This window comes from Oreochromis aureus, linkage group 1 (assembly GCF_013358895.1).
Source record: "Oreochromis aureus strain Israel breed Guangdong linkage group 1, ZZ_aureus, whole genome shotgun sequence".
Lineage (NCBI taxonomy): Eukaryota > Metazoa > Chordata > Actinopteri > Cichliformes > Cichlidae > Oreochromis > Oreochromis aureus.
The window spans coordinates 6953183-7025271 of NC_052942.1; positions in this window are offsets into that span (position 1 = coordinate 6953183).

Sequence of the window (72089 nt, forward strand, 5' to 3'; positions counted from 1 at the left end):
GCAAATTTGAATGTCTCAGCACTCAGATATGATTGGCTGGATGGGAAGCCATGAAGGCAACAATATGCAAATTTGAATGTGCAAGCCCTCGGATATGATTGGTTGTCTTAGAAGCCATATAAAAAGCAGTAAAACTGTACTATGATTTGGTAGAAAAACTATAATTAATCAAAAATACTATATTTGGCAGAAATACTATGTTGTAGCAGAAACACTATATTTAGCACAAATCTGATGAAATAGAAGAAATAGTATGATTTAGCAGAAATGCTGTATTTACCACAAATACTGGAAAGCAGCAGAAATGCTATGACTTAGCACAATAGTAATAACCTAAATAGAAAAATTGGAAAAGCAAAATGGACAGCTGAAAAAATCCTGAACATGCTAAGGGTCCCTCAAATGTAATTGTTAAATGAGAAAAAAACCAGCAAAAAAAAGTATAACAGTCACACAACCACAAATATGTACACATATGGTAACACACATGCACAGACAGACACACACAGGATCAAATTCAGTCAACCAGTCTAACTATATTGAATTTAAATCTTACAATGAGATCATCCCATAAAAGGCTTTCTCTCTCTCTCTCTCTCTCTCTCTCTCTCTCTCTCTCACACACACACACACACACACACACACACAAGATCCAATTAAGTCAACCAGTCTAAATATATTGATTTTGAATCTTACAATGAGATCATCCCATAAAAAGGCTTTCTCTCTCTCTCTCTCTCTCTCTCTCTCTCTCTCCCTGTCACACACACACACACACAAGATCAAATTCAGTCAACCAGTCTAACTATATTGAATTTAAATCTTACAATGAGATCATCCCATAAAAAGGCTTTCTCTGTCTCTCTCTCTCTCTCTCTCTCTCTCTCTCTGTCACACACACACACACACACACACACACAAGATCCAATTAAGTCAACCAGTCTAAATATATTGATTTTGAATCTTACAATGAGATCATCCCATAAAAAGGCTTTCTCTCTCTCTCTCTCTCTCACTCTCTCTCTCTCTCTCCCTGTCACACACACACACACACACAAGATCCAATTCAGTCAACCAGTCTAAATATATTGAATTTGAATCTTACAATGAGATCATCCCATAAAGAGGCTTTCTCTCTCTCTCTCTCTCTCTCTACTCTCTCTCTCTGTCACACAAACACACACACACACACACACACACACACACACACACACACACACACAAGATCCAATTCAGTCAACCAGTCTAAATATATTGAATTTGAATCTTACAATGAGATCATCCCATAAAACGGCTTTCTCTCTCTCTCGCTCTCTCTCTCTCTCTGTCACACACACACACACACACACACACACACACACACAAGATCCAATTCAGTCAACCAGTCTAAATATATTGAATTTGAATCTTACAATGAGATCATCCCATAAACGGCTTTCTCTCTCTCTCTCTCTCTGTCACACACACACACACACACACACACACACACACACACAAGATCCAATTCAGTCAAGCAGTCTAAATATATTGAATTTGAATCTTACAATGAGATCATCCCATAAAACGGCTTTCTCTTTCTCTCGCTCTCTCTCTCTCTGTCACACACACACACACACACACACACACACAGGAGAGAGAAGTAAGTTTCTAGCTCAGTCAAGCAGCCTGGGAGCTGCTGAATTTGAATCCACCAATCAGAGAGCCTGTGCACTTTTTCCCGCCAAAACAGGTGCAGCCGTTTTACACACACAGAGCACAGAGACAGGATTTCTGCAGTGAATTTCTCATAGTGAGGATTCCTCTCAAACAAATGACCATAATTTCCTAACCGTAGGGGCTAGAACAGTCATTCTTACACCGTTTTGTTCAGAAGAGATGGGGGAATCTTACACTGTAGACAATTTATCATTAAAATATGAATTTTTAAAGATATTTGACTTGTAATGCACCATAACTGAGTAGAGGCGAAGCAAAAACTGCCTTGACCTGCCCTCAAACAACGCTTTCTAACTCTAAATCTATTTGGAGTATCAATATCATTTTTTCACCGTAAGAGACAGCAGGCTTTGGTGAACAATCTTGGAAATTTTCAGGTGTCTGTTGATATCCATTAAAAAGATATGACGTGAGAAAAAAGTGGTTCATTTCCAGAGTTTGAAATCTGAAGAAATCTGAGCGAGGGATGAATTTCCTACCCTCAAACAAGTCTAACTCATTTCAGAACGGTAATAGGTGAGAAAGAAATTCTTGAATTGTGAGCGTCAGGAGTGTCTGAAGATATACTGGGACAAGCCTCATGTTTTAACTTCGCTGCGTTAAGGAGATATGACGATTCGAATATGCCTCTCATTGCAGAAATCAAGCGGTGATTTTGAACAAGCTCTCCATTGACTTTCTATGGAGAGTTTTGAGACTTTGTGTTGGTCTGAGGAGATTTGCCAAAATTCTATAAATCTCACAACCATGATAGTGACATTTTCAGAAAGCCAGCAAAAATACCTACGTTTTGATGTATAATTTGTGGAAGTTGAGTGAAAATTGAGCAAGTAGCAAGAAGTTGTTCAAACATGAAGAGAAGACTGCAAAACCTTCAGTGGCACACTGGAAGCCAAGTGCATAGCAACCATAACAACGCATGTATTTTGTGAAAAATCACAATTTTGCAACTCAAAACTTTAAGAGGCATAAAAGTAAAACGGTAAAAGATTTGAAAAAGCTGATTTATTCCTGAATAGCCCAATAATTTGAGAACATTTTAAAGTTTGAATGGTTGTTCTACGTGAAAGTAGGAAAAAGTAGTTAAGTTTCAAAAACAAGCAAGTTTTAGCAGAATTGCGGAAGTTTCCCATTCATTTCAATGGGACAAATTAAAGGAAAAAGCTTAATATTTTAAAAAGTATAACAGTATAAAATACCAAAAGATATAGCCGGAAAGGGAAAAATTAGCAGAATAGTTTAAAATTTGAACGGTGAAAATCGGCTGAAAATTGTGGAAGTAGATCCACGGCGAAAAACGTACGGAAACACCAAGAATAACTAGAAAAATTTGCATTTCCTGCGAAAATGCAGTGTGGATGCTTTAAAGCTGAAGCTGTCTGCTGAAACTAGCTGAAAAAGCTGAAAAGTTGCAGAAATTGTAAAAACTTTGCAGAAGCAAAGGAACTTTGCTAAAATGTAGTGACTTAGCAGAACTGCAATATCTTAGAGGAAACATAATACTTGGCAGAAAAACAATAGCATAGCAGAACTTAGCAGAAATATTGTAACTTACCAGAAACACGATAACTTGTCAAAAATACAAGAATTCAGGACAAATTGTATAAGATAACAGAAAGAATATATTTAGCCAAACATTCTTAAACATTACAGAAATACTATGATTTAGAAAAACAGTACAACATAGCAGAAATGCTGTGATTTACCAGAGACACTGTAATATACTATGAATATTTTAATTTTATATGAATATTATGTTTTAACAAAAAATACTCCAGTTTAGCACAAATATTATAACATAGCAGAAATACTATTCTATAGCAGAAATGTTATATTTAGAAAGAAAAATATAATATAGTGGAAATACTATGATTTAGCAGAAATCCTACAATATACCTTAATAACAATGATTTAGAAGAGATACTATGATTGAGCGGAATAGTAATAACTTAAGTGAAAATATTGGAAAGGTAAAATGACAAGCTGAATAAAAGGAACATGGTTAAGTTCGCTGAAAACTATTTGTTATTCACCTGTGAAAAAATAAAACAAAAATACATTTAGAAGAAAAACAAATAAGAACAGTCAACAGATACATAAGAAATCAAATATAGATACACAAATGTACAGAGAGAGACACACACAGGCAGGGTCTATGCCAGTCAACCAGTCTGAATATATTACATTTTGATCCAACAATGAGATGTATCTCTCTCTCTCTCACACACACACACACACACACACACACACACACACACACACACACACACACACACACACACACACACACACACAGCACAGCAGCAGCAGCAGCAGAAAGTGAACAGGGGCTGTTAACAGCATGTTTCTAGGTCAGTCTTGCAAGCCTGGGAGCTGCTAAATTTGAATCCACCAATCAGAGAGGCTGTGTGCTTTTTCCCGCCAAAACTGGTTCACCAAGTGCAGGCTTTTACACATGCAGCACAGAGAGAGACAGGATTTTTGCAGTCTATTTCTCATAGTGAGAATTCCCCTCAAACAAACAGCCATGAATTTCTAACCGTAGGGGCTAAAACAGTCATTCTTAGACCATTTTATTCAGAGGACATGGGAGAATCTTGAAATGTTGACCATTTAAAATAAAAATATGAAATATCCTAGATATATGACATAGATGATTGGTTGTCTTAGGAGCCATGATTGCCCCAATATGCAAGTTTGAATGTGCAAGGCCTAAGATATGATTGGCTGGCTGGGAAGCCATGAAGGCAACAATATGCAAATTTGAATGTGCCAGGCCTCAGATATGATTGGCTGTCTTAGAAGCCATATAAAAGCAGTAAAACTGTACTATGATTTGGTAGAAAAACTATAATTAATCGAAAATACTATATTTGGCAGAAATACTATTTTTTAGCAGAAACACTATATTTAGCACAAATCTTATGAAATAGCAGAAATAGTATGATTTAGCAGAAATGCTGTATTTAGCACAAATACTGAAAAGCAGCAGAAATGCTATGACTTAGCACAATAGTAATAACTTAAATAGAAAAATTGGAAAAGCAAAATGGACAGCTGAAAAAATCCTGAACATGCTAAGGGTCCCTCAAATGTAATTGTGAAATGAAAAAAATCAGCAAAAAAAAAAGTATAACAGTCACACAATCACAAATATGGAAACATATGGAAACACACATGCACAGAGAGACACACACAGGATCAAATTCAGTCAACCAGTCTAAATATATTGAATTTAAATGACAGACAGACAGACAGACAGACAGCAGCATCAGCAAGTGAACAGGGGCTGTTAACAGCATGTTTCTAGGTCAGTCAAACAGCTGTGAGCTTCTCAATTTGAATCCACCAATCAGAGAGGCTGTGTGCTTTTTCCCGCCAAAACTGGTTCACTAAGTGCAGGCTTTTACACATGCAGCACAGAGAGAGACAGGATTTTTGCAGTCTATTTCTCATAGTGAGAATTCCCCTCAAACAAACAGCCATAAATTTCTAACCGTAGGGGCTAAAACAGTCATTCTTAGACCATTTTATTCAGAAGACATAGGGGAATCTTGAAATGCTGACCATTTAAAATAAAAATATGAAATATTAGAGATATATGACATAGATGATTGGTGGGCTTAGAAGCCACGAAGTTCCCAATATGCAAATTTAAATGTGCCAGGACTCAGATATGATTGGCTGGCTGGGAAGCCATGACGGTCCCAATATGCAAATTTGAATGTGCCAGGACTCAGATATGATTGGCTGGCTGAGAAGCCATGAAGGTCCCAATATGCAAATTTGAATGTGCCAGGACTCAGATATGATTGGCTGGCTGGGAAGCCATGAAGGCAACAATATGCAAATTTGAATGTGCCAGGACTCAGATATGATTGGCTGGGTGGGAAGCCATGAATGCCCCAATATGCAAATTTAAATGTGCCAGGACTCAGATATGATTGGCTGGCTGAGAAGCCATGAAGGTCCCAATATGCAAATTTGAGTGTGCCAGGACTCAGATATGATTGGCTGGCTGGGAAGCCGTCCAGGTCCTGATATGTAAAGTTGAATATTAGGACTGACTCCTGGGGACCTGGCAGAAATATATAGAAATACAATGATTACCCAGAAATCCTGCATTTAGTAGAAATACTATGTTTTAGCACAAATACTATAAAATGGCAGAAATACTATAATTAAGCAGAAATATTATATTAAGTACAAATCCTATAAAATAGCAGAAATAGTATGATTTAGCACAAATGCTGTATTTAGCACAAATCTTATAAAATAGCAGAAATAGTATGATTTAGCAGAAATGCTGTATTTAGCACAAATACTGAAAAGCAGCACAAATGCTATGACTTAGCACAATAGTAATAACTTAAATAGAAAAATTGGAAAAGCAAAATGGACAGCTGCAAAAAGTCCCACAAGCACAGAGAGACACACACAGGATCAAATTCAGTCAACCAGTCTAAATATATTGAATTTAAATCATACAATAAGATGCTCCCATAAAAACTCTCTCTCGCCCTCTCTCTCTCTCTCTCTCTCTGTCTCTCTCACTCACACACACACACACACAGGGAGAGAAAATCAAGTTTCTAGGTCAGTCAAGCAGCCTGGGAGCTGCTAAATTTGAATCCACCAATCAGAGAGGCTGTGTACTTTTTCCCGCCAAAACAGGTGCAGCCGTTTTTACACACACAGAGCACAGAGACAGGATTTCTGCAGTGGATTTCTCATAGTGAGGATTCCTCTCAAACAAATGGCCATAATTTCCTAACCGTAGGGGCTAGAACAGTCATTCTTACACCGTTTTGTTCAGAAGAGATGGGGGAATCTTAAAGTGTTGACAATTTATCATTAAAATATGAATTATTGACGATATTTGACTTCTAATGCACCATAACTGAGTAGAGGCAAGCAAAATCTGCCTTGACTTGCCCTCAAACAACGCTTTCTAACTCTAAATCTATTTGGAGTATCGATATCATTCTTTCACCGTAAGAGACAGCAGGCTTTGGTGAACAGTCATGGAAATTTTCAGGTCTCTGTGGAAATCTATCAAAAGATATGACGAGAGAAAAAAGTGTCTCATTTCCAGAGTTTGAAATCTGAAGAAATCTGAGCGAGGGACGAATTTCCTACCCTCAAACAAACCCAATTCATGGCCAAATGGTAATAGATGAGAAAAAAATTCTTGAATTGTGAGCATCAGGAGTGTCTGAAGATATATTGGCACAAGCCTCATGTCTTAACTTCGCTTCGTTGGGGAGATATGACGATTCGAAAATGCCTCTCATTACAGAAATCAAGCGGTGATTTTAAACGAACTCTCCATTGACTTTCTATGGGGATTTTTGAGACTTTGTGTTGGTCTGAGGAGATTTGCCAAAATTCTATAAATCCCACAACAATGATAGTGACATTTTCTGAAAGCCAGCAGCAAAAATACCTACGTTTTGATGTATAATTTGTGTGGGTTGAGTGGAAATTGAGCGAGTAGCAAGAAGTTGTTCAGACATGCAGAGAAAATTGCCAAAGGTACAGTGGCTCACTTAGAACCAACTGCATAGCAACCATAACAACGCATGTATTTTGTGAAAATCACAAAGATGAAACTCAAAACTTGAAGAGGGATGAGATGAAAACGGTAACAGATATGAAAAAGCTGAATCATCCATGAATAGCCCAATAATTTGAGAACATTTTAAAGTTTGAATGGTTGTTCTACGTGAAAGTAGTAAAAAGTAGTTAAGTTTCAAAAACAAGCAAAATTTAGCAGAATTGCGGAAGTTTCCCATTCATTTCAATGGGACAAATTAAAGGAAAAAGCTTAATATTTTAAAAAGTATAATAGCAAAAAGTACCAAAAGTCATTGCCGGAATTAGCAGAAATAGCAGAATAGTTTAAAATTTGAATGGTGAAAATCGGTTGAAAATTGTGGAAGTAGATCCACAATGAAAAAACGCACGGAAGCAACTTGAAGAATAATAATAATAAAGAATAAAGAGAAACAGGAACTCAATAGTGTGGATGCTTAAAGCATCCACACAATAAAGTAGAATAAAGTAGAATAATAAAGAATAAAGAGAAACAGGAACTCAATAGTGTGGATGCCTAAAGCATCCACACAACTAGAAAAATTTGCATTTCCTGCGAAAATGCAGTGTGGATGCTGGAACGCTGAAGTTGTCAGCTGAAAATGACTGAAAAAGATGAAAAGCTGCAAAAAATTGTATGGCAGTAAAGAAACTGAAAAATTCTGCTGAAAACAGGTGAAGAAGCAGAATCTTTTGCTGAAAAGAGTTGAAAAGGCAAAGATTCTGCTTAAAAGGGGTAAGAAGGTTCAAATTTGTACTGAAGAGGTGAAACAGTTTCTTCTGAAATGAGCAGAAGATACTGAGATTTGTACTGATAAGAGATGAAAGGCTGAAAATTGTGCTTAAAATAGGTGAATCAGCAGAATTTCTACTGAAAAGGGGAAAGTTGTAGAACGTTGCACTGAAAACAGGTGAATCAGTAGAATTTCTGCTAAAAAAGAGATTTCTGCTAAAAACAACCGAAAAAGCTGGTATGTGTGCTGAAAAGGGATGAAAAAACTCACAATTCTGCTGAAACGGGATGAAGAAGAGGTGTTGGGGTCTTGAGAAGAGTTAAATAAGTTGAACTGATATGGTTGGGTACAAATACTATGATTTGGCAATAATACTGCGTTTTAGCACAACTACTGAGATTTGATTGAAATACTATGATTTAGAATTAGTATTATGACTTTGTGCAAATACAATGTTTTGGCACAAATACTATGATTTGGTTGGAATGCTATGATTTGAAACAAATACTATGATTTGGCAGAAATACTATTATTTAGTAGAAATACTATGATTTACCAGAAATACTATGTTTCTCCAAAAATACTATGATTTTGCAGAAATACTATGCCTTAGTAGTAATACTTTAACATAAGAGATATATGATGATTTTGCAGACATTCTGGTTTTACACAAATACTATAACGTGGCAGAAATACTATGTTTTAGCACAAATATTATGATTTGCTATAAATACTACGATTTGGCACATATACTTCATTCAGCAGATATACTATAACAAAACAGAAAGTCTACGACTTAGTAATAATACTATAACATAACAGATATACTATGATTTTCCAGACAGTCTATTTTTTTCCACAAATAGCACAATATGGCAGAAATACTATGATTGGGCAGAAATACTATGTTTCAGTACAAATACCATGATTTGGCATTAATACTGCGTTTTAGCACACCTGCTGAGATTTGATTGAAATACTATGATTTGGTAGAAATACTATGCCTTAGTAGTAATACTATAACATAACAGATATACTGTGATTTAGCAGACATAGTATGTTTTTGCACATATACTACGATTTGGCAAGAAATACTATGTTTGGGCACAAATACTGTGATTTGCTATAAATACTATGATTTGGCACATATACTATAATCAGCAGATATACTATGACATAACAGAAATTCTACGACTTAGTAGTAATACTATAACATAACAGATATACTGTGATTCTGCAGACATAGTATGTTTTTGCACAAATACTACGATTTTGCTCAAATACTATGAAATTGCAGTAATACTATGATTTTGAAGGAATAATATGATGTGGTAGAAATACTATGCCTTAGTAGTAATACTATAACATAACAGATATACTGTGATTCTGCAGACATAGTATGTTTTGCACAAATACTACGATTTTGCTCAAATACTATGAAACTGCAGTAATACTATCATGTTGAAGGAATACTATGATTTGGTAGAAATGCTATGTCTTAGTAGTAATACTATAACAAAACAGATATACTGATTCTGCAGACACAGTATGTTTTGCACAAATACTAAGATTTTGCTCAATCACTATGAAATTGCAGTAATACTATGATTTTGAAGGAATACTATGATGTGGTAGAAATACTATGCCTTAGTAGTAATACTATAACATAACAGATATACTGTGATTCTGCAGACATAGTATGTTTTGCACAAATACTGCGACTTCTGCCATGGGCGTTAACAAGAATCTGAGGTCCATATTAGAAAAGCTCAGAAAATCATAAAACTTTGCAGAATTGTAATAAATTAGCAATATAAATTACAGGTCTGTATATAAATTTGTAGTGAAAAAAAAAGTTGAACAAAGTGGGATTTAACCCACGACCTTTGAGCTGCAGACCCCGTCATTACCAATTACGCCACCTGGAACGGGGCTGGCGGCTGGAAAAAAGATTGATGAACAGTCAGAAATAGATAGCGGTGAGAGGCTTAAATCGCGTTTTTTTGTAGTTACAAAACGTCATGTAACTCAAAAACTAGGTGGGATAGAAGCACAAGTCTTGTACTGGGCGAATCAGCCGACTTTGGTGAACTTTGTGATTTTCATTGCTCTTTGTACCTCCGTCGCGGAGATATGACGAGAGGAGAAATTTTCATTTTCAGAGTTTGAAAACTGAGAGGAGGGAGGACAGATTTCCAACCCTCAAACAAACGTAATTTATGGCTCAACAGTAAGATGACAGTAAAAACTGCTCACACCATGAGTGTCAGCAGTGCCTGAAGATAAATTGGCAGCACGCAGATAAATCTTACAAAGAAGCTCTGAGTGAGAGATTGAGCTTGTATTTACACCCTAAGCTGGTAGGGGGCGTTCTTTATTAAACACTTGCTTGTGCTACAATGTGCTTCAAGGGTCAATAACAGCATAAAAGAACTCACTTATGGTACTGCATTGTTCCTATAAACCAATAACTGTCAGTGACTTTGTACCGTAGTATAAACACAACATTCAAGACAACAGTTAAAAGTAACGTAACCATAAACAATGAAACAAGAACATCTAAAAAGCAGCACATGTCCCAAGGCATGATGGGAGAGAACTAGCTGTTCCCCCAACACGCCACATTATTTCTGAATTATGATTTGGCAGAAACACTGGGACTTGGTATAAGTAGTATGATTTACATGAAATACTTTGACTTAGCAGAAATTCTATAATCTAGCAAAAACCACTTCAGCATGGCAGAAATTCTATGATTGAGCAGAATTACTAGGATTTAGCACAAACACTATGATTTGGCTCAAAAACCTTTATTTTGCAGTTATATTGTGATTTGGCAGAAATACTATGCTTTGGAACAAATACCAAGATTTGGCAGAAATACTATGAGCAGTAATAATATAACATAGCAGAAATACTGTTATTTTGTGGAAATACTATGCTTTGGCACAAATACCATGATTTGGCCAAAATACTATGATTTAGCAGAAATACTATGATTGAGCAGAAGTACTAAGATGTAGTAGAAGTACTTTGATTTAACAGAAATACTATTATGGAGTAGTAATACTTTAACATGGGAGAAATATTGATACAGACACACAAACATACACATACACAGAGCACAAAGGGATCAGTGGCTGTGAAGAGTCTGTGCTTGGTATATCTAGGTCAGTTAAATTAGCTGCACCTGCTGTAATCAGCACTTACACACAGACACAGAGAGAGGTATAAGTTTTCTGCAGTGTATTTCTCTCATTGAGGATTCCCCTCGAACAAATGGCCATAATTTCCTAACCGTAGGGGCTAGAACACTCATTCTTACACTGTTTTGTTCAGAAGAGATGGGGGAATCTGCAGGTCTTCTTAATTCAGAGATAAAATCTAAATTATTGAAGATATATGACTTGTAATACACTGTAACTGAGTAGAGGCAAAGCAAAACTGCCTTGACTTGCCCTCAAACAACGCTTTGTAACTCTAAATCAATATGGAGCATCAAAATCATTCTTTCACTGTAAGAAACAGCAGGCTTTGGTGAACAGTCATGGGAATTTTCAGGTCTCTGTGGAAATCCATCAAAAAGATATGACGAGAGAAAAAAGTGCCTCATTTCCAGAGTTTGAAATCTGAAGAAATCTGAGCCAGGGACAAATTTCCTATCCTCAAAGAAGTGTAATTCATGGCCAAACTATAATAGGTGAGGAAAGAATTCTTGAATTGTGAGCATCAGGGATGTCTGAATATATATTGGCACAAGCCTCATGTCTCAACTTTGTTTCGTTAAGGAGATATGACGATTTGAAAATGCCTCTCATTAGAGAAATCCAGCGCTGATTTTGAACAAACTCTCCATTGACTTTCTATGGAGAGTTTTCAGACTTTGTGTTGCTCTGATGAGATTTGCAAGAAATCTGTAAATCCCACAACAATGATAGTGACATTTTCTGAAAGCCAGCAAAAATACCTACGTTTTGATGTATAATGTGGGGATTGAGTGGAAGTTAAACGAGTAGCAAGAAGTTGTTTAGACATGAAGAGAAAATTCAGAAAGGACCAGCCCTCACTCTGACTTAATTGCATAGCAACCATAGCAACGCATGTATTTTGTGAAAAATCACAATGTTGCAACTGAAAACTAAAGAGAGATAAGATTAAAACGGTAGAAGATCTGAAAAAGCTGAATCAGACAGGAATAGCCCAATAATCTGAGAACATTTTAAAGTTTGAATGGAGTTTCTAGGTGAAAGTATGAGGAAGTAGATAAGTTTCAAAAACAAGGAAGTTTTAGCAGAATTGTGGAAGTTTTCCATTCATTTCAATGGGACAAATTAAAGGAAAAAAGTGTAATATTTTAAAAAGTATAACAGTAATAAACACCAAAAGATATAGCCAGCATTAGCAGAAAGAGCAGAACAGTTTAGAGTTTGAACGGAGAAAATCGGCTGAAAACTGTGGGAGTAGATCCACGGCGAAAAATGTACGGAAGCGACAGGAATAATAAAGAATAAAGAGAAACAGGAACTCAATAGTGTGGAAGCCCTTGAGGGCATCCACACAATAAAGAATAAAGAGAAACAGGAACTCAATAGTGTGGATGCCTCCAGCATCCACACAATAAAGAGAAACAGGAACTCAATAGTGTGGATGCCTCCAGCATCCACACAATAAAGAACTAGAAAAATTTGCATTTCCTGCGAAAATGCAGTGTGGATGCTTTAAAGCTGAAGCTTTCTGCTGAAACTAGCTGAAAAAGCTGAAAAGTTGCAGAAATTGTAAAAACTTTGCAGAAGCAAAAGAACTTTGCTAAAATGTAGTAACTTAGCAGAACTGCAATATCTTAGAGGAAACATAATACTTGGCAGAAATACAATAGCATAGCAGAACTTAGCAGAAATATTGTAACTTACCAGAAACACGATAACTTCTCAAAAATACAAGAATTTAGGAGAAATAGTATAAGATAACAAAAAGAATATATTTAGCCAAACATTCTTAAACATTACAAAAAAACTATGATTTAGAGAAACAGTACAACATAGCAAAAATGCTGTAATTTGACAGAAATACTACATTTGGCAGAAATACTATGTTTCAGCACAAATACACTGGTTTAGCACAAATATTTTAACATAGCAGAAATACAATTATATAGCAGAAATGCTATATTTAGAAAGAAAAATATAATATAGTAGAAATACTATGATTTAGCAGAAATACTGTAATCAGCACATATACTGTAACATGACATAAATTCCTCCACTTAGCAGTAATACTATAACATAACACAAATATTATGATTTGGCACAAAAACCATAATTTGGCAAAATACTATGATTTAGCAGAAATACTATGATTGAGCAGAAGTACTAAGATGTAGTAAAAGTACTTTGATTTAAGAGAAATCCAATTATGGAGGAGTAATACTTTAAAATGGGAGAAATATTGATACACACACACATACACAGAGCCTAAAGGGAACAGTATTTGTGCCATGGAGTGTTAAGAAGAAACTGAGGTCCATATTAGAAAAGCTGGTAAAAAGTTTTCAGAATTGTAATAAATGATGAATATGAATTAGTGGTCTGTGATAGTGTATTAATTTGTGGGGCAAAAAAGATGTTGACCAAGGTGGACTTGAACCCACGACCTTTGGGTTGCAGACCCATGTGATTACCAGCTGCGCCACTGGGAAAGACAGTGAGCTCTTGGGAAACAGGGTGATGAGCAGTCAGAATTAGATCGCGGTGAGAGGCGAAGAATGCCATTTTTTGGAGTTACAAAACGTCGTGTAACTCAAAAGCTAGGTGGACCAGAAGCATAATTCTTGTACTGAGTGAATCAGCGGACTTTGGTGTACTTTGACTGCGATTTTCATTGCTCTTTGTACATCCGACGCAGAGATATGACGAGAGAAGAAACGGCAGACCTCAGATATGATTGGCTGGCTGGGAAGCCGTGCAGGCCCTGATATGTAAATTTGAATGTCTCAGTCCTCAGAGGATTGGCTGCCTGGGGACCTGGCAGAAATATATAGTAATAGTATGATTAAGCATAAATACTACATTTAGCAGAAATACTGTATTAAGCACAAATCCTATAAAAAGCAAAAATACTATATTAAGCACAAATCCTATAAAAAGCAGAAATACTATACTATGATTTGGTAGAAAACTATAATTAATCAGAAATACTATATTTGGCAGAAATACTATATTTAGCACAAATCTTGTAAAATAGCAGAAATAGTATGATTCAGCACAATAGTAATAACTTAAACAGAAAAATTGGAAAAGCAAAATGGACAGCTGAAAAATGCTGATCATGCTAAGGATCCTTCAAATGTACTTGTTAAACGGAAAAAAAACTCAGCTCAAAAAAAAAAAGTATAACAGTCACACAATCACAAATATGGACACCTATGGAAACACACATGTACAGAGAGACACACAGGATCAAATTCAGTCAACCAGTCTAAATATATTGAATTTGAATCTTACAATGAGATCATCCCATAAAAGGCTTTCTCTCTCTCTCTCTCTCTCTCTCCCTCTGTCACACACACACACACACACACACACACACAGAGGGAGAGAGAAGAAACTTTCTAGGTCAGTCAAGCAGCCTGGGAGCTGCTGAATTTGAATCCACCAATCAGAGAGGCTGTGTACTTTTTCCCGCCAAAACAGGTGCAGCCGTTTTTACGTATTTGTGCCAAAACATAGTGTTTCTGCCATATTGTGGTACTACTACATTACAACATGAATACGGATTAAAGATGAAAGAAACTGGCACCAAATTCCTCCACTACAAACCAGTCTGATACCACTTCTTTGCAGTGTTCACGTTTACTAAGGCACTACCCAAAAGGCGCCACAAGAGGGCACTCCAACACAACAGATGACCTATGTACACTGATGCACTTAGTAACAGTCAGCCTCCTTGAATTGGCAGAAATACTGTGATTTAGTAGTAATACTATAACATAACAGATATACTGTGATGTTGCAGACATAGTATGTTTTGCACTACTCATTTGTAGTGAAAAAATTAGCAATATAAATTACAGGTCTGTGAAAGTGTATAAATTTGTAGTGAAAAAAAAAATGTTGACCAAGGTGGGATTGAACCCACGACCTTTGAGCTGCAGAGCCGTGTCATTACTGACTGTGCCACCTGGAAAGAGGGTGGGCAGCTGAAAAACAAAGACATCAGCAATCAGAAATAAAAGCGATTTCTGTTGAAAACACCTGAAAAAGCTGGGATTTGTGCTGAAAAGGGGTGAAAAAAATGAAAATTTTGCTGAAAAGGGGTGAAGAAGCTAAAGTATACCAAATCAAAGTATTTGTGCCAAAACATAGTATTTCTGCCATATTGTGGTATTTGTGCCACAAAAGTTACCACATTACAACTTGAATACGGATTAAAGATGAAAGAAACTGGCAACAAATTCCTCCACTACAAACCAGTCTGATACCACTTCTTTGCAGCGTTCACGTTTACTAAGGCACTACCCAAAAGGCGCCACAAGAGGGCACTCCAACACAACAGATGACCTATGTACACTGACGCACTTAGTAACAGTCAGCCTCCTTGAATTGGCAGAAATACTGTGATTTAGTAGTAATACTATAACATAACAGATATACTGTGATGTTGCAGACATAGTATGTTTTGCACTACTCATTTGTAGTGAAAAAAATTAGCAATATAAATTACAGGTCTGTGAAAGTGTATAAATTTGTAGTGAAAAAAAAAATGTTGACCAAGGTGGGATTGAACCCACGACCTTTGAGCTGCAGAGCCGTGTCATTACTGACTGCGCCACCTGGAAAGAGGGCGGGCAGCTGAAAAACAAAGACATCAGCAATCAGAAATAAAAGCGATTTCTGTTGAAAACACCTGAAAAAGCTGGGATTTGTGCTGAAAAGGGGTGAAAAAACTCAATTCTGCTGAAACGGGGTGAAGAAGAGGTGTTGGACTGTTGAGAAGAGTTAAATAAGTTGAACAGATATGTTTGGGTACAGATACTATGTTTTGGTAATAATACTGTGTTTTAGCACAACTCCTGAGATTTGATTGAAATAATATGATTTAGAAGAAATATTATGACTTTGTACAAATACAATGGTTTGGCACAAATACCATGATATGGCAAAAATACTATGATTTAGCAGAAATACTATGATTGAGCAGAAGTACTAAGATGTAGTAAAAGTACTTTGATTTAACAGAAATGCAATTATGGAGGAGTAATACTTTAAAATGGGAAAAATATTGATACACACACAGATACACAGAGCCTAAAGGGAACAGTATTTGTGCCATGGAGTGTTAAGAAGAATCTGAGGTCCATATTAGAAAAGCTGCTAAAATCATAAAAGTTTGCAGAATTGTAATAAATGATGAATATGAATTACTTGTCTGTGATAGTGTATTAATTTCTAGGGGAAAAAAAGATGTTGACCAAGGTGGAATTGAACCCGTGATCTCTAGGCTGCCGAGCGGCGTCATTACCAACTGTGCCACTGGGAAACAGAGCAGCGGTTTGGAAAACGGGGAGATGAACTGTCAGATTTAGATCGCGGTGAGAGGCGTAAAACGCCGATTTTTGGAGTTACAAAACGTCATGTAACTCCAAAACTAGGTGGGATAGAAGCACAATTCTTGTACTGGGTGAATCAGCAGACTTTGCTGAACTTTCACGGCGATTTTCATTGCTCCTTTTACCTCCGTCACGGAGATATGATGAGAGAAGAAACGGCTTCATTTTCAGAGTTTGAAAAGTAAGAGGAGGACAGATTTCCACCCCTCAAACGAACGTAATTTATGGCTTAACAGTAAGATGACTGTAAAACTGCTCTATGATTTACATGAAATACTTTGATTTAGAAGAAATTCTACAATCTAGCAAAAGCACTACAGCATAGCAGAAGTTATATCACTGAGCAGATTTACTAGGATTTAGCACAAACACTATGATTTGGCTCAAAAATCTTTATTTTGCAGTTATATTATGATTTGGCAGAAATACTATGAGCAGTAATAATATAACAGTACATAATACTGTTATTTTGTGGAAATACAATGCTTTACCACAAATACCATGATATGGCAAAAATACTATGATTCAGCAGAAATACTATGATTGAGCAGAAGTACTAAGATGTAGTAAAAGTACTTTGATCTAGCACAAATACTATTGTGGAGGAGTAATACTTTAACATGGGAGAAATATTGATACACACACACATACACAGAGAGCAAAGTGTGCAGAGGCTGTTGAGAGTCTGGGCTTGGCATATCTAGGTCAGCTAAATTGGCTGCACCTGCTGTAATCAGCACTTACACAGACAGACACAGAGAGAGCTATGGGTTTTCTTCAGTGTATTTCTCACATTCAGGACTCCCCCTCGAACAAATGGCCATAATTTCCTAACCGTAGGGGCTAGAATGCTCATTCTAACACCGTTTTGTTCAGAAGAGATGGGGAATCTGCAGGTCTTCATAATTCAGCGATAAAATATAAATTATTGAAGATATATGACTTGTAATACACTGTAACTGAGTAGAGGCAAAGCAAAACTGCCTTGACTTGCCCTCAAACAATGCTTTCTAACTCTAAATCTATTTGGAGTATCGATATCATTCTTTCACTGTACGAGACAGCAGGCTTTGGCGAACAGTCATCGAAATTTTCAGGTCTCTGTGGAAATCCATCAAAAAGATATGACGAGAGAAAAAAGTGCCTCATTTCCAGAGTTTGAAATCTGAAGAAATCTGAGCGAGGGACAAATTTCCTACTCTCAAACAAACCCAATTCATGGCCAAATGGTAATAGATGAGAAAATAATTCTTGAATTGTGAGCGTCAGGAGTGTCTGAAGATATACTGGGACAAGCCTCATGTTTTAACTTCGCTTCGTTGAGGAGATATGACGATTCGAATATGCCTCTCATTACAGAAATCAAGCGGTGATTTTGAACAAACTCTCCATTGACTTTCTATGGAGAGTTTTCCGACTTTGTGTTGGTCTGAGGAGATTTGCCAAAATTCTATAAATCTCACAACAATGATGGTGACATTTTCTGAAAGCCAGCAAAAATACCTATGTTTTGATGTATAAATTGTGGAAGTTGAGTGAAAATTGAGCAAGTAGCAAGAAGTTGTTCGGAAATGAAGAGAAGACTGCGAAACCTACAGTGGCACACTGGAAACCAAGTGCATAGCAACCATAACAACGCATGTATTTTGTGAAAAATCACAAAGATGAAACTCAAAACTTGAAGAGGGATAAGATGAAAATGGTAACAGATATGAAAAAGCTGAATCAGACATGAATAGCCCAATAATTTGTGAACATTTTAAAGTTTGAATGGTTATTCTAGGCGAAAGTATGAGGAAGTAGTTCAGTTTCAAAAACAAGTAAGTTTTAGCAGAATTGCAGAAGTTTCCCATTAATTTCAATGGGACAAATTAAAGGAAAAAGCTTAATATTTTAAAAAGTATAATAGTATAAAATACCAAAAGATATAGCCGGAAAGGGAAAAATTAGCAGAATAGTTTAAAATTTGAGCGGTGAAAATCGGCTGAAAATTGTGGAAGTAGATCCACGGTAAAACGTCACGGAAACACCCGGAATAATAATAATAAAGAACTAGAAAAATTTGCATTTCCTGCGAAAATGCTGTGTGGATGCCTTAACGCTGAAGCTGTCTGCTGAAAAGCTGAAAAAGCAGAAAAGTTGCAAAAAGTTACATGGTGGTGAAAAAAAAAAATGTCACCCTGAGCAGGATTCGAACCTGGCCCTTCTGGGCTTAAAGCGACGACTCATCTCACTGTGCCCAACTCACTCTCACAAGGAAAGAGATGGAGAGACTGACAATTATGGTGGAATGAGTAGAAGCTGCTGAGGATTGTGCTGATAACAGGTGAAAAGGCTGAAAATTTTGCAGAAAAGAGGTGAATCAGCAGAATTTCTGCAGAAAAGAGGTAAAGAAGCAATAAGTTGCGCTGAAAAGAGATGAATCAGCAGAATTTCTGCTCAAAGGCGGCTATTCATTTCCCTGAGCCAAAGTCATTCTTACAAAGAAGAGGTGGAGAAACGGACAATTCTGCTGAAATGAGCAGAACCTGCTGAGAATTGTGCTGATAAGAGGTGAAAAAGGCTGAAAATTTTGCAGAAGAGTTGAATAAGCAAAATTCTGAAAATTCTGCTGAAAAGAGGTCAATCAGCATAATTTCTGCTGAAAAGAGGTGAATGAGCAAAATTCTGCTGAAAAGAGGTTTTGCTTAAAACAGCTGAAAAAAGCTGGGATTTGTGCTGAAAAGTGGTGAAAAAACTGGAAAATTTTGGTGAAAAGGGGTGAAGAATCTTACATTTGTGTTGAAAAGAGTTAAAACAATATAATTATGCACTGAAAAAAATAGTTGCCATAAGCGGGATTTGAACCCGGGCCTCCCGCTCTGAGAACTGCTGCTCATCTCACTGAGCTAAAACACAGCTCACTCCAGGGAGCAAAATCAGTGACCACATTGATAATGTGTTCCATTCATTTCAATGGTCAAAAGTCATAGCACACATTAGCAGAAATAGCAGAATTTTTTAAAGTCTGAACATAGTATTTATACTATAACATAGTATTTCTTCTAAATCATAATATTTGAACCAAATGATAGTATTTCTGCCAAATCACAGTATTTCTGGTAAATCACAGTGTTTGTGCCAAATCACAGTATTTGTACCAAATCATACCACTTGTGACAAATCATAGTGTTAGCTGAATCTGTGCTAAAACACAGTATTATTAGTATTTATACTAAATAATATTTTTCTTACAAATCATAGCATTTGTGCTGAACCATAGAAAATTCTGCCAAATCATAGTATTTGAGCCAAATCATACAATTTGTGCTGAAACATTATGTATGATTTATGATTTAGCAGAAACACTGGGACTTGGTAGAAATACTATGATTTACATGAAATACTTTGACTTAGCAGAAATACTATAATCTAGCAAAAGTACTACAGCATAAATTCAGAAATTCTATCATTGAGCAAAATTACTAGGATTTAGCAGAAATACTATGATTTGGCACAAATACTATGTTTTAGCACAAAAATATGTTTTGGCTCAAAAACTTTTATTTTGCAGTTATACTATGATTTGGAAGAAAAACTATGCTTTGGAAGAAATACTATGCTTTGGAACAAATACCATGATTTGGCAGAAATACTATGAGCAGTAATAATATAACATAGCAGAAATACTATTATTTGGGTGAATGCTATTGTTTGGCACAAACACTATGATTTAGCACTGTACAGAATGGTGTACGTCAGTTTAATGCTGGGTGGTGCTGCAATAGTAGCTATCCTCGGTCAGAAGGAGAGGCTGGCATCCAGGGATTAGATTACCACAGGTGGAGTTTATTGGCAGTCAGATGGATGTTACAGGGAGATATGGCATACAGTAGGAGGATGTGGAGGGGTGATATGGTGTGGTTTCTATGATTAAGAACAGGGTATACATTACAACATGAATACGGATTAAAGATTAAAGAAACTGGCAACAAATTCCTCCACTACAAACCAGTCTGATACCACTTCTTGCAGTGTTCACATTTACTAAGGCACTACCCAAAAGGCGTCACAAGAGGGCATTCCAACACAAGAGATGACCTATGTACACTGATGCACTTAGTAACAGTCAGCCTCCTACTTAGCCACTACGTAATACAGCGATATTACAGTGTACAAATTCACATAAATATGATTTGGCAGAAATACTAAACTTTGGCAAAATATTATAATTGAGTACAAGTACTCTAAGATAACAGAAATACTATGATTTAGCAGAAATACAATGTTTTGCAGAAACACTGTCATTTCACTCAAATACTATGAGATAGCAGTAATACTATGATTAGGCAGAAATGCTACGTTTTAGTACAAATACTATGACAAAGCAGAAATACTATGACTTAGAAGTAATACTATCACAAAAGGGATTCCTCAAAATACTATGAAATTGCAGTAATTCTATGATTTGGCAGAAATACGGTACTTCATACAAATACAATGCTTTGGTACAAATACTATATTTTGGTTTGAATACTATGATTTGGCATGAGTAGTATGATTTAGTACAAATACTACGAATTGGCAGAAATACTGTGACTTAGTAGTAATACTATAACATAACAGATACACTGTTATGTTGCAGACAGTCTATGTTTGAACCTGGCCCTCCTGGGCTCAAGGCTGCTACTCATCTCACTGTGCCAAACTGACTCTCACAAGGAAGGAGATGGAGAGACTGACAATTATGGTGAAATGAGCAGAAGCTGCTGAGAATTGTGCTCATAAGAGGTAAAAGGGCTGAAAATTTTGCAGAAAAGAGGTAAATCAGCAGAATTTCTGCAGAAAACAGGGAAAGAAGCAGAACATTGTGCTGAAAAGAGGTGAATGAGCAGAATTTCTGCTGAAAAGAGGCAGAACAACCTAGTTTTGCTCAAATTCACCAATCAGAGGTACTGCTTCTGTCTGCTTCATCAGGCTGTTTACTTGTATGTATTTCTGCCATGTGGTGTTGACAAGAATCTGAGGTCCATATTAGAAAAGCTGCTAAAATCATAAAACTTTGCAGAATTGTAATAAATTAGCAATATAAATTACAGGTCTGTGATAGTGTATCAATTTGTAGTGAAAAAAAAAATGTTGAACAAGGTGGGATTGAACTCACGACCTTTGAGCTGCAGAGCCGTGTCATTACTGATTGCGCCACCTGGAAAGGGGGCGGGGGTCTGAAAGACAGAGACTTCAGCAGTCAGAAATAGATCGCGGTGAGAGGCGAAAAACGCCGTTTTTTGGTGTTACAAAACGTCGTGTAACTCAAAAACTAGGAGGGCTAGTAGAATAATTCTTGTACTGGGTGAATCAGCGGACTTTGGTGTACTTTGACTGCGATTTTCATTGCTCTTTGTAACTCCGCCGCGGAGATATGACGAGAGAAGAAACGGCTTCATTTTCGGAGTTTGAAAACTGAGAGGAGGACCGATTTCCACCCGTCAAGCAAACGTAATTCATTGCTCAACGGTAAGATAATTGTAAAAACTGCTTCCACTGTGAGTGTCAGCAGTGTCTGAAGATATATTGGCACAAGCCTCATGTCCTAACTTTGCTTTGTTAAAGAGATATGACGATTTGAAAATGCCTCTCATTAGAGAAATCCAGCGCTGATTTTGAACACACTCTCCATTGAAACTCAATGGAGCGTTTTCAGATCTTGTGTTGGTCTGAGGCGATTTGATAAAAATCTGTAACTTCCACAACAGTGATAGTGACATTTTCTGAAAGCCAGCAAAAATACCTACGTTTTGATGTATAATTTGTGGGGGTTGAGTGGAAATTGAGCGAGTAGCAAGAAGTTGTTTAGACATGAAGAGAAAATTCAGAACGGACCAGCACTCACTCTGACTTAATTGCATAGCAACCATAGCAACGCATGTATTTTCTGAAAAATCACAATTTTGCAACTGAAAACTTAAAGAGAGATAAGATTAAAACGGTAGAAGATCTGAAAAAGCTGAATCAGACAGGAATAGCCCAATAATCTGAGAACATTTTAAAGTTTGAATGGAGTTTCTAGGTGAAAGTATGACAAAGTAGTTAAGTTTCAAAGACAAGCAAGTTTTAGCAGAATTGTGGAAGTTTTCCATTCATTTCAATGGGACAAATTAAAGGAAAAAAGTGTAATATTTTAAAAAGTATAACAGTAATAAACACCAAAAGTCATAGCCGGCATTAGCAGAAAGAGCAGAACAGTTTAGAGTTTGAACGGAGAAAATCGGCTGAAAACTGAGGGAGTAGATGAGTGCCAAAAAGTGTACGGAAGCAACTGGAATATAGTGGAATAAAGAACTAGAAAAATTTGCATTTCCTGCGAAAATGCAGTGTGGATGCTGGAACGCTGAAGCTGTCAGCTGAAACTAGCTGAAAAAGCTGAAAAGTTGCAGAAATTGTAAAAACTTTGCAGAAGCAAAGGAACGTTGCTAAAATGTAGTAACTTAGCAGAACTGCAATATCTTAGAGGAAACATAATACTTGGCAGAAATACAATAGCATAGCAGAACTTAGCAGAAATATTGTAACTTACCAGAAACACGATAACTTCCCAAAAATACAAGAATTTAGGAGAAATAGTATAAGATAACAGAAAGAATATATTTATCCAAACAGTCTTAAACATTACAGAAATACTGTGATTTAGAAAAACAGTACAACATAGCAGAAATGCTGTGATTTACCAGAGACACTGTAATATACTATTAATATTGTAATTTTAAATAAATACTATGTTTTAGCAAAAATACTCCAGTTTAGCATAAATATTATAACATAGCAGAAATACTACTTAATAGCAGAAATGATATATTTAGAAAGAAAAATATAATATAGTAGAAATACTATGATTTAGCAGAAATCCTACAATATAGCTCAATAACAATGATTTAGAACAGATACTATGATTGAGCAGAATAGTAATAACTTAAGTGAAAATATTGGAAAGGTAAAATGACAAGCTGAATAAAAGGAACATGGTTAAGTTTGCTCAAAACTAATTTTTGTTCACCTGTGAAAAATAAAATAAAAATACATTTAGAAATACAAATAAGAACAGCCAACAGATACACACAAAATCAAATATGGATACACAAATCAACAAATACACACAAAATCAAATATGGATACACAAATGTACAGAGACAGAGACACACGGTCAGTCAACCAGTCAACCAGTCTGAATATATTATATTTTTTTCCAACAATGAGATGCTGCCCTAAAGAGGGTCTTTCTCTCTCTCTCTCTCTCATGCACGCACACACACACACACACACACACACACACACACACACACGATCCAATTCAGTCAACCAGTCTAAATATATTGAATTTGAATCTTACAATGAGATCATCCCATAAAAAGGCTGCCTCTCTCTCTCTCTCTCTCTCTCTGTCACACACACACACACACACACACACACACACACACACAAGATCCAATTCAGTCAACTAGTCTAAATATATTGAATTTAAATCTTACAATGAGATCATCCCATATAAAGGCTTTCTCTCTCTCTCTCTCTCTCTCTCTCTCTCTGTGTCACACACACACACACACACACACAAGATCCAATTCAGTCAACCAGTCTAAATATATTGAATTTAAATCTTACAATGAGATCATCCCATAAAAGGCTTTCTCTCTCTCTCTCTCTGTCACACACACACACACACACACACACACACACACACAAGATCCAATTCAGTCAACCAGTCTAAATATATTGAATTTAAATCTTACAATGAGATCATCCCATATAAAGGCTTTCTCTCTCTCTCTCTCTCTCTCTCTGTCACACACACACACACACACACACAAGATCCAATTCAGTCAACCAGTCTAAATATATTGAATTTAAATCTTACAATGAGATCATCCCATAAAAGTCTCTCTCTCTCTCTCTCTCTCTCTCTCTCTCTGTCACACACACACACACACACACACACACACACACACACACACACACACGATCCAAATCAGTCAACCAGTCTAAATATATTGAATTTAAATCTTACAAAGAGATCATCCCATATAAAGGCTCTCTCTCTCTCTCTCTCTCTCTCTGTCACACACACACACACACACACACACACACACACACACACACAAGATCCAATTCAGTCAACTAGTCTAAATATATTGAATTTAAATCTTACAATGAGATCATCCCATAAAAGGGCTTTCTCTCTCTCTCTCTCTCTCTCACACACACACACACACACACACACACACACACAAGATCCAATTCAGTCAACCAGTCTAAATATATTGAATTTAAATCTTACAATGAGATCATCCCATATAAAGGCTTTCTCTCTCTCTCTCTCTCTCTCTCTCTCTGTCACACACACACACACACACACACACAAGATCCAATTCAGTCAACCAGTCTAAATATATTGAATTTAAATCTTACAATGAGATCATCCCATAAAAAGTCTCTCTCTCTCTCTCTCTCTCTCTCACACACACACACACACACACACACACACACACGATCCAAATCAGTCAACCAGTCTAAATATATTGAATTTAAATCTTACAAAGAGATCATCCCATATAAAGGCTCTCTCTCTCTCTCTCTCTCTCTCTCTCACACACACACACACACACACACACACACACACACACACACAAGATCCAATTCAGTCAACTAGTCTAAATATATTGAATTTAAATCTTACAATGAGATCATCCCATAAAAGTCTCTCTCTCTCTCTCTCTCTCTCTCTCTCTCTCTCTCTCTGTCACACACACACACACACACACACACACACACACAAGATCCAATTCAGTCAACCAGTCTAAATATATTGAATTTAAATCTTACAATGAGATCATCCCATAAAAAGGCTCTCTCTCTCTCTCACACACACACACACACACACACACACACACACACACACACACACACAAGATCCAAATCAGTCAACCAGTCTAAATATATTGAATTTAAATCTTACAATGAGATCATCCCATATAAAGTCTCTCTCTCTCTCTCTCTCTCTCTCTCTCTCTCTCTGTCACACACACACACACACACACACACACACACACACACACACAGGGAGAGAGAAGTAAGTTTCTAGCTCAGTCAAGCAGCCTGGGAGCTGCTGAATTTGAATCCACCAATCAGAGAGCCTGTGCACTTTTTCCCGCCAAAACAGGTGCATGCAGCACAGAGAGACACAGGATTTCTGCAGTGTATTTCTCATAGTGAGGATTCCTCTCAAACAATTGGCCATAATTTCCTAACCGTAGGGGCTAGAACGGTCATTCTTACACCGTTTTGTTCAGAAGAGATGGGGGAATCTTCAGGTGTTAACAATTTATCATTAAAATATGAATTATTAAAGATATGTGACTTGTAATGCACCATAACTGAGTAGAGGCGAAGCAAAAACTGCCTTGACCTGCCCTCAAACAACGCTTTCTAACTCTAAATCTATTTGGAGTATCGATATAATTCTTTCACCGTAAGAGACAGCAGGCTTTGGTGAACAGTCATGGTAATTTTCAGGTCTTTGTGGAAATCTATCAAAAAGATAGGACGAGAGAAAAAAGTGGTTCATTTCCAGAGTTTGAAAGCTGAAGAAATCTGAGCGAGGGACAAATTTCCTACCCTCAAACAAACCCAATTCATGGCCAAATGGTAATAGGTGAGAAAAAAAATCGTACACTGTGAGCGTCAGGAGTGTCTGAAGATATATTGGCACAAGCCTCATGTCTTAACGTCGCTTTGTTAGGGAGATATGACGATTCGAATATGCCTCTCATTACAGAAATCCAGCGGTGATTTTGAACAAACTCTCCATTGACTTTCTATGGAGAGTTTCCAGACTTTGTGTTGGTCTGAGGAGATTTGCCAAAATTCTATAAATCCCACAACAATGATAGTAACATTTTCTGAAAGCCAGCAAAAATACCTACGTTTTGATGTATAAATTGTGGAAGTGTAGTGAAGATTGAGCAAGTAGCAAGAAGTTGTTCGGACATGAAGAGAAGACTGCAAAACTTTCAGTGGCACACTGAAAGCCAAGTGCATAGCAACCATAACAACGCATGTATTTTGTGAAAAATCACAATTTTGCAACTCAAAACTTAAAGAGGGATAAGATGAAAACGGTAACAGATATGAAAAAGCTGAATCATTCATGAATAGCCCAATAATTTGTGAATATTTTAAAATTTGAATGGTTGTTCTAGGTGAAAGTATGAGAAAGTAGTTAAGTTTCAAAACAAGCAAGTTTTAGCAGAATTGTGGAAGTTTCCCATTCATTTCAATGGGACAAATTAAAGGAAAAAGCTTAATATTTTAAAAAGTATAACAGCAAAAAATACCAAAAGTCATCGCCATCATTAGCAGAAATAGCAGAATAGTTTAAAATTTGAACGGTGAAAATCGGCTGAAAATTGTGGAAGTAGTTAAGTGCCAAAAAAGTGCAAAAGTGGCAACTAGAATAATAATAATAAAGTATAATAATAAAGTAGAATAAAGAATAAAGAGAAACAGGAACACTATAGTGTGGATGCTTAAAGCATCCACACAATAAAGAGAAACAGGAACTCAATAGTGTGGAAGCCCTATTAGGGCATCCACACAATAAAGAGAAACAGGAACTCAATAGTGTGGATGCCTCCAGCATCCACACAATAAAGAGAAACAGGAACTCAATAGTGTGGATGCCTCCAGCATCCACACAATAAAGAATAAAGAGAAACAGGAACTCAATAGTGTGGATGCCTCCAGCATCCACACAATAAAGAGAAACAGGAACTCAATAGTGTGGATGCTTAAAGCATCCACACAATAAAGAGAAACAGGAACTCAATAGTGTGGAAGCCCTATTAGGGCATCCACACAATAAAGAGAAACAGGAACTCAATAGTGTGGATGCCTCCAGCATCCACACAATAAAGAGAAACAGGAACTCAATAGTGTGGATGCCTCCAGCATCCACACAATAAAGAATAAAGAGAAACAGGAACTCAATAGTGTGGATGCCTCCAGCATCCACACAATAAAGAGAAACAGGAACTCAATAGTGTGGATGCCTCCAGCATCCACACAATAATAATAATAACTAGAAAGCGAAAATTTCAGAAGAAATTTTATGTGTGCCTATGCCGCTGCTAATCACTGTAGTTTGCCATTCATACGGCTACAGAGAGCAAAACTCAGAAGAGCAGCCATTCTCCACCATGAACTATGGTAAAAACAAACACCGCTCACGCTTCACAGATGACAGCTTACAGTTTTGTGTAAAGATGAAGTTACTTCGTACAGCGCCGATTTGCAGACGCTGTGCACACAGGTTCATGAGCAGAAGTCCCATTGTACCACGGCAGACCCTACAATGTTTGCATGAACACACTTTGAAGCATTACATTATAGACCACTTTTCACACATGCATTCACTTTTTGTTTTTTGTTATTTTTACACAGTGTTCTGAATGATGAACAATGGTCTACAGCCAATCCTGTGTATTATTATACAAACTTTGGTTGTGAGATTCAGATAACTATTTAATAAAAGCTAAATATTTTATATGAGAGTAAGAAAGAAAAGTATATCTTTGTGTCCACCTTTCTCTGTTAATGCCCTACCTGGCCCCCCTGGCAAAAGCTTTGCTAGATCCGCCCCTGCACAGTTAGCAGCTGTCAGCTACACAAAAAAGGAGCTTGGTCTTTGTCGCTCAGAAACAACTCATAACTTCCCTTCAACTCATTCATGTCACCTAAAGTGTAAACCTGTTTCTCCATCACCAGTTCAGCTCTGATGATTCAGTAAGGACATCTCCTGATTTCATCTTCATGCTCCAGCAAACATCAGCTGATACTAGAAATTAAAATCAAAAGAATTCTAACAACAGCTGATCAAGCTTAAACGTGCTGCTGTTGTTTAGCGCGATAAACAAACAAGAGAGAAAAGCCGATCATTGATCAGTTTCATGACTGAAGTTTCAACAGGCGAGAGAATGACAGGGGAGGCTGTCATAAAGTTCAACATCGGTAACATCGGTAACTTAGCGCGCACACAGCTGTATACAAACTCCGTAGTGCTAGCTAGCACGCAGTACGAGTTATTGTAAGTGATTGAAAAAGTCAGCACAACGAAAATAAACTACACCTAAACTCGGTTTATATCTGACCCAAATAGAGTGCAGGTCATAACTTCTTACCTGAAATTCAGTTCACCTCACGCTCCTGCCTTCGCTTTCCCTGATCCACGATTGACCTCCGCGTTAGCAAACACCGGTCGATCGGGCGGTCGCGGCATGTCCTTTCTGTCATACACCGTGGATAGCTGCCCACTGTTGTAGCTCCGCATTATAGCACCACCAAACAACTCAGTTATTTTTTCCACATCCAGCTGTAACTCCGATTCTGTGCGAGCATTTGCGAGAGACCGGGGAGGTGAAAGGAGAGAGAGAGTCCCCTCGCTGTCCATTTGCAGCCAAGTGCGGCAGCTAGCTAGGTAGCCGGCTAGCTGTCAGGCAGGACCGAGGTCGTCAGAGCATTGTCGCTAATATGGGATGTCTTGATAAAACAAGCAGATATTTGAAGTTTACACACCTACATTCTCGCCTGAAAATATCTTAAAAGTTTATTTTGTGACCTAGAAACACTAATAAAAGACATATAAAACGAAGTGGTGGCCGCCATTGTTTAACTCGGCAGAGGTGTGCTATGAATTGTGGGATATGGAGTTTTCAACACAAGGATAAATCTTTTCGGCTGTACTACTCCCGGTATACCACTAGAGAGAGCCAAGACACCACAAATGAAGTCTGTTTATTTGGCGCCAAAAGATGAATTGGCCTAAATTTGCACTAAAATATTAATATTTAAAAAACTATAAAAGTTATAAACACCAAAAGTCATAACATAATAGTCCAGCTCCAGCCGCACAAAATGATCTAACATATGTAACCCTAATGTCAAAACTGTTTGGCAGAGGAGCATGGGAAAATTTTCACTAAAATATTAATATTTAAAAAACTATAAAATTCATAAACACCAAAAGTCATAGCACACCATTCCAGATCCAGCCGCACAAAATGAGGTAACATATATGAAGCTTGTCTCAAAACTGCGGGGCGAGATTCGCTGCAAAATTTCAGGCGGAAACTGGAGAATAATAATAACTAGAAAAATTTGCATTTCCTGCGAAAATGCTGTGTGGATGCCTTAATGCTGAAGCTGTCTGCTCAAAAACTGAAAAAGATGAAAAGTTGCAAAAAGTTGTATGGTGGTGAAAAAAAAAAAGAATTGCCCTGAGCTAGATTCGAACCTGGCCTTCCAGGTCTCAAGGCAGCCACTCATCTCACTGACCTAAACTCACTCTGACAAAGAAGAGGTGGAGAGACTGACAATTTTGCTGAAATGAGCAGAAGCTGCTGAGAATTGTGCTGAGAAGAGGTGACAAGGCTGAAAATTTTGCAGAAAAGAGGTGAATCAGCAGAATTTCTGCTCAAAAGAGTTTTTTTCTGAAAAAAGCTGAGATTTGTGCTGATAAGAGGTGAAAAGGCTGAGATTTTTGCAGAAGAGGTGAATAAGAAGAATTTCTGCTGAAAAGAGGTGAAAATTCTGAATATTCTGCTGAAAAGAGTTGAATGAGCAGAATTTCTGCAGAAAAGATGGAAAGAAGCAGAACATTGTGCTGAAAAGAGGTGAATGAGCAGAATTTCTGCTGAAAAGACTTTTTTTTTCTGAAAACAGCAGAAAAAAATGAAAATTTTGCTGAAAAGGCGTGGAAAAGCGGAAATTTGTGTTGAAAAGAGTTAAAAAAGTTTAACTGTAAACTCAAAGAAATGTTGCCATAAGCGGGATTTGAACCCGGGTCTCCCAGTCTGAGAACGGCTGCTTATCTCACTGAGCTAAAACACGGCTCAACTGGGCAAGGAAAACTAGTGACCCCACTGATAATGTGCAAAATGGGCAAAAATATTGCAAAAAAATTCAATATCTCAAAAAGTATAGAAGTTATGAGCACCAAAAGTCATAGCAAACATTAGCAGAAAGAGCAGAATTTTTTAAAGTTTGAACAGAGAAAATCGTCTGAAAACTGAGGGAGTAGTTAAGCGGCAAAAAACGTACGGAAGCAACTTGAAGAATAATAAAGAACTAGAAAAATTTGCATTTCCTGCGAAAATGCTGTGTGGATGCCTTATTGCTGAAGCTGTCTGCTCAAAAACTGAAAAATGAAAAGTTGCAAAAGTTGTATGGTGGTGAAAAAAAAAATTGCCCTGAGCTGGATTCGAACCTGGGCCTCCTGCTCTCAAGGCAGCTACTCATCTCACTGAGCTAAACTCATTCTGACCAAGAAGAGGTGGAGAGACGGCCAACTCTGCTGAAATGAGCAGAAGCTGCTGAGAATTGTGATGATAAGAGGAGAAAAGGCTGAAAATTTTGCAGAAAAGAGGTGAATCAGCAGAATTTCTGCTGAAAAGAGGCAAAGAAGCAGAAGGTTGCGCTGAAAAGAGATGAATCAGCAGAATTTCTGCTCAAAACAGTTTTTCCTGAAAACAGCTGAGACTTGTGCTAATAAGAGGTGAAAAGGCTGAAAAATTTTGCAGAAGAGGTGAATAAGCAGAATTTGGGCTGAAAAGAGGTGAAAATTCTCCTGAAAAGAGTTCAATCAGCAGAATTTCTGCTGAAAAGAGTTCTGCAGAAGTCTTTTCAGAATTCTGCTGAAAAGATGTTTTGCTGAAAACAGCAGAAAAGTTGGGATTTGTGCTGAAAAGTGGTGAAAAAACTGAAAATTTTGCTGAAAAGGGGTGAAAAAGCTGAAATTGAGTTAAAACAGTTTAACTGTTAACTGAAAGAAATGTTGCCATAAGCGGGATTTGAACCCGGGTCTCCCAGTCTGAGAACGGCTGCTTATCTCACTGAGCTAAAACACGGCTCAACCGGGCAAGGAAAACTAGTGAGGCCACTGATAATGTGCAAAATGGGCAAAAATATTGCAAAAAAAATTCAATATCTCAAAAGTATAGAAATTATCAGCACCAAAAGTCATAGCAAACATTAGCAGAAAGAGCAGAATTTTTAAAGTTTGAACTGAGAAAATCGGCTGAAAACTGAAGGAGTAGTTAAGCGGAAAAAAAACGACGGAAGCAACTTGAAGAATAATAATAAAGAATAAAGAGAAACAGGAACTCAATAGTGTGGAAGCCCTTTAGGGCATCCACACAATAAAGAGAAACAGGAACTCAATAGTGTGGAAGCCCTTTGAGGGCATCCACACAATAACTAGAAAGCGAAAATTTCAGAAGAAATTTTATGTGTGCCTATGCTACTGCCAATGAGTGTAGTTTGCCTTTAATGTGGTTCAATTAGTGCCGGTTGCCATTTATAACACCAGAGGGAGCAAGATGCAACATGAACATAGTTTGCTTTTTATACCACAAGAAGGAGGGAAATGGAATACAGCTGATTTTCAACTTAAAGCAAAGTAAGCTGTATTGTGATCTCTGTTATATGCGGCATACAGAGATGAGAGAAAGATGCTCCAGTTACATGATTACAAAATAAGTTAATAGATATAAAAGAAAATAAATTATGCTTCAGTGTCAGGTGTTCAAGAGAAGTTACAATTTAGATTTTACAGTTTTGAGTCGTTTAAAGTGGTAGAAAAAAGATGTCCATTAAGCGGTATTCAATTTGTATTTCAAAGGTATTTTAATGTCAAGGGAAAATACCACATGCAAATTATGAAATTTCCGTTGTGGGACTAATAAATGTATCATGTTATTCAAACAATATTTTGTACAGATACCATTTACAATAATGTATGACATTTAAACATGATATTTAGATTGTGGTAAATAGCAAAGCAATATAAAATAAAAAAGGAAAAGGAAACCATTCAAGTAACTTTATATTATGAACTGAAGAGTAAGGCAAAAGTATAAATGAAAAGCATACAAGCATTAATGTATATAGATAAACCCAACAATCATATGACCCCTATGAGCAAGCACTTTGGCGACAGTGGGAAGGAAAAACTCCCTTTGACAGGAAGAAACCTCCGCAGAACCAGGCTCAGGAGGGCGGCCATCTGTCATGACCGGTTGGGGTGAGATGTAAACAAATCCAAAACTGTCCACAGAGCTACAGGGGCACACTGGGATCGCAACAGCAGCCATAGAGGGAAACAGATTAGGATGTTCTTCCCAGTACTGAAGTGGGTCGGCTTTTCTTATGTGTGTTTTTCTCTGAGAGGTAGGTCTCCACTTTAGTTTCTGTTGATGAGGCACTCACGGATACTTCTGGATAAGGGTCATTTGGAAGCAAGTGGTTGGCTGACTTTATAAAACAGCTAGAAACAGATAAAAGGAAAACACAATTTAAAACAATAAAACAAGAGACATCACAAAGCGCAGCTCTTCAGTTAGCAAACTGGCAAGTAATGAAGTTCTAAAAATAATTGGGAAAACAAATCTAACTTTAGAACTAAATGACCCAAAACTAAATTAAAAATGAATTAAAAAAAGAAATTGGCTTAATACTGGTGTCTTCTGATGAGGTAAGTCGCCATGCGAGGTAAAAACCACACGTGGCTGTAATTTGGTGGCCTGTATACAGTTCCAATCCAAGCATGTAGTTGGTTTAAATGGGTTTAATACTGGTGTCTTTTGATCACTTGACTGTATATATAAACCTGTTGAACAAAAGGTGCATTTTAATTTCACTATACCTGCCCATCCTTGTAGCCGGTCTCTACTAGCGTGGCACAGTTTCAAGATCAGTGTAGGGCTTCTCCACTGCCTTCACTGGACAGAACACATCTGAGGAGTTATGAATGAATGGATGACTTAATGAATGGATGAGATTATAGTTTGTTTCAAAGAATATAAAGTAAGAAACAAAAAATACAAATGACCTGTTATGGCAGGGATCCCATCAGGTGCAGTCTTTCTGTTCACGTTTCTGGTCAGCTCTTCAATGGATGAGAGCACATCAGCAGTCTTATCTATCAGTTCCCACTGGTGAGCTGTCCTTGTTGGTTGTAGAGTGTGTTCAGAAAAACTCCCTTTAACAGGAAGAAACCTCCGGCAGAACCAGGCTTAGAGAGGTGCAGCCATCTGCCGTGAGCGGTTGGGTGAGATGTAAACAAATCCAAAACTGTCCACAGAGCTACAGGGGCACACTGGGATCGCAACAGCAGCCATAGAGGGAAACAGATTAGGATGTTCTTCCCAGTACTGAAGTGGGTCGGCTTTTTCTTATGTGTGTTTTTCTCTGAGAGGTAGGTCTCCACTTTAGTTTCTGTTGATGAGGCACTCACGGATACTTCTGGATAAGGGTCATTTGGAAGCAAGTGGTTGGCTGACTTTATGAAAACAGCTAGAAACAGATAAAAGGAAAACACAATTTAAAACAATAAAACAAGAGACATCACAAAGCGCAGCTCTTCAGTTAGCTTAAATGGCAAGTAATGAAGTTCTAAAAATAATTGGAAAACAAATCTAACTTTAGAACTAAATGACCCAAAACTATATTAAAAAGGCAGTAAAAAAAGAAATTTGCTTAATACTGGTGTCTTTGGATGGGGTAAGTTGCTATTTAAGGTAAGAACCACACGTGGCTGTAATTTGGTGGCCTGTATACAGTTCCAATCCAAGCATGTAGTTGGTTTAAATGGGTTTAATACTGGTGTCTTTTGATCACTTGACTGTATATATAAACCTGTTGAACCAAAAGGTGCATTTTAATTTCACTATACCTGCCCATCCTTGTAGCCGGTCTCTACTAGCGTGGCACAGTTTCAAGATCAGTGTAGGGCTTCTACTGCCTTCACTGGACAGAACACATCTGAGGAGTTATGAATGAATGGATGACTTAATTAATGGATGAGATTATAGTTTGTTTCAAACAATATCAAATGTTACAATATAAAGTAAGAAACAAAAATACAATTACCTGTTATGGCAGGGATCCCATCAGGTGCAGTTGCAGTCTCTCTGTTCACGTTTCTGGTCAGCTCTTCAATGGATGAGAGCAGTCTTATGTATCAGCTCCCACTGGTGAGCTGTCCTTGTTGGTGGTAGAGTGTGCTCAGTTGCAAAGACACTAAGATCACTTGGCAAGTCCATATCCCTCACAACCTTGCAGTCATTTTGTGTTAGTGAATTACACAATAAATGGGGTTGTGATAACTGTGATATGTATTCAGAACACCTGATTGGAGGCAGGCGATGGCTGTGATATGTAAAGGTGATCAATCAATGTGTGTTTTTCGGTAGTTGCAGCAGTAATAAGTTGTGCATATCCTCTTGACTGAAACAGTTCTTGGATGGGTTTTTTCCTCTGCTCATAAGGTCCTCATTGAAGTCTCCACAAACAATAATTGGTTGGCAATTCATCATTTCCAATGAGTCCAAAAGACATTGCATTTGTGGTAAAAACCTCACGTGGCTGTAATTTGGTGGCCTGTATACAGTTGCTATCAAAGCTGTGACTGGCGATTCAACCTTGATAACAACAAATTCAAGGTCAGTCACATTTTGCAGGTATTTTCGAGACTCTGCTGTAAGAACTGTTTTGTAGTACATTGCAACTCCACCGCCATTTACCTTTGCCATGTCTGTATGGTTTGTGTAAGAGACGTGTCTGTTGCGTGTGGCCATGTTGTACTGTTCGAGCTGGAAGCGGGAGAAACTGATGATCCAGACAAGTGAGTTTCTGTTATGCATAAAACATCAGCAAGGCTGAGTTCATGGTGGCATCTCATGTCCTCCATGTGAGTTGGGAGACCTTGTGCATTGTGATGGATAATTGTCATCGTGGGGACTGTGGGAACAACTGATTTTAAGAATTTCAACAGTGGTCTTGCATTCTCAAATGATGCATGTCTCATATTTTTGAGTGCATCTGTGATGGCAGGATCAGCATAGATTTTCCTTTCATCAAAGTCTGTGATGTAGAGTCCTTTAAGTGAGGTTGTGCGGCTGAGTGCAACATAGGCCATTCCAGGTTCAAAAACACGCTCAAACATACTACTGCTGACTCCATTGTCATGCCTTGTACTTTGTGAGCTGTACATGCAAAGGCCAACTTCATTGGAAATTGCCTGCGAAGAACTCCTTTTTACTTGTAGATTCTTCACATTTCTCAATATATACCAGGTTGTCTGAGGATCCTTGTATTTTTCTGCGAAATTTTTGCCCAGAATTTTGATTGTCCAGCGTAAGTCCAATGAGATTCACAGTTTTTGGTCCATCCTGTGTGGTTGTCACAATGTTCGTGATTGTTCCAAATGTCCCATTAACAAGCCCATCTTCAACATCCAAATTTCTAATAATCATAACACGCACTCCAGGTGCAGCTTGTATGTTATCAGGTAAATCTCTTTGTTGCCTTTCATCATATCTGCCAGCAGGACCATCTCACCCGTTCGTGGGTCTTTTCTGTAGTCTTCGGCCTGAATATTTATGATATCAGAATGAAGAGCAGTTACAGTTGCTGAATTGTGTTTGTCCACCTCTTTGTTTGTAGCATAAATGTGTAATACATTAGATGGACAGTCTTTTATGTCATGGATAGCCTGTGTGAGCAAGGCTTTATCATTGGCTTCAAGAGAATCTGTTTTTGCTTTACTCTTATCCTGTTCAGAACTTCAGCAAAAGAATGATCATCTTTCTGTCGCATGATTTCTGTCAGGTTGACCATGTGGAAATAGTCTTTCCAGAGATCAAGGACATTGTCCTCGTACACACAGAGTGGTTTGGCTTTTCCAAGGGGTGGCAGCTGGTAAAAGTCTCCTACTGCAAGGATAGATATCCCACCAAAAGGCTTCTTGTTTCCTTTGATCTGCTGAAGTCTCCAGTGGATGTAGGCAAAAAGGTCTTTAGAAACCATAGATATCTCATCAATGACCAGAATCTCTGCATTTGAAAGTGAAGCTCTCACTTCATCCAGTGCATTCCCCAGTCCCTGATACGGCGGTTTTAAAGATTTTGGCAGCTTTAGCAGAGAGTGCAGTGTTTTCCCAGATATGTTAAAAGCTGCAGTGCCAGTAAATGCAGCCAGCAGGACTGCAGGGTAGGACATGTCTGCTTGGTCACGGAATCTGGGGAGTTGGTGCAAAATCTTTGTTGCCTCCTCATATATGCACTTGATAACATGTGATTTTCCACAGCCAGCTCCTCCAGAGACAAAATAAAAGAACTGCTCAGGACAGTGACCCCACACAAGTTTGAAACACCACCACGCACTGCGAGAATATGGATGCTTGGGTTTCATTCAGACTTTGGTACATTTTTCTGACAAAGTCTGGGCTCAGCTTTGGTGCTATGATTGCTGGCATGGCTCCACTGCTGCTACCACTGACTTGGTAGTCTGGAACAATGTCCATTTCACTTTCGCCAGTGTCATGTCTGGATTGTCGTTGGGCCACACACTCTAAACGATCTACTTCAACCTCAGGTGCAAAGGTGTTCCATGCATTGATAAGTGGGCCTTGTTGTTCAATCTGTTCCAATGCCCTTTCCATTGTTTTGCCATGGCTTTCATAACGCTTTTTGTTAAAGGTAACAATTGGCCGTACTGCAAAACCATGTTTTCGTCCACTTTTGTAGAACTGTTCGGATGTGGGGTGTTCTGTGTTTTTAAGGTCATCATTTGATCGATGTGGAAAATAAAGTTTTAGTAGTCTGCTATAAAACTTCTCTGGTTGTTTCTTTCTGAGAAGCGAGGATATCTGATTATTGCAGGTTTCCCTCTTGTTCTCTTTTGAATATAACCCATGTTATTCAAAAGAGGGATGGCATTTTTGACTCTGTTTGACGGCTGTAGAGAATCCTGTACTCTGAAGCAAATTCAGCCAAACACATTCTTTCAAACTCAGGCGTTCTGGGTCTGTTTGCATATTTTTCTGGCAATCCAGACATCCACACATTTTCATCATCTGGTGCCATGCTCTGCAACCTGCTCATCGGGAGACTCATTTTCAGGGCATCATCATCAGTCTGTATGAACACCACACTGCGTGAACACTTTTTAGTGGCAGGCTGCATGTCCTTGCCACGGATTCTTGGGCACTGACTTCTCTGTGTTTAGCATATGCCTGCATTATCTGTTTCATTTCATCTCTTTCATTGACATTGGACTTTTGACCTCCTGGATGACTCCATTAAGAAATTGTGTCATCTCAAATTCGGGTTTAGAGACATAAGACATCATGTACATCAGGCAGCTGTAGTCATCAATGACATATTGGATGTCCATGTTGGCATTCCAGGCTCTCAGCAGATCTGCATTGTATGCATTCACCCAGCAGTCATTAGGTTCACGCTTTTAAGAGGATGACATGGCCATTGCTTAAATTGAAGACACAATCCAAGTATTGTTCATAAGTTAATCTGCATTTGTGAAGCAGCTCAGACAAGTCCTCAAACGAGGAATTTGGGTCACAGAGCAAATCTCTCAATGGCTGGAGTTTTTCTTTGGCCTCTTTCTTTTTTTTGCGAGCGCCATTCGTCTGTTTTTTTTGCTTTTGTTTTCATTTGTGCCTTTCTCCTTACTTGTGCTATGCTGCTTATCATTGTGATCATCGTCATCATCTGGGCTTGGGAAAGTGATCATTGTTTGGTCTACCGGTAGTTTGGGGAACCCAAACCCACATGACACATTACCTTTTTGCAGGATCTGGAGTGATTTCTGCTGTGGACTTGAACCTCAGACACAATTTTGTGAAGTTCAGGATCGGCATTTTGGTCAGGCATCTTACATGTTATGTACTTGTCAATAAATTTGTACACGTGGTCTTCAAGGTCGCTTCCAAATTTAGGTGCATCTTTGACCCAAACCAGTAAATGGATATGAGGGCTACCTCTGGCCTGAAACTCCACTCGATAAAAGTAATCTTCTACTTCACCGATGGGCTGTGCTGGGGACAGGATCAGTGTTGTCATTAGTGCATCGACTTTTTTCAAACAATCGCATCACAGTCACAGGGTTGCTTCGGAGAATTTCACACTTTGTGTTCCAGTCAAGTTGTGAAAAATCCACTTGTTCACCTTGTTGAGTTTTTATGACCTCAACAACCTCAGGCCATCTCATTTCAGCAGCTGAAAATGTCAGGAAAAAAGTCGGCTTTCCTAACTGTCTGACCATAGCATGCAGATCTTTCAGTGCCTTCTCCCAATAGGCTGGAGTACCTCTCAGAGGTTTCATGAAGCGTGTTGCATCTTTGTTATTTATCAGTCTCTCCACTTCGTCTTTATTTTGAAGCATTCTGTTACAAATTCTACGTCCATCCTTGGTGATTGCCTTACCTTTGCGCAATTGGATGGACATGCTGTTTGTAGCCATGTGTGTTTCTGTTACAAACTGTGCAAAGAATAGGTAGCTTTGGTCAGTTGCAAACCGTGTATCTGCAGAGAACAGGCGTGTATTAAAATACATGCTTGGGGACAGTTTGACTTGTCTGGCTTCATCTAATGTGTTCTGTCCAGTTGGGAACTGCACAGGAAAGGCCATGGCTTCAAGTTTAGGAACAGAGAAGAAGCCAACAGGTCTATTTCCTTGGGCGGGTGCAATGCTAAATATTCCTTCACCATATGATAAAATGTCCTGTGCTATATCTGGTGGTTGCATACAGGTGTCTAGAACAAGACCAGGCCGAAGTTCTTCCTTTTCTTTCTCCGTATCTTGTAAGGGCTCTCCATTTGACTGTTCAGGCTCCAATAGTTCGTTTACATCATGACATGGCTCAAGTATTCCAGCTGTTGTATCCTCAGTGGTTCTTCTTTCTGGTACAATTTGGTTGTCGAAGTTTCTGGGCAGTGCATCTTGAATATCTGCATCAGCAGTGTCATGTTCCGTCTCGATTATCTGATTATTTGTGGGATCAGCAAAAGTAGCGCCATCATCAATAGATACATCTTTGTATTCTGAATGCATCTCTTTTAGCTTTGATAATCCTGCTAACACATTCTTCATGTTCACAGTGTAGAAGTGTTGGTATCCTTTGAATCTGATGTGTCTTTTCAGTTGTACCTGCAGGAGCTGGGCTTCATTGCTAGGTCTGGGAAGACAGTTTACTGTGGTTTCCACATCCGACGGTACACAAACAACAGCCCCATGTACGGCTCTTTGCTGTCCTTTTGGTAATGCAATGATTTTGGCAAACGGGAGAATTTTAGCAATCAGTTGTCGTTCTAGTACATTTAATTGACTCAGTTCAATTGGAATGGGTGCTAGTGCTAAATTGTTTGCCACTGCGATGGAAGGATCTTTCCTCGTTGTAGGTGGCTGTCACAGTTGTAGCAAATCCACCTCCATTCTGTGTTTTGGGAAAGTACAATTAGCTGAGCATTCCCCATCACAAACATGGACAAATTTTCCTGTCAAGCAAGTGTCAACAATGTGACTATTTTTAACATACTTTGATCTTTTGCAGTGTTTAACTTGATTAGGAAACAGAGTTCTGTGGCACACTGTACAGACATGGGTGGGTCCTAACTTAATTGTTTCACGGAAAGCTAATGTGGCTGCTTGCATCACACTATTCACTACAAGCTGGGGCTGTGCTTCAGACTGTGGACCCTGCTGGAATTGTGTTACTAGTCGTCTGTATTTCTTCTTTATTCTCTGCGCACACAACTTTTTATAAATGGCGAAAGATGCAGTGGTAGCCATTTTGTGTCTCTGGTACTCTGCACAGCGCTGTATATGGTGCAGTCTGAATTGTGAGTCATTATGATACCTGGCATGAATTGATTTTTTTTGTTTGTGCCTGTAGTTTGGATCCGATGCATATTTTGTTCTTATGTATTTTTTCTGTCTGCTTTGAAAGTCAGCATCCGTGTTGTACCTTTGGACCAGATATTGCTTCTGTCTGCTTTGAAAGTCAGCATCCGTGTTGTACCTTTGGACCAGATATTGCTTCTGTCTGCTTTGAAAGTCAGCATCCGTGTTGTACCTTTGGACCAGATATTGCTTCTGTCTGCTTTGAAAGTCAGCATCCGTGTTGTATCTTCGGAACACATATTGTTTCTGTCTGGTTCGAAAGCTGGCATCTGTGGTATATCTTCTGATAATGTAGTCTCTCTTTTTTTGTTGAAAATGAGGATCATTTTGGTATCTCTTCACTTTGTGGGCTTTTATCTTCTCTTGAATATGAGGATTTGCATAATAACCTTTGGCTGACAACAGTTTTTGTTTACGGCGATGACAGTTTTGAGCATATTGAGTTTTCACAGCCTGTAATTTTTTCATTCGAAATTCAGGAAAGCAGGCATATCGTTGCTTTTCGTGTCTTTTTTTGTTTATCTTCTTTGCCAAGTCTTCAGATGAAGATTTTTCTTTAGCTTTTAGATGCTGCTTGTGACTTTGAGCTTGACGAATAGCTTTCCCACGCCGTCGCTTATTTAATCTGCATACATTTCTTGCTTTTTGGGGGTTTATCTAGGACTTTATCTCTTTCATTATTGAGTTCGAGATTTTCTTGTTGTTCTGTTTGGATGTTGCTTGTTGGATGAACAGATGTTTCAAGTTGATGTTCACAAATTTGATTTGAAGCCATTTTGTCTTGTTGTGGGTTTAAAGCACTTTCTAACATTGTCATGTAGGTTTGGGCTGATTCTGGTTGAGGCACTTGCACAGTGGGATTTGTGATTTGTGGTTCATCATTTTGTGGTGATGTAGCTGTTGCTCCTGGTGTTGCTTGAGTTGACTGTGCAGGCTGTTCGTTGTGAGTGCTGACTCTTTTGAAAGAAACAGGCACAAACTCATATCTTGCATACCTGCCTTGATTTTGGAAAAGGTTATGCAGGTGGGTGATCAGGTCATTCACATGAGTGAAAGTGAGCATGACTGCTGTTCCATTTGGCTGGGGTAAACCTGCTGCACTTCTTGAATGTGAATCAAATAATCCATACCTCCCAGATTTGTCACGGAAAACTGCAATGCACTGAGGCGAAACCATGAGCAAAGCATAGTTCACATCTGTTGACAGACATACAAGGCGACTAGCAAGAGGCAACCACCATCCTTTTCTTTGATAAGTTTTGTCCTCTGCTTTCAGGTATCCGTACCTTATGTTGTCCATTTTCACACTGTAGACATTTATGTCAGCATGAACTTCTTTGGGCAGGTCCTCCATGGTCAGATGATTTTGTGTATAACGCCTCCTGCTGAAGATTTGTTTTAATCCAACAGTAGAGTGCATCTCCCTGTTCAAGCACCTTATCAAGTCGGGCTGTGTTGAACTGGTGTTCCTCATTAAGGTAGGCCAGGAATGTGAGGGCATTACATGTGCACTGATGATTTCGAGAGAATTCTGTGTACCTTTCATCACTTTGACAATGAGTTGCACTGACACACCAGAAGTGCTGAACTGCGTTTCTCTGTAGCTCCTCTGTCAGTAGTTGTTCATTTGTGTTGTGGAAAGGCTGATCAAGGAATGGTAAAGGTGACACATGTTATTGTTTAGTATTTAATGATATGCATTTCACGGTTGAGTAAAAACATATGTAACTCTTGGTACAATGATGTAAGACATTTTTAAGTGGCAATAGTTGTATAAATTTAGATTTTCTTGTAAAGTAAAAAAAATTTTTTAACTATGGTAAAATAATGAAACAATGTTCAAGCCAAATTATATCACTCCTCAATCATATTACAGCATAATCTAAAGATACACAGCATCAGATAAGCCAGAAAGACAGTGACAGGAACAGTGAGAGAGAGAGCAGAGGTGGGAAGTAAAATGACAAATATTTTAGATATCTGTAATTTGCTTTAGAGTTGTTTTTTTTAATGACCTTTACAAAGGTCATACCTGTACCTTCTGCTCCTCATATTTTTAAAGCAGTTAATTTCTTTCAGTATAACACATTATTTTAGGTTGATGCGGGCCTTCAAACATCAACTAAATTGCAGCCTAAATACAATATATGAAAGGAAATCCTGTTTACGTATTATTCGTAAGAGGATTTCAGATGCTCTTAAATTAGATGTAATTCAATCACTGATTTCAGATTAAACCAGATGGTTCTGTACATGTGCCATAAAACACATTTCATAGTTGTGTTACGTTTTTGTAAAGAAATGACACAAAATTCAGTTACAGGTTAAATGTGATTGAAACAGAACACACTGACATTCATCTTGAGAAAAGATCAGTGTCACAAAATGTTTGTATTTATTTGCACTGCTTTTCACTGTGGATGTCAATTTATCTGAAGCTTTTAAGTATAAAATGGTATAAATGTTTTTTCAGAACAATAGATATAGAAACAGCTAAACAGACAGCTGTTGAGATGTCTGCATTTTAGGAGTCTGATGAAAGAAATTGACAAATGTACATGTTTAGTCTAACATTTTAGTATATTTAGTACGAGTTAGCAAGCACACTTAAGGTGAAAGACTAAATATCAACCCCGGTGATTATACATAGGGTTAGGGTTACCTTTTTAGGTGGAGAATTTGATGCCGTGTGGAAATCATCGGTTGCCCAGACTCGTTTTGCTGGTGGACGAGTGTCTGAAATCTGATAATACAGTTAATCAAAATTAGAAAACCTACTAACAGATTTGAAATAGAGTGTAACACTGGATACTTTAAAGAAAACATGAAACAGTAGCGGTTACTAAACTTACAAAGCGATAAAAAAAAATTCCAGCTGTTTGCATAACTACTAAGAAATTTGAAAGTGAGTGTAACTTTAAAAACTTTAAACAAAACTAACAGAAGCGAGACAACAAAATTCTTACTGTTTACATAAGGCAAACATGTAACCATATGTCTTTAACATTTAATGGTAATGTAACTGTCCACTATAAATCCTTAATGGAGGAATACTGTTTTAAATTTACCTTGCTGCCTGGAGGACATAAGGAGGTGGGTCTATTCTCCGTTTCCAAGGACAAGCTGGCTGGTGCTGTCTGCTAACCCAGGCAAAAAGAATATAATGTTAAGACATTAAGTGACCTGACACTTTAATTTCACTTTACAATGCAATGCATGGCATGAACTGTTATGCCAGTTGGGTAACATTACAAGATAGAAATGGTCAACTGTATGGGTAAGTGTTATAAGAAATATATTGTATGTGCTCACTACCACATCAGAATTACCTGTTCAGAGCTATGAAAAAACAAACAAACAAAAAAAACAAAAACACCCTTTGTCATATTTTCCTTTGTTTTGGATAGAAATTAGACAAAATTGAGTTAGCAAACATGCTTTAAGTGAAAGACTACATATTAACTGTGGTTATAGACACCAAAGATCAGATATATACACACAGGTTATACACATGGGTGGTAGGGCTGCTCAATGAATCTACTTTTAATCAAAATTACGATCTGGGCTTTCAACGATCATTGAAAAGGAGTCGAGAGAATGAGTCGATTATTAGCACCTCCCTGGTGCTTTTTTCTCGCGCTGCTCCATGTGGCAAATCGAGCACACCTCTCTGCGTTTTGAACACGCATCACAACAATTAAGAGGAGCTAACAGAGGGAAGCTTGGAAAGCTAAGCAGAAGTTATTTGGAGAGGAGAGTGACTGCCGTTGGTTGAAAAGAGATTTAAAAAAAAAACAAAAAAAAAAACTTTCAGTGGTGTGGAAACATTATGGGTTCGAAGTCAGACGTGGATCAAGTAGACATAGTGTGTAAAGTTTGCTACAATGTCGTACCTGCACCACGGAGCAACACTGTAAAGTTCACTAAACATACATGTTTACATTTTTCATTTATTTTTTATATTGTAAACATTTACACTGTTATCAGTATTTGCACACTATTTTATGACAATCTTTAAAGCCATTATTCAATACATTGTTATTGTTAAATAAATATTGTCAAATACTGGAGATCTAGATTTCAGTGAAAATAATCGTGATTATTATTTTTGCCATAATCGAGCAGCCCTATGGGTGGGCATACCTTGTAATTTCTTAATAAAGGAATATTTTTTGATATTTACCTTGGGACCTGGGGAACATAAGGAGGTGGGTCTATCCTGTGTTTCCAAAGATAACCTGGCTGGTGCCGTCTGCTAACCCAGGAAAAAGGGTATAGAAGACATTAAGTGACCTGACACATTCATTTCATTTAAATGTTCTGCATACCATGCACTGTTATGCCACGTGTGTGACATTATAACAAAAAAAATCCTAAACTGTATGGGTAAGTGTTCTTAATTGTCTCAAATGTGTTTCGAAAACTGTTCGACTGTCCGTGATCACTACCATATCCTCATTACCTGGTCAGATGGAAAACGACTGACTGCCTCATCTTGGTTGTGGCCAGTGAGCATTGGGACAGCAGGATCGACCAAGTCAAGTGGTTTCCAGCGCTTCTTTTGTGCCTGGGATCTTTTATTTTTTCTCGGCATCTGGTAGAATGTCAGCATAAAACAGAATATTAATTATTGGCATTTCAAGCAATTTGTTATTTTAACCCTCTGATACATTGATAGACAAGATGACTACAAGAACAAAAAAAAAAAAACAAAAAAATCTCTTTTCTTTAAATAGACATATTGATAGTGTCACTACCCGGTCTTAAGGCTTTGTTAAGTAAAGTTCCATAACAGTTTGTATATTGTAATTGGGAAAGTGATTACCTTGAAAGTTGGGAGGCAGATTTGTTGACCACGACAGTTAGTCCATTTTGGTGTACAGTAATTGGGAAAGTAATTACCTTGCAAAGCTGGGAGGCAGTGTTGTTGCTGAGACGCTGGTCGAATGCCAGCAGCAAGCAAACCCGGATGTTCACAGCTCACAGTTACCACCTCAAACTTTTCAAACAAATCTTACAAGAACAAAGTGATTGGCTTGCAAACATAGGAGACAGTCTTGTTGCCCACAACAGTTTTGTTATAGAGTAATTAGAAAATTGGGTACCTTGCAAGGCTGACAGGCAGTCTCGTTGCTGGGAGGCGGTCTTGTTGCTGAGGCTCTGGCAGAATGCCAGCTCCTGCTTTAACACCTTAAACTTTGCAAACAAATCTCACAGAACAATTAGCAAACTGATTGGCTTGTAACGCTGAAATGTACCCTTGTACTGTCTGGTTTAGATTTCCTACTGAGAGACAAAGAGGAACTTTACTGTTTGGAAGAGAGTACAAACACTGTACCATCTAATCTTAAAAGTTTTAATTACAAACAACAGCTCTATTTTTTAGATATCACCTGAACACACACAGAAAATATAAGGGGACACTTACCTTGGCTGAAGCAAGAGTTGAGGTATTAAAGACTGCTGTAGTTAACGCCTTATGAAGACAGAAAAAGAGGTGTGAAACGCGGGTACAACGAAGCTATTGATTCGGACGCCGACAGTAGCCTGTTAAAAGTTTTAATTACAAACGATACCGCTGGAATACAGTCGAAAGCTGTGTCCCAAAACGCCGGCTGCATCCTCCAGAGGCCGCGTTTGAAGGCCAATTACGTCACAGCCAGGCGACAAAGGCTGTCGAAGGACCGCCCCACGTGAGACCGCCAAGGCCGGGTCCTCCAAGGATGCAGCCGACCATATCAGCGTCAAAACATAGAAAATTCCTTTCAAAGTCAATGTCAAACGAGGGCCAAAGAGGCTTAGCTATGCTCAATATCCGCTAGCTAGCTTTTAGCACAGTGCCGAAATCCAGACAAAGAGCTAACCCAGAAACACACGAAAAAATCTCTTTCAAACCTACATTTCAAACCAGAGGGAGAGAGATACACTTACCTTGTAAAAGCTTACGGGTGTCTTAGTAAACACTTCAGAAAATCCCTGTAAGTTCAATTCCAAAGCGGAGGAGGGTGGGAAAGACGCGTTACCACCGAAGAGATAGCGACGCTGTCTCAGAAAAGCACGCGACGGTCAATTTCAAAGCGGAGGAGGAGCGAAGAGGCGTGCCGTTGATAGTGTCGTCATTGCTTAGTGTCGTCATTGCTACCCAAATAAGGGTAGACAGGCCGTACCACTCCGGACATACCACTAGAGAGAGCCAACACACCACAAATGAAGTCTGAAATTTATTTCAGTGGGACCAAAAGATGGAGCCAACACACCACAAATGAAGTCTGTTTCTTTGGCGCCAAAAGAAGAATCTTTCTAAATTTGCACTAAAATATTAATATTTAAAAAACTATAAAAGTCATGAACACCAAAAGTGTATACCATACTAGTCCAGCTCCAGCCGCATATTTAAAAAACTACAAAATTCATAAAGACCAAAAGTCATAGCACACCATTCCTGATCCAGCCGCACAAAATGAGGTAACATATATGAAGCTTGTCTCAAAACTGCGGGGCGAGATTCGCTGCAAAATTTCAGGCGGAAACTGGAGAATAATAATAATAACTAGAAAGCGAAAATTTCAGAAGAAATTTTATGTGTGCCTATGCCGCTGCTATTCAGTGTAGTTTGCCATTCATACAGCTACAGAGAGCAAAACTCAGAAGAGCACCCATTCTCCACCATGAACTATGGTAAAAACAAATAATACTTAACCTGACAGTTAAAGTTTCTGCAGTCCCCTTCAGCCTGTTACCCACTACTCTCTACCTCACCTTTGGACTGGTAAGAAATCAGAAACTGTACAGAGAATGTAGCTTAATATGCCTCACAGAGACGTGGCTAACTAGCTGCATCCCAACAGCTAACGTAGAGCTACCCGGCTTCAGTGTGGCTCGTTTGGACAGAGACATTAAACTTTCGGGCAAGAAGAAGGGAGGTGGATTGGTGATGTACATAAACAACAGATGGTGTAATCCCGGTCATGTTACAGTTAAGGAGACTGCATGCTGTAAGGACGTGGAGTTGCTTGCTGTCAGTCTCCGACCATATTACATGCCGAGAGAGTTTTCGCACGCCATTGTTGTCTGTGTTTACGCCCGCCACGAGCACTACCGGACGAAGCGTGTGACATCATTCACTCTACAATCGCAAGGCTCCAAACTCAGCATACAGATGCTCTCTTTGCGATCTCTGGCGACTTCAACCACATAACACTGGATTCTACGCTAATGAACTTCTACCAGTTTGTTGATTGCCCGACTAGGAAAAACCGGACAATAGACCTCATGTATGCAAACGTGAGAGACGCATACAACGCCGCCCCCTACCACCACTAGGAAAATCGGATCACAACCTCATTCATCTACAGCCACTGTACATACCAAAAGTACAGAGGCTACCTTCTGCCACACGCACTTTCAGGAAGTGGACACCCGGAGCAGATGAGGCTTTGAGAGAGACTGCTTTGAGTCCACAGACTGGAGTGTACTACAGAATGGAGAAGATTTGGAAGAGGTCACACACTGTATGACCGACTACCTGAACTTTTGTATGGACGTTGTTGTCCCCACAAGAACTGTACGCTGCTTTCCAAACAACAAGCCCTGGATAACCAGCAATGTCAAGACCCTCCTGAATAGGAAAAAGATGGCGTTCAGGGAGGGGAACCAGGCAGAGCTGAGGCGCGTGCAGGGGGAACTCAAAGTCAGGCTGAAAGAGGCCAAGGAGGATTACAAGAAGAAGGTGGAAAAGAAGCTGCAGGAGAATAATATGAAGGAGGTCTGGGATGGAATGAAGACCATCACAGGCCTGGGGAAGAAGAGTAGCAGCTCTGTGGAGGGAGATTTGGACAGGGCAAACCAGCTAAACCACTTCTACAACAGGTTTGACTGCCCTGCTCAAGCCTCAATGGATGCGGCCTGTCCACCACCCCGGACACTGTTTGCATAACTGCCCAATTCACACCTCCCTCTCACTCTCAATGCAACACGTACCCCTCCCCACCGGACCAATGGCAATCCCACACAGACACTCCCCTCCCTCTCCACCCCCCGCCTCCTCAGGGTGACCAAGACCAGGGTAACCCCTCACACCTGCCCCTCTCCTCCCTCCCTCCCTCCATCACGGCAGATCAAGTCAGGGGACAGCTGAAGAGACTCCATCCCAGGAAAGCAGCCGGGCCGGATGGACTGTGCCCAAGACTGCTTAAGGTCTGTGCTGCTGAACTGGGAGAGCCACTGGAGCACATCTTCAACCGGAGCCTGCACCTCGGGAGAGTCCCAACACTGTGGAAGACATCATGTCTCATCCCTGTCCCTAAGAAACCACACCCAAGTGAGCTTAATGACTTCAGGCCAGTCGCGCTCACATCACACCTGATGAAGACCATGGAGAGACTGGTTCTGAGGATACTTAGGCCACAGGTGCGCCATGCACTAGACCCGCTGCAGTTTGCATACCAGGAGAAAGTGGGCGTCGACGATGCCATCTCATACCTCCTACACAGGACACACTCACACCTGGACAAGGGGAAAAGTGCAGTGAGAATCATGTTCTTTGACTTCTCCAGTGCTTTTAACACCATCCACCCCCCCAGACTGAGTGATAAGCTCCTGCAGATGGGTGTGGATGCTCACCTAGTATCCTGGATTGGAGACTACCTGACTGAACGGCCACAGTTCGTCAGACTGAAGGACTGCCCTCCGACACTGTCATCAGCAGCACCGGAGCTCCACAGGAACAGTGCTCTCTCCAGTCCTGTTCACCCTGTACACTTCTGACTTCTGTTACAACACGGAGTCATGCCACATGCAGAAGTTTTCGGACGACACTGCAATTGTGGGCTGTATCAGGGACGGGCAGGAGGAGGAATACAGGAGCCTGGTGGAGGACTTTGTGCAATGGTGCAGACTCAACCATCTACAACTCAACACTGCTAAGACCAAGGAAATGGTGGTGGATTTCAGGAAGTCTAAGTATGCCCTGCTGCCAGTCACCATCGAGGGGGTCAATGTGGAGGTGGTGAACACATACAAGTACCTGGGAATACATCTAGACGATAAACTGGACTGGTCAGCCAACACTGCAGCAATCTACAAGAAGGGGCAGAGCAGGCTGTACTTCCTGAGGAGGCTGCGGTCCTTCAATGTCTGCAGCAAGCTCCTCAGGATGTTTTACCAGTCTGTTGTTGCCAGCGTCCTCTTCTATGCTGTGGCATGCTGGGGAGGAAGCATTAAGAAGAGGGATGCTGGGCGACTAGACAGGCTGGTAAGGAAAGCTGGCTCTGTTGTGGGAGCTGAACTGGAGTGTATCACCTCAGTATCAGACAAAAGGACTATGAACAAGATACTCAACATCCTGGACAATGACTGTCATCCACTCCACACCACTATCATACAGCAGAAGAGCTTGATCAGCTGGAGACTGCGCCCCTGACATGCGCAACAGACAGACTCAGGAAGTCATTTGTACCCAGGGCCATACAACTTTACAATGCTTCACTTAAGGGAAAAGGAGAGTTGGTCTTCTCTGCATAGTCTATCTGCACCGCCACCCTCTAATACATTCACAGGCCTTATCTGCCCATATTGTGTATTGTACCTTATCCCTGCACTGCTGCTAGAACTCTTATACTACTATGTTTACTTGCACTAATGCTATTACTTTTATACTAGCCTACTGTTATTCTGTTTTATCTTATTTGCCAATATATTTATACTTGAACTGTTATATTACCATGCGTACACTTTATTCTGTTTTATCTTAATTCTTATACTACTGCTGGTTAGTTTTTTATATTATTTGCCCATATATTTATATTAGAACTGTTAAATTACTGTGCTTACATTTTATTGTACATGTTGACATATGCACACATTTACTGTTGGTCACTAGATTTTAACCTTGCACTGTTGCACCATTGCATTATTATCCTGACACACACCTCAAACAGGACTGCATCTCCAGTACATTATACGTTTTGCTACTGTTGATTTAGATTGATTTAGATTTAGATTGATTTAGATTTAGTAATGTTGTGTTGTTGATTGTTGTGTATCATCCTGGTACATTGTAGTGAATGCTGTGTGTGTGTGGTGTTCTTAAGCTGCTGGAACCTTGAATTTCCCCTTGGGGATTAATAAAGTATCTATCTATCTATCTATCTATCTATCTATCTATCTAAACACCGCTCACGCTTCACAGATAACAGCTTACAGTTTTGTGTAAAGATGAAGTTACTTCGTACAGCGCCGATTTGCAGACGCTGTGCACACAGGTTCATGAGCAGAAGTCCCATTGTACCACGGCAGATCCGACAATGTTTGCATGAACACGCTTTGAAGCATTACGTTATGGACCACTTTTCACACATGGTTGCGGTACCCAAACAGCCGGCTGTAGCTTTTCAACTCACAGCCCGACACACACCCAAAAAACAGCCGAGAGAGCACAGACTACGCCCGAGAGGCGTGATTGCAGGTGCCGCTCAGGTGGGTCCACCTCCCCTGCAGCGGCACTGCAGACCACGCCCCGCCACACACATCAAACACGTAAAATAAATATTTATGCACTTTTGCATTCACTTTCTGTTTTTTGTTATTTTTACACAGTGTTCTGAATGATTAACAATGGTCTACAGCCAATCTTGTGTATTATTATACAAACTGTGGTTGTAAGATGCAGATAACTATTTAATAAAAAGCTAAATATTTTATATGAGAGCAAGAAAGAAAAGTATATCTTTGTGTCCCCTTTCCTGTTAATGCCCTACCTGGCCCCTGGCAAAAGCTTTGCTAGATCCGCCCCTGCACAGTTACCAGCTGTCAGCTACACAAAAAAAGGAGCTTGGTGTTTACAGGGAGTGCAGAATTATTAGGCAAATGAGTATTTTGTCCACATCATCCTCTTCATGCATGTTGTCTTACTCCAAGCTGTATAGGCTCGAAAGCCTACTACCAATTAAGCATATTAGGTGATGTGCATCTCTGTAATGAGAAGGGTGTGGTCTAATGACATCAACACCCTATATCAGGTGTGCATAATTATTAGGCAACTTCCTTTCCTTTGGCAAAATGGGTCAAAAGAAGGACTTGACAGGCTCAGAAAAGTCAAAAATAGTGAGATATCTTGCAGAGGGATGCAGCAGTCTTAAAATTGCAAAGCTTCTGAAGCGTGATCATCGAACAATCAAGCGTTTCATTCAAAATAGTCAACAGGGTCGCAAGAAGCGTGTGGAAAAACCAAGGCGCAAAATAACTGCCCATGAACTGAGAAAAGTCAAGCGTGCAGCTGCCAAGATGCCACTTGCCACCAGTTTGGCCATATTTCAGAGCTGCAACATCACTGGAGTGCCCAAAAGCACAAGGTGTGCAATACTCAGAGACATGGCCAAGGTAAGAAAGGCTGAAAGACGACCACCACTGAACAAGACACACAAGCTGAAACGTCAAGACTGGGCCAAGAAATATCTCAAGACTGATTTTTCTAAGGTTTTATGGACTGATGAAATGAGAGTGAGTCTTGATGGGCCAGATGGATGGGCCCGTGGCTGGATTGGTAAAGGGCAGAGAGCTCCAGTCCCACTCAGACGCCAGCAAGTTGGAGGTGGAGTACTGGTTTGGGCTGGTATCATCAAAGATGAGCTTGTGGGGCCTTTTCGGGTTGAGGATGGAGTCAAGCTCAACTCCCAGTCCTACTGCCAGTTTCTGGAAGACACCTTCTTCAAGCAGTGGTACAGGAAGAAGTCTGCATCCTTCAAGAAAAACATGATTTTCATGCAGGACAATGCTCCATCACACACGCCCAAGTACTCCACAGCGTGGCTGGCAAGAAAGGGTATAAAAGAAGAAAAACTAATGACATGGCCTCCTTGTTCACCTGATCTGAACCCATTGAGAACCTGTGGTCCATCATCAAATGTGAGATTTACAAGGAGGGAAAACAGTACACCTCTCTGAACAGTGTCTGGGAGGCTGTGGTTGCTGCTGCATGCAATGTTGATGGTGAACAGATCAAAACACTGACAGGATCCATGGATGGCAGGCTTTTGAGTGTCCTTGCAAAGAAAGGTGGCTATATTGGTCGCTGATTTGTTTTGTTTTTGTTTTGAATGTCAGAAATGTATATTTGTGAATGTGGCGATGTTATATTGGTTTCACTGGTAAAATAAATAATTGAAATGGGTATATATTTGTTTTTGTTAAGTTGCCTAATAATTATGCACAGTAATAGTCACCTGCACACACAGATATCCCCTAAAATAGCTAAAACTAAAAACTACTTCCAAAAACTTTCAGCTTTGATATTAATGAGTTTTTGGGTTCATTGAGAACATGGTTGTTGTTCAATAATAAAATTATTCCTCAAAAATACAACTTGCCTAATAATTCTGCACTCCTGTATTTGTCTCTCAAAAATAGTTCATAACTTCCTTCAACTTATTCATGTCACCTAAAGAGTAAACCTGTTTCTCCATCACCAGTTCAGCTCTGATGATTCAGTAAGGACATCTGCCGTTTTACAGCTGTGGCTCCAGCAAACATCAGCTGATACCAGAAATTAAAAGCAAATGAATTCTAACAACAGCTGATCAAGCTTAAACGTGCTGCTGTTGTTTTTTGCGCGATAAACAAACAAGAGAGAAACGCCGATCATTGATCAGTTTCATGACTGAAGTTTCAACAGGCGAGAGAATGACAGGGAGGCTGTCATAAAGTTCAACATGCGCACACAGCTGTATAGAAACTCCGTCGTGCTAGCTAGAACGCAGTACGAGTTATTGTAAGTGATTGAAAAAGTCAGCACAACGAAAATAAACTCCACCTAAACTCGGTTTATATCTGACCCGAAATAGAGTGCAGTTCATAACTTCTTACCTGAAATTCAGTTCACCTCACGCTCCTGCCTTCGCTTTCCTGATCCACGATTGACCTCCGCGTTAGCAAACACGGTCGCCTGCCTCGTATGTCTAATTCGCGGCATGTCCTTTCTGTCATACACCGTGGGTAGCTGCCCACTGTTGTAGCTCCGCGTTATAGCACCACCAAACAACTCAGTTATTTTTCCACATCCAGCTGTAACTCCGATTCTATGCGAGCATTTGCGAGAGACCGGGAGGTGAAACGACAGAGAGAGTCCTCGCTATCCATTTGCAGCCAAGCGCGGCAGCTAGCTAGGTAGCCGGCTAGCTGTCAGGCAGGACCGGCGTAGTCATAGCACTGTCGCTAAATATGGGATGTCTTGATAAAACAAGCAGATATTTGAAGTTTACACACCTACATTCTCGCCTGAAAATATCTTAAAAGCTTATTTTGTGACCTAGAAACACGAATAAAAAGACATATAAAACGAAGTGGTGGCGCCATTGTTCACTCTGTAGAGGCGTGCTATGAATTGTGGGATATTGAGTTTTCCACCAAGCATTACCGTAACTTTTGAATGATTTGCGCAACCTTAAAAATTCCAATGGCTCCTGAAAGCAGCGACGCCAGCGCACCGTTGAAATTGTCATCATTACGGTAATCCAAATAAGGGTAGACAGGCTGTACCACTCCCGGCATACCACTAGAGAGAGCCAACACACCACAAATGAAGTCTGTTTATTTGGCGCCAAAAGATGAATTGGCCTAAATTTGCACTAAAATATTAATATTTAAAAACTATAAAAGTTATGAACACCAAAAGTCATGACATAATAGTCCAGCTCCAGCCGCACAAAATGATCTAACATATGTAACCCTAATGTCAAAACTGTTCGGCAGAGGAGCGCGGGAAAATTTTCACTAAAATATTAATATTTAAAAACTACAAAATTCATAAAGACCAAAAGTCATAGCACACCATTCCAGATCCGCCGCACAAAATGAGGTAACATATATGAAGCTTGTCTCAAAACTGCGGGCGAGATTCGCTGCAAAATTTCAGGCGGAAACTGGAGAATAATAATAATAACTAGAAAGCGAAAATTTCAGAAGAAATTTTATGTGTGCCTATGCCGCTGCTAATCACTGTAGTTTCCCATTCATACGGCTACAGAGAGCAAAACTCAGAAGAGCAGCCATTCTCCACCATGAACTATGGTAAAACAAACACCGCTCACGCTTCACAGATGACAGCTTACAGTTTTGTGTAAAGATGAAGTTACTTCATTACAGCGACGATTTGCAGGCGCTGTGCACACAGGTTCATGAGCAGAAGTCCCATTGTACCACGGCAGACCTGACAATGTTTGCATGAACACGCTTTGAAGCATTACGTTATGGACCAATTTTCACACATGGCTGGTTTACCCACACAGCCGGCTGTGCATTCACTTTTTGTTTTTTGTTATTTTTACACAGTGTTCTGAATGATGAACAATGGTCTACAGCCAATCTTGTGTATTATTATACAAACTTTGGTTGTAAGATTCAGATAACTATTTAATAAAAGCTAAATATTTTATACAGGGAGTGCAGAATTATTAGGCAAATGAGTATTTTGTCTACATCATCCTCTTCATGCATGTTGTCTTACTCCAAGCTGTATAGGCTCGAAAGCCTACTACCAATTAAGCATATTAGGTGATGTGCATCTCTGTAATGAGAAGGGGTGTGGTCTAATGACATCAACACCCTATATCAGGTGTGCATAATTATTAGGCAACTTCCTTTCCTTTGGCAAAATGGGTCAAAAGAAGGACTTGACAGGCTCAGAAAAGTCAAAAATAGTGAGATATCTTGCAGAGGATGCAGCAGTCTTAAAATTGCAAAGCTTCTGAAGCGTGATCATCGAACAATCAAGCGTTTCATTCAAAATAGTCAACAGGGTCGCAAGAAGCGTGTGGAAAAACCAAGGCGCAAAATAACTGCCCATGAACTGAGAAAAGTCAAGCGTGCAGCTGCCAAGATGCCACTTGCCACCAGTTTGGCCATATTTCAGAGCTGCAACATCACTGGAGTGCCCAAAAGGACAAGGTGTGCAATACTCAGAGACACGGCCAAGGTAAGAAAGGCTGAAAGGCGACCACCACTGAACAAGACACACAAGCTGAAACGTCAAGACTGGGCCAAGAAATATCTCAAGACTGAATTTTCTAAGGTTTTATGGACTGATGAAATGAGAGTGAGTCTTGATGGGCCAGATGGATGGGCCCGTGGCTGGATTGGTAAAAGGCAGAGAGCTCCAGTCCCACTCAGACGCCAGCAAGGTGGAGGTGGAGTACTGGTTTGGGCTGGTATCATCAAAGATGAGCTTGTGGGGCCTTTTCGGGTTGAGGATGGAGTCAAGCTCAACTCCCAGTCCTACTGCCAGTTTCTGGAAGACACCTTCTTCAAGCAGTGGTACAGGAAGAAGTCTGCATCCTTCAAGAAAAAAACATGATTTTCATGCAGGACAATGCTCCATCACACGCGTCCAAGTACTCCACAGCGTGGCTGGCAAGAAAGGGTATAAAAGAAGAAAAACTAATGACATGGCCTCCTTGTTCACCTGATCTGAACCCCATTGAGAACCTGTGGTCCATCATCAAATGTGAGATTTACAAGGAGGCAAAACAGTACACCTCTCTGAACAGTGTCTGGGAGGCTGTGGTTGCTGCTGCACGCAATGTTGATGGTGAACAGATCAAAACACTGACAGAATCCATGGATGGCAGGCTTTTGAGTGTCCTTGCAAAGAAAGGTGGCTATATTGGTCGCTGATTTGTTTTTGTTTTGTTTTTGAATGTCAGAAATGTATATTTGTGAATGTGGAGATGTTATATTGGTTTCACTGGTAATAAATAATTGAAATGGGTATATATTTGTTTTTTGTTAAGTTGCCTAATAATTATGCACAGTAATAGTCACCTGCACACACAGATATCCCCCTAAAATAGCTAAAACTAAACACAAACTAAAAACTACTTCCAAAACATTCAGCTTTGATATTAATGTGTTTTTGGGTTCATTGAGAACATGGTTGTTGTTCAATAATAAAATTATTCCTCAAAAATACAACTTGCCTAATAATTCTGCACTCCCTGTATGAGAGTAAGAAAGAAAGGTATATCTTTGTGTCCACCTTTCTCTGTTAACGCCCTACCTGGCCCCTGGCAAAAGCTTTGCTAGATCCGCCCCTGCACAGTTACCAGCTGTCAGCTAAATAAAAAAAGGAGCTTGGTGTTTATTTCTCTCAGAAACAGTTCATAACTTCCTTCAACTCATTCATGTCACCTAAAAAAAGGTAAACCTGTTTCTCCATCACCAGTTCAGCTCTGATGATTCAGTAAGGTCATCTCCTGGTTTCGACCAGCCGCTTCTACAGCTGTGGCTCCAGCAAACATCAGCTGATACTAGAAATTAAAAGCAAATGAATTCTAACAACAGCTGATCAAGCTTAAACATGCTGCTGTGTTTAGCGCGATAAACAAGAGCGAAAAGCCGATCGTTGATCAGTTTCATGATTGAAGTTGCAACAGGCAGAGAATGACAGGGGAGGCTTCGTAACGACAGAATAAATCGTAATATTTTCTCTGAATGTGGCACGATTCCGTTTGTACGGCAACTCTACGAACTAACCATTATGAATAAAATAAAGTCCAACATCAGTAACTTAGCGCGCACACAGCTGTATATAAACTCCCGTCGTGCTAACTAGCACGCAGTACGATTGTAAAAAGTCAGCACAACGAAAATAAACTACACCTAAACTCTGTTTATATCTGACCCAAATAGAGTGCAGTTCATAACTTCTTACCTGAAATTCAGTTCACCTCACGCTCCTGCCTTCGCTTTCCCTGATCCACGATTGACCTCCCCGTTAGCAAACACCGGTCGCCTGCCTCGTATGTCTCATTCGCGGCATGTCCTTTCTGTCATACACCGGTGGATAGCTGCCCAGTTTTGTAGCTCCGCGTTATAGCACCACCAAACAACTCAGTTATTTTTTCCACATCCAGCTGTAACTGCGATTCTATGCGAGCATTTGCGAGAGACCAGGGAGGTGAAACGACAGAGAGTCCCTCGCTATCCATTTGCAGCCAAGTCGCGGCAGCTAGCTAGATAACCCGGCTAGCTGTCAGGCAGGACCGACGTAGTCAGAGCACTGTCGCTAAATATGGGATGTCTTGATAAAACAAGCAGATATTTGAAGTTTACACACCTACATTCTCGCCTGAAAATATCTTAAAAGTTTATTTTGTGACCTAGAAACACGAATAAAAGACATATAAAACGAAGTGGTGGCTGCCATTGTTCACTCTGTAGAGGCGTGCTATGAATTGTGGGATATGGAGTTTTCCACCAAGCATAGAAGCCATTGTGTTTACCGTAACTATTCAATGGTTCGCGCAACCTTAAAGCCTCCAATGGTTCCTGAAAGCAGCGAGGCTGTGCGCGCCATTGATATTGTCATCATTACGGTAATCCAAATAAGGGTAGACAGGCTGTACCACTCCCGGCATACCACTAGAGAGAACCAACACACCACAAATGAAGTTTGAAATTTGTTTCAATGGGACCAAAAGATGGCGCCAACACACCACAAATGAAGTCTGTTTATTTGGCGCCAAAAGATGAATTGGCCTAAATTTGCACTAAAATATTAATATTTAAAAAACTATAAAAGTTATGAACACCAAAAGTCATGACATAATAGTCCAGCTCCAGCCGCACAAAATGATCTAACATATGTAACCCTAATGTCAAAACTGTTCGGCAGAGGAGCGCGGGAAAATTTTCACTAAAATATTAATATTTAAAAACTATAATATTCATAAACACCAAAAGTCATAGCACACCATTCCAGATCCAGCCGCACAAAATGAGGTAACATATATGAAGCTTCTCTGAAAACTGCGGGTCGAGATACGCTGCAAAATTTCAGGCGGAAAAAGGAAAATAATAATAACTAGAAAAATTTGCATTTCCTGCGAAAATGCTGTGTGGATGCCGGAACGCTGAAGCTGTCTGCTGAAAATGACTGAAAAAGATGAAAAGCTGCAAGAATTGTATGGCAGTAAAGAAACTGAAAAATTATGCTGAAAACAAGTGAAAAAACCCAGAAATTTTTGCTGAAAAGAGGTGAAAAGCAAAGATTCTGCTTCAAAGGGGTACAGAAGTTCAAATTTGTACTGAAAAGAGGTGAAAGGGTTTCCTCTGAAATGAGCAGAAGATACTGAGATTTGTACTGATAAGAGGTGAAAGGCTGAAAATTCTGCTTAAAATACGTGAATCAGCAGAATTTCTACTGGAAAGAGGTAAAGAAGTAGTTGCACTGAAAACAGGTGAATCAGCAGAATGTCTGCTAAAAAAGAGATTTCAGTTGAAAACACCTGAAAAATCTGGGATTTGTGCTGAAAAGGGTGAAAAACTCACAATTCTGCTGAAAAGGGTTGAAGAAGAGGTGTTGGGCTGTTGAGAAGAGTTAAATAAGTTGAACTGATATGTTTGGGTACAAATACTATGATTTGGCAGAAATAGTATGATTTGGCAATAATATACTGCGTTTTAGCACAACTACTGAGATTTGATTGAAATACTATGATTTAGAAAAGATATTATGACTTTGTACAAATACAATGTTTTGACACAAATACTATGATTTGGTTCAGATGCCATGATTTGAAACAAATACTATGATTTTCCAGAAATATTATGCGTTAGTAGTAATACTATAACATGACAGATATATGATGATTTTGCAGACATTCTGGTTTTACACAAGTACTATAATGTGGCAGAAATACTATGATTTAGCACAAATACTATGATTTGCTATAAATACTATGATTTGGCACATATATTGTATTCAGCAGATATACTATAACAAAATAGAGAGTCTACGACTTAGTAATAATACTATAACATAATAGACATACAGTCTATGTTTTTGCACAACTAGCACAATGTGGCAGAAATACTATGATTTGGCACAAGTACCATGGTTTAGTAGAAATACTCTTTTGGCACAAATACTATGTTTCAGTACAAATACTATGATTTCGCAATAATACTGCATTTCAGCACAACTACTGAGATTTGATTGAAATACTATGATTTAGAAGAAATACTATGACTTCATTACAAATACTATGTTTTGGTTGGAATACTATGATTTGCAAAAATACTATGATTTGGCACAAGTACCATGATTTAGTACAAATACTACGAATTGGCAGAAATACTGTGACTTAGTACTAATACTTTAACAGAACAGATACACTGTGATTTTGCAGAAATAGTATGTTTTGCACATATACTACGATTTTGCTCAAATACTATGAAATTGCAGTAATACTATGATTTTGAAGGAATGCTATGATTAGGTAGAAATACTATGCCTTAGTAGTAATACTATAACATAACACATATACTGTGATTTAACAGACAATATGTTTTTACACGAATAATACGATTTAGCTCAAATACTATGAAATTGCAGTAATACTATGATTTTGAAGGAATACTATGATTTGGTAGAAATACTATGCCTTAGTAGTAATACTATAACACAACAGATATACTGTGATTTTGTAGACATTCTATGTTTTTGCACAAATACTACAATTTGGCAGAAATACTATGTTTGAGCACAAATACTATGATTTGCTATAAATACTATGATTTGGCACATATACTATAATCAGCAGATATACTATAACATAACAGAAATTCTACGACTTAGTAGTAATACTATAACATAACAGAAATTTTAATTGGGCACAAATACCATGATTTGGCAAAAACATACCATGATTTGGCACAAATACGATGATATGGCAGAAATTCTATGATTGGGTATAAATACTATGATTTGGCACAAGTACTATGACTTAGTACAAATACTATGATTTGGCACAAATACTGTGATTTAGCAGAAATACTATGTTTTAACATAAATAATATCTTTTGACAGAAATTTCTGCTAAAGGTACTATTTCTGCTTTTTAGCAGAAATACTGCAATTTTGCATAAATACTATGATTTGGGATAAATACTATGATTTGGCAGATATACTGTATTCAGCAAATATGCTATAACATAACAGACATTCCTCCACTTAGTAGTAATACTATAACATAAAATAAATACTATGGTTTTGCCCCAAAACCATGATTTGGCACAAACACCATGAATTTTCAAAAATACTATGATTTAGCAGAAATACTATGATTGAGCAGAAGTACTAAGATGTAGTAGAAGTACTTTGATGTAGCACAAATACTATTATGGGGGAGTAATACTTTAACATGGGAGAATTATTGAGACACACACACACATACACAGAGAGCAAAGTGTGCAGGGGCTGTTAAGAGTCTGGGCTTGGTATATCTAGGTCAGCTAAATTGGCTGCACCTGCTGTAATCAGCCCTTACACACACAGACACAGAGAGAGCTATGGCTTTTCTTCAGTGTATTTCTCACATTCAGGATTCCCCTCGAACAAATGGCCATAATTTCCTAACCGTAGGAGCTAGAACGGTCATTCTGACACCGTTTTGTTCAGAAGAGATGGGGGAATCTGCAGGTCTTCATAATTCAGAGATAAAATATAAATTATTGAAGATATATGACTTGTAATACACTGTAACTGAGTAGAGGCGAAGCAAAACTGCCTTGACTTGCCCTCAAACAACGTTTTGTAACTCTGAATCTTTATGGAGCATCAAAATCATTCTTTCACCGTAAGAAACAGCACGCTTTGGTGAACAGTCATGGAAATTTTCAGGTCTCTGTGGAAATCCATCAAAAAGATCTGACGAGAGAAAAAAAGTGCCTCATTTCCAGAGTCTGAAATCTGAAGAAATCTGAGCGAGGACAAATTTCCTATCCTCAAACAAGTATAATTCATGGCCAAACGGTAATAGCTGAGAAAAAACTTCTTGAATTGTGAGCATCAGGAGTGTCTGAAGATATATTGGCACAAGCCTCATGTCTCAACTTTGTTTCGTTAAGGAGATATGACGATTTGAAAATGCTTCTCATTAGAGAAATCCAGCGGTGATTTTGAAGAAACTCTCCATTGAGTTTCTATGGAGAGTTTTGAGACTTTATGTTACTCTGAGGAGATTTGCAAAAAATCTATAAGTCCCACAACAATGATAGTGACATTTTCTGAAAGCCAGCAAAAATACCTACGTTTTGATGTAGAATTTGTGGGAGTTGAGTGGAAATTGAGTGAGTAGCAAGAAGTTGTTTAGACATGAAGAGAAAATCCAGAACGGACCAGCACTCACTCTGACTTAATTGCATAGCAACCATAGCAACGCATGTATTTTCTGAAAAATCACAATTTTGCAACTGAAAACTTAAAGAGAGATAAGATTAAAACGGTAGAAGATCTGAAAAAGCTGAATCAGACAGGAATAGCCCAATAATCTGAGAACATTTTAAAGTTTGAATGGAGTTTCTAGGTGAAAGTATGACAAAGTAGTTAAGTTTCAAAGACAAGCAAGTTTTAGCAGAATTGTGGAAGTTTCCCATTCATTTCAATGGGACAAATTAAAGGAAAAAAGTGTAATATTTTAAAAAGTATAACAGTAATAAACACCAAAAGTCATAGCCATCATTAGCAGAAAGAGCAGAACAGTATAGAGTTTGAACTGAGAAAATCGGCTGAAAACTGAGAAAGTAGTTAAGTGCCAAAAAGTGTACGGAAGCAACTAGAGGAATAACTAGAAAAATTTGCATTTCCTGCGAAAATGCAGTGTGGATGCTGTAATGCTGAAGCTGTCAGCTGAAACTAGCTGAAAAAGCTGAAAAGTTGCAGAAATTGTAAAAACTTTGCAGAATCAAAGGAACTTTGCTAAAATGTAGTAACTTAGCAGAACTGCAATATCTTAGAGGAAACATAATACTTGGCAGAAATACAATAGCATAGCAGAACTTAGCAGAAACATTGTAACTTCTCAGAAACATAATAACTTATCAAAAATACAAGAATTAAGGAGAAATTGTATAAGATAACAGAAAGAATATATTTAGCCAAACATTCTTAAACATTACAGAAATACTATGATTTAGAAAAACAGTACAACATAGCAGAAATGCTGTGATTTACCAGAGACACTGTAATATAGTATGAATATTTTAATTTTATATAAATACTATGTTTTAGCAAAAATACTCCAGTTTAGCACAAATATTATAACATAGCAGAAATACTATTCTATAGCAGAAATGCTATATTTAGAAAGAAAAATATAATATAGTAGAAATACTATGATTTAGCAGAAATACTGTGATCAGCACATATACTGTAACATGACATAAATTCCTCCACTTAGTAGTAATACTATAACATAACACAAATGTTATGATTTGGCACAAAAACCATAATTTGGCAAAATACTATGATTTAGCAGAAATACTATGATTGAGCAGAAGTACTAAGATGTAGTAAAAGTACTTTGATTTAAGAGAAATACAATTATGGAGGAGTAATACTTTAAAATGGGAGAAATATTGATACACACACACATACACAGAGCCTAAAGGGAAGAGTATTTGTGCCATGGAGTGTTAAGAAGAAACTGAGGTCCATATTAGAAAAGCTGGTAAAAAGTTTTCAGAATTGTAATAAATGATGAATATGAATTAGTGGTCTGTGATAGTGTATTAATTTGTAGGGCAAAAAAGATGTTGACCAAGGTGGACTTGAACCCACAACCTTTAGGTTGCAGACCCGTGTCATTACCAGCTGCGCCACTGGGAAAGACAGTGAGCTCTTGGGAAACAGGGTGATGAGCAGTCAGAATTAGATGGCGGTGAGAGGCGAAGAATGCCATTTTTTGGAGTTACAAAACGTCGTGTAACTCAAAAGCTAGGTGGGACTAGAAGCATAATTCTTGTACTAAGTGAATCAGCGGACTTTGGTGTACTTTGACTGCGATTTTCATTGCTCTTTGTACATCCGACGCAGAGATATGACGAGAGAAGAAAGGGCAGACCTCAGATATGATTGGCTGGCTGGGAAGCCGTGCAGGCCCTGATATGTAAATTTGAATGTCTCAGTCCTCAGAGGATTGGCTGCCTGGGGACCTGGCAGAAATATATAGTAATAGTATGATTAAGCATAAATACTACATTTAGCAGAAATACTATATTAAGCACAAATCCTATAAAAAGCAGAAATACTATACTATGATTTGGTAGAAAAACTATAATTAATCAGAAATACTATATTTGGCAGAAATACTATATTTAGCACAAATCTTGTAAAATAGCAGAAATAGTATGATTCAGCACAATAGTAATAACTTAAACAGAAAAATTGGAAAAGCAAAATGGACAGCTGAAAAAATGCTGATCATGCTAAGGATCCTTCAAATGTACTTGTTAAATGAAAAAAAAAAAAAACTCAGCAAAAAAAAAAGTATAACAGTCACACAATCACAAATATGGACACCTATGGAAACACACATGTACAGAGAGACACACAGGATCAAATTCAGTCAACCAGTCTAAATATATTGAATTTGAATCTTACAATGAGATCATCCCATAAAAGGCTTTTCTATCTCTCTCTCTCTCTCTCTCTGTCACACACACACACACACACACACACACACACACACACACACACACACACAGAGGAGAGAGAAGAAACTTTCTAGGTCAGTCAAGCAGCCTGGGAGCTGCTGAATTTGAATCCACCAATCAGAGAGGCTGTGTACTTTTTTCCCGCCAAAACAGGTGCAGCCGTATTTACGTGTTGTGCCAAAACATAGTGTTTCTGCCATATTGTGGTACTACTACATTACAACATGAATACGGATTAAAGATGAAAGAAACTGGCACCAAATTCCTCCACTACAAACCAGTCTGATACCACTTCTTTGCAGTGTTCACGTTTACTAAGGCACTACCCAAAAGGCGCCACAAGAGGGCACTCCAACACAACAGATGACCTATGTACACTGATGCACTTAGTAACAGTCAGCCTCCTTGAATTGGCAGAAATACTGTGATTTAGTAGTAATACTATAACATAACAGATATACTGTGATGTTGCAGACATAGTATGTTTTTGCACTACTTATTTGTAGTGAAAAAATTAGCAATATAAATTACAGGTCTGTGAAAGTGTATAAATTTGTAGTGAAAAAAAATGTTGACCAAGGTGGGATTGAACCCACGACCTTTGAGCTACAGAGCCGTGTCATTACTGATTGCGCCACCTGGAAAGAGGCGGGCAGCTGAAAAACAAAGACATCAGCAATCAGAAATAAAAGAGATTTCTGTTGAAAACACCTGAAAAAGCTGGGATTTGTGCTGAAAAAGGGTGAAAAAACTCAATTCTGCTGAAGCGGGGTGAAGAAGAGGTGTTGGACTGTTGAGAAGAGTTAAATAAGTTGAACAGATATGTTTGGGTACAGATACTATGATTTGGTAATAATACTGTGTTTTAGCACAACTCCTGAGATTTGATTGAAATAATATGATTTAGAAGAAATATTATGACTTTGTACAAATACAATGTTTTGGCACAAATACCATGATATGGCAAAAATACTATGATTTAGCAGAAATACTATGATTGAGCAGAAGTACTAAGATGTAGTAAAAGTACTTTGATTTAACAGAAATGCAATTATGGAGGAGTAATACTTTAAAATGGGAAAAATATTGATACACACACAGATACACAGAGCCTAAAGGGAACAGTATTTGTGCCATGGAGTGTTAAGAAGAATCTGAGGTCCATATTAGAAAAGCTGCTAAAATCATAAAACTTTGCAGAATTGTAATAAATGATGAATATGAATTACTTGTCTGTGATAGTGTATTAATTTCTAGGGAAAAAAAAAATGTTGACCAAGGTGGAACTGAACCCGTGATCTTCAGGCTGCCGACCGGCGTCATTACCAACTGTGCCACTGGGAAACAGAGCAGCCGTTTGGAAAACGGGGAGATGAACTGTCAGAGTTAGATCGCGGTGAGAGGCGTAAAACGCCGATTTTTGGAGTTACAAAACGTCATGTAACTCCAAAACTAGGTGGGATAAAGCACAATTCTTGTACTGGGTGAATCAGCAGACTTTGCTGAACTTTCACTGCGATTTTCATTGCTCCTTTTACCTCGGTCACGGAGATATGATGAGAGAAGAAACGGCTTCATTTTCAGAGTTTGAAAAGTGAGAGGAGGACAGATTTCCACCCTCAAACAAACGTAATTTATGGCTTAACAGTAAGATGACTGTAAAAACTGCTCTATGATTTACATGAAATACTTTGATTTAGAAGAAATTCTATAATCTAGCAAAAAGCACTACAGCATAGCAGAAGTTATATCACTGAGCAGATTTGCTAGGATTTAGCACAAACACTATGATTTGGCTCAAAAATCTTTATTTTGCAGTTATATTATGATTTGGCAGAAATACTATGAGCAGTAATAATATAACAGTACATAATACTGTTATTTTGTGGAAATACAATGCTTTATCACAAATACCATGATATGGCAAAAATACTATGATTCAGCAGAAATACTATGATTGAGCAGAAGTACTAAGATGTAGTAAAAGTACTTTGATTTAACAGAAATGCAATTATGGAGGAGTAATACTTTAACATGGGAGAAATATTGATACACACACACATACACAGAGAGCAAAGTGTGCAGAGGCTGTTGAGAGTCTGGGCTTGGCATATCTAGGTCAGCTAAATTGGCTGCACCTGCTGTAATCAGCACTTACACAGACAGACACAGAGAGAGCTATGGGTTTTCTTCAGTGTATTTCTCACATTCAGGACTCCCCTCGAACAAATGGCCATAATTTCCTAACCGTAGGGGCTAGAATGCTCATTCTAACACCGTTTTGTTCAGAAGAGATGGGGGAATCTGCAGGTCTTCATAATTCAGCGATAAAATATAAATTATTGAAGATATATGACTTGTAATACACTGTAACTGAGTAGAGGCAAAGCAAAACTGCCTTGACTTGCCCTCAAACAATGCTTTCTAACTCTAAATCTATTTGGAGTATCGATATCATTCTTTCACTGTAAGAGACAGCAGGCTTTGGCGAACAGTCATGGAAATTTTCAGGTCTGTGTGGAAATCCATCAAAAAGATATGACGAGAGAAAAAAGTGCCTCAATTCCAGAGTTTGAAATCTGAAGAAATCTGAGCCAGGGACAAATTTCCTACCCTCAAACAAACCCAATTCATGGCCAAATGGTAATAGGTGAGAAAGAAATTCTTGAATTGTGAGCGTTAGGAGTGTCTGAAGATATACTGGGACAAGCCTCATGTTTTAACCGCTTGGTTAAGGAGATATGGCGATTCGAATATGCCTCTCATTGCAGAAATCAGCGGTGATTTTGAACAAACTCTCCATTGACTTTCTATGGAGAGTTTTCAGACTTTGTGTTGGTCTGAGGAGATTTGCCAAAATTCTATAAATCCCACAACAATGATAGTGACATTTTCTGAAAGCCAGCAAAAATACCTACGTTTTGATGTATAATTTGTGGAAGTTGAGTGAAAATTGAGCAAGTAGCAAGAAGTTGTTCGGACATGAAGAGAAGACTGCAAAACCTTCAGTGGCACACTGGAAGCCAAGTGCATAGCAACCATAACAACGCATGTATTTTGTGAAAAATCACAATTTTGCAACTGAAAACTTCAAGAGGCATAAAAGTAAAATGGTAAAAGATTTGAAAAAGCTGATTTATTCCTGAATAGCCCAATAATTTGAGAACATTTTAAAGTTTGAATGGTTGTTCTACGTGAAAATATGACAAAGTAGTTAAGTTTCAAAAACAAGCAAGTTTTAGCAGAATTGCGGAAGTTTCCCATTCATTTCAATGGGACAAATTAAAGGAAAAAAGCTTAATATTTTAAAAAGTATAACAGTATAAAATACCAAAAGATATAGCCATCATTAGCAGAAATAGCAGAATAGTTTAAAATTTGAGCGGTGAAAATCGGCTGAAAATTGTGGAAGTAGATCACGCTAAAAAACACGGAGCGGCGAGAATAATAACTAGAAAATTTGCATTTCCTGCGAAAATGCAGTGTGGATGCTTTAAAGCTGAAGCTTTCTGCTGAAACTAGCTGAAAAAGCTGAAAAGTTGCAGAAATTGTAAAAACTTTGCAGAAGCAAAGGAACTTTGCTAAAATGTAGTAACTTAGCAGAACTGCAATATCTTAGAGGAAACATAATACTTGGCAGAAATACAATAGCATAGCAGAACTTAGCAGAAACATTGTAACTTACCAGAAACACGATAACTTCTCAAAAATACAAGAATTTCGGAGAAATAGTATAAGATAACAGAAAGAATATATTTAGCCAAACATTCTTAAACATTACAGAAATACTATGATTTAGAGAAACAGTACAACATAGCAAAATGCTGTAACTTGACAGAAATACTACATTTGGCAGAAATACTATGTTTCAGCACAAATACACTGGTTTAGCACAAATATTTTAACATAGCAGAAATACAATTATATAGCAGAAATGCTATATTTAGAAAGAAAAATATAATATAGTAGAAATACTATGATTTAGCAGAAATACTGTAATCAGCACATATACTGTAACATGACATAAATTCCTCCACTTAGTAGTAATACTATAACATAACACAAATGTTATGATTTGGCACAAAAACCATAATTTGGCAAAATACTATGATTTAGCAGAAATACTATGATTGAGCAGAAGTACTAAGATGTAGTAAAAGTACTTTGATTTAAGAGAAATACAATTATGGAGGAGTAATACTTTAAAATGGGAGAAATATTGATACACACACACATACACAGAGCCTAAAGGAACAGTATTTGTGCCATGGAGTGTTAAGAAGAAACTGAGGTCCATATTAGAAAAGCTGGTAAAAAGTTTTCAGAATTGTAATAAATGATGAATATGAATTACTTGTCTGTGATAGTGTATTAATTTCTAGGGAAAAAAAAATGTTGACCAAGGTGGAATTGAACCCGTGATCTTTAGGCTGCCGACCCGGCGTCATTACCAACTGTGCCACTGGGAAACAGAGCAGCGGTTTGGAAAAGCAGGGAGATGAACTGTCAGATTTAGATCGCGGTGAGAGGCGTAAAACGCCGATTTTGGAGTTACAAAACGTCATGTAACTCCAAAACTAGGTGGGATAGAAGCACAATTCTTGTACTGGGCGAATCAGCAGACTTTGCTGAACTTTCACTGCGATTTTCATTGCTCCTTTTACCTCCGTCACGGAGATATGATGAGAGAAGAAACGGCTTCATTTTCAGAGTTTGAAAAGTGAGAGGAGGACAGATTTCCACCCTCAAACAAACGTAATTTATGGCTTAACAGTAAGATGACTGTAAAAACTGCTCTATGATTTACATGAAATACTTTGATTTAGAAGAAATTCTATAATCTAGCAAAAAGCACTACAGCATAGCAGAAGTTATATCACTGAGCAGATTTACTAGGATTTAGCACAAACACTATGATTTGGCTCAAAAATCTTTATTTTGCAGTTATATTATGATTTGGCAGAAATACTATGAGCAGTAATAATATAACAGTACATAATACTGTTATTTTGTGGAAATACAATGCTTTATCACAAATACCATGATATGGCAAAATACTATGATTCAGCAGAAATACTATGATTGAGCAGAAGTACTAAGATGTAGTAGAAGTACTTTGATTTAGCACAAATACTATTATGGAGGAGTAATACTTTAACATGGGAGAAATATTGATACATACACAGAGAGCAAAGTGTGCAGAGGCTGTTGAGAGTCTGGGCTTGGCATATCTAGGTCAGCTAAATTGGCTGCACCTGCTGTAATCAACACTTACACAGACAGACAGAGAGAGCTATGGGTTTTCTTCAGTGTATTTCTCACATTCAGGACTCCCCTCGAACAAATGGCCATAATTTCCTAACCGTAGGGGCTAGAATGCTCATTCTAACACCGTTTTGTTCAGAAGAGATGGGGAATCTGCAGGTCTTCATAATTCAGCGATAAAATATAAATTATTGAAGATATATGACTTGTAATACACTGTAACTGAGTAGAGGCAAAGCAAAACTGCCTTGACTTGCCCTCAAACAATGCTTTCTAACTCTAAATCTATTTGGAGTATCGATATCATTCTTTCACTGTAAGAGACAGCAGGCTTTGGTGAACAATCATGGAAATTTTCAGGTCTCTGTGGAAATCCATCAAAAAGATATGACGAGAGAAAAAAGTGCCTCATTTCCAGAGTTTGAAATCTGAAGACATCTGAGCGAGGGACGAATTTCCTACCCTCAAACAAACCCAATTCATGGCCAAATGGTAATAGGTGAGAAAGAAATTCTTGAATTGTGAGCGTCAGGAGTGTCTGAAGATATACTGGGACAAGCCTCATGTCTTAACCGCTTCGTTAAGGAGATATGACGATTCGAATATGCCTCTCATTACAGAAATCAAGCGGTGATTTTGAACAAACTCTCCATTGACTTTCTATGGAGAGTTTTCCGACTTTGTGTTGGTCTGAGGAGATTTGCCAAAATTCTATAAATCTCACAACCATGATAGTGACATTTTCTGAAAGCCAGCAAAAATACCTACGTTTTGATGTATAATTTGTGGAAGTTGAGTGAAAATTGAGCAAGTAGCAAGAAGTTGTTCGGACATGAAGAGAAGACTGCGAATCCTACAGTGGCACACTGAAAGCCAAGTGCATAGCAACCATAACAACGCATGTATTTTCTGAAAAATCACAATTTTGCAACTCAAAACTTTAAGAGGGATAAAAATAAAACGGTAAAAGATTTGAAAAAGCTGATTTATTCCTGAATAGCCCAATAATTTGAGAACATTTTAAAGTTTGAATGGTTGTTCTACGTGAAAATATGACAAAGTAGTTAAGTTTCAAAAACAAGCAAGTTTTAGCAGAATTGCGGAAGTTTCCCATTCATTTCAATGGGACAAATTAAAGGAAAAAAGCTTAATATTTTAAAAAGTATAACAGTATTAAATAACAAAAGATATAGCCATCATTAGCAGAAATAGCAGAATAGTTTAAAATTTGAGCGGTGAAAATCGGCTGAAAATTGTGGAAGTAGATCCACGGCGAAAAGTGTAACGGAAGTCCTAAGAATAATAATAAAGAATAAAGAGAAACAGGAACTCAATAGTGTGGATGCATAAAGCATCCACACAACTAGAAAAAAAATTGCATTTCCTGCGAAAATGCAGTGTGGATGCTGGAGCGCTGAAGCTGTCTGCTGAAACTAGCTGAAAAAGCTGAAAAGTTGCAGAAATTGTAAAAACTTTGCAGAAGCAAAGGAACTTTGCTAAAATGTAGTAACTTAGCAGAACTGTAATATCTTAGAGGAAACATAATACTTGGCAGAAATACAATAGCATAGCAGAACTTAGCAGAAACATTGTAACTTACCAGAAACACGATAACTTCTCAAAAATACAAGAATTTAGGAGAAATAGTATAAGATAACAGAAAGAATATATTTAGCCAAACATTCTTAAACATTACAGAAATACTATGATTTAGAGAAACAGTACAACATAGCAAAAATGCTGTAATTTGACAGAAATACTACATTTGGCAGAAATACTATGTTTCAGCACAAATACACTGGTTTAGCACAAATATTTTAACATAGCAGAAATACAATTATATAGCAGAAATGCTATATTTAGAAAGAAAAATATAATATAGTAGAAATACTATGATTTAGCAGAAATACTGTAATCAGCACATATACTGTAACATGACATAAATTCCTCCACTTAGTAGTAATACTATAACATAACACAAATGTTATGATTTGGCACAAAAACCATAATTTGGCAAAATACTATGACTTAGCAGAAATACTATGATTGAGCAGAAGTACTAAGATGTAGTAAAAGTACTTTGATTTAAGAGAAATACAATTATGGAGGAGTAATACTTTAAAATGGGAGAAATATTGATACACACACACATACACAGAGCCTAAAGGGAAGAGTATTTGTGCCATGGAGAAGAAGAAACTGAGGTCCATATTAGAAAAGCTGGTAAAAAGTTTTCATAATTGTAATAAATGATGAATATGAATTAGTGGTCTGTGATAGTGTATTAATTTGTAGGGCAAAAAAGATGTTGACCAAGGTAGAGTTGAACCCACAACCTTTGTGTTGCAGACCCGTGTCATTACCAGCTGCGCCACTGGGAAAGACAATGAGCTCTTGGGAAACACGGTGATGAGCAGTCAGAATTAGATCGCGGTGAGAGGCGAAGAATGCCATTTTTTGGAGTTACAACACGTCGTGTAACTCAAAAGCTAGGTGGACTAGAAGCATAATTCTTGTACTGAGTGAATCAGCGGACTTTGGTGTACTTTGACTGCGATTTTCATTGCTCTTTGTACATCCGACGCAGAGATATGACGAGAGAAGAAAGGGCAGACCTCAGATATGATTGGCTGGCTGGGAAGCCGTGCAGGCCCTGATATGTAAATTTGAATGTCTCAGTCCTCAGAGGATTGGCTGCCTGGGGACCTGGCAGAAATATATAGTAATAGTATGATTAAGCATAAATACTACATTTAGCAGAAATACTGTATTAAGCACAAATCCTATAAAAAGCAGAAATACTATATTAAGCACAAATCCTATAAAAAGCAGAAATACTATACTATGATTTGGTAGAAAAACTAAAATTAATCAGAAATACTATATTTGGCAGAAATACT